Below are 72,089 nucleotides of genomic sequence, written 5' to 3' on the forward strand. Positions count from 1 at the left end.
CTGTCACCGCACACGCAGATTAGTTAAAGAATCAATCGACTTGCGCAATACTTCGCTTCATCCACCAGCTAACGAGCGCCTTTAGCAGCACCTGGCTTAATTTTACCGATTCTCATAGTCTTTAGTTGGCCTGTACTTTGCTTTGGTTGCTTACCAAATGCAAAATTTCGACTGCTGACTCGCAGGTCGCGGGATCGAATCCCGGCCGCGGCGGCCGCATTTTCGATGGATACGAAAATGCTTGAGGCCCGTGTACTTAGATTTAGGTGCACGTTAAAGAACCCCAGGTGGTCGAAATTTCCAGAGCCCTCCACTGCCGCGTCCCTCATAATCATTATTGTGGTTTTGGAACTTGAAACCCCAACAACTAACCGAATGCAAGATTATATCGCCAATATGCACATAATTGAAGTTGCTATATTAGTTATCTTCAAGTTCCTGCTAATACTTTACGAGTAAAAAAAAAGTATACTTTGGTTTTTGGCGCCCTAACTACAACTTGCATGCGCGGCACGACGTAGTGGACGATGATGACTTAATTTTTTTGGAACTCACTACGGTGTCACTTTAACACGAGTCACGTTACTACGAGTCACTTTCACAACTGCACTATAGTGATGGTGCAACAGTTATTGCTCAGGTGCGGTGGTCGTACCGAATGGTGACGCAGCATTTTTTATCCTTTAGTGGTTTCTAGGCTTGACTGTAACTTTTCTGACCAGAGCGCTCACATGGCAGAAGACAGTCCAGAATCTTTGGTCACCTGAGTGCCTCTCGTAGCAATGTTATCGGTGTGTGCAAGCAGTCATGGAACGATTCATAATTAATTTCTGAGGTTTTGCGAGCCAAAACCACGATATGATCACGGGACATGTCGTAGCGGAGAGCTCCGGAAGTGGAGGGCTCCGAAGTTTCCACCACCTGGGGTCGGGGAAACAATTCTTGTGGCTTGCAACAGGATAGTAAACTCGTTGGCAGCCTCATCAATGACTTACGCGTATCTACATCGCTCGTCGATCTGTCTTAGCCTCTTCTACGGGCGAAAATTAGGTTTTGTTTCAATGTATGATTTCAGGAGATTTAGTTTACCTTCGACAGGAAAGGCATCGCAGAAATTTTGAGCTGCACATTTGAAGACCACGTGCGGCATAGTCTAATAACATACCACAACGGTACGCCCCAGCTGCCCGCTCGCTAACGACACGAGCTTTCTCAAAACATCTCGCTTTGACGTGTCTCTGTTTGCTACGCGGCCTTGGGTGAATGGGCATGGAGACTGCAGCGAGCCCTCATTCGCAATTACTGCGCCGAAATGTCTTTGCGAGCGTGCAATGCCATGCTAGAAAAAATGCTAGGTTGGTATCCGGCGCAGCTTGCCATTTAAATGGGAGGCGTACGAGGTCACGGGAAAAAATTCATGCGGAAGGCGGATGCTAAAGCCCGGAAAGCGTCCCTCTCTACGGTTACAACCCTGCTCCTGCCTATCCTAACTTCTCACGCGGAAACAATGTAAATGACGCTCGGTATGATATTACGATTCCAACGCTACCACAATCACGTTATGGTTTATGTTTGCCAGCTTTCGAATAAGTTTGAATACTGCCGGTAAAATGTGGAACAGTTAGCTCCTTCTGCCGTTACTTCATCATTAATGCGAGACAAAATGTGTGCAAGGAAACGTGAAGTAGAACTCACGAGAGGGAAGCCGGACCATAGTTGCATTTCTTCGTGCGAGGGAGTGTCCTGTGCGCGTTGTCAGCGGAAACTTCTTTAAAATTGGCTGATATACCGAGATATTACTTTTTGAAAATTTGGCCCAATCGGTTGAGCTGGTGTATTCCCTTGAAGTCCAAGTGACCGCCAAAAGTGCATTGACCAAATTTTATATACATGCGGCCAAATGACTTTGACTCAAAAAAGTTATCTATGCGAGCGGATATTTTGTACTTAACTGTTCGAAACAGACTGTGAGTGAGACGTTGGTCAGCCGTTAGGAGGCAACAACTTCTCTTAGGACATTTGGAGCGGAATCATGTTATTCCGTATGCAGTGTATACCAAGATTTTCCTGAAATAGGTTCCGTAAAGTGATAGAACCTATAACAGAAGTATTTTATAGACTTTCCATCTCTTTCAATTTTTCAGTGATTGGATCAGACGAGTAACAATAGGAAGATCCGATGCACAAGAATCATGATTACATAATATGCTGAAGCGTAACGGGGTGTTTGAAATCACCAAATAAATTAAATACAGTGGGATTCATAGCGTTTCCACAAGGCGTCCGATGGAATGGGATTGACAGACGAGTCGCGATGCAAAGTAAAGTTATGAGATGGTGGTTATCTAACGCGGCTGATTCCCCACTTTTAATACTTACTAGGGTAGGATTCTTTAAACTGCCGCTCAAACAGAACATAGGGCTCAATAGCCTTGTGAAATAACCAGTTCACAATCAGCAACTATCCCCTTAATATGCGCGATAATACTGCCACGCACCCTTAATTCTTTATTTTGATGTATTAAATTGTTAGCAGTGCTCGGCGCAGGCCGGGCCGCATAGTTTTGGAAGCTTCGCAATTGTTTGATTATTATGTTAAGATTACGCGAAGGACGCGTATAGCCAAGTTTATTCGGGAGCTTACAAGAGCCCCAGCGACCACGCTGGAAGGCTCGATCCTTAATGTATAAAGGACGACGCGTTCCGCCGATGATCAGATTATACCGACGGCCGACGATTGTGACTGCCGCTATGAGTATACAGAGTGCATTGCTTGTACTTTGAGTTGCTTAGTTTTCTAAGAACAAGTTAGCCCACTAAACAGTTTCGTCTCTACCAGCGTGACTGACGCCTTCTTTACTGTCACTACCACGTGACAATACTTAATTAACAGCGGAGCGTGTTCATAAATGTGAAATTCACTGAAGAATATTAATGGGCTCAAGCGGATACGGTCGATATTTCTAGACCATGACAGACAGCTTATCATTGCTCGTAAAGCGGAAAGCGTAAAACCATTGCAGTCTACAATTTCTAACTTACGGACCAGAAACTTTGAGGATAACAAACAAATTCGAGGAGAAATTGCGATCCTACGCAGAGTGCGACGGAATTAAAGATGATAGGTGTAACGTGAAGAGATAGGAAGAGAGCATAGGGGATCAGATAAAAAAACAGGGATACCCGATATCCTTGTTTTAAGAGAAAAAATCGGAGAATGGGAGGATCTCCTAATGCGTAGGGTTGGTAGCTGATGGCATGTGAGAACGAAGAAATGAACAATAAAGGTTGAGAAGCGCTGTCGAGGCCGGCACAGTGTTATGTGGGGTGATGAAATTAAGAAGTTCGCACGAATAAAATGGAATCAGCTAGGGCATAAAAGCGCAAAAGGGGGATCATTGCGAGAGGTCTTCGTCCTGCAGGGGACATATGATGATTATGAAGAGGACGATGGTGGTGGTAACGATTATGATTAATTCATTCTCGCTTTAAAAACCGTATGAGAGGTCGTAAATGAAGAAATGGTTCTTCCCGTCTATTAAAATAAGCAAATGCGCATGAAAGACAGCTTCACAAGCTAACGAAGGTCAATTACACGGCGAGACAGCGGTAAGATATGGTACCTTCTTTCCTTTGTCCCTTGTTTTTGCGCCGCCCGTTTCGAACATGCATAAGCAATTCCAACTTGCCCAGGCATCAATTCTTCTACCTTCTTTCCGTCTTATATTTCTACAAGCCATTGTTGCTAAAACTTCCAATTGAATTTGTTTAAAAAAAAGCCTTCATTCAGCAACGTAGACACTGCGGTTCTGGCGGTACACCATTGAAATACCTAGCTACTAAATACGTACCGTTTACTAAAGTACGCGTAATATGTAAGTTACGCGATTAGTACACGAGAAATGTGCGCGGAAGCGCCACTAACCATTACCGCCAGTCATGTTGACCAGGCGCCCTAACAGTTACGGAAGGGCGTTGTAAACGATAACCGCGTTCTATAAACGCCGCGGTGTTCCTGCAGCGCACGTGCGTACAGCTGTGGGTAATACACGCTAAGTGGTCACATGATATAGCGACGCGTTTCTTGTATTTACAGATTGCGGTGTCGAATGCTCGTGCAACGCGACAGTCAACAAGCCTTTAAGCTGGCAGCTTCGTGTTTGCACGCTTAACGGCAATATTCCGTTGCCATCGGCGCGACACCATCAAAGCGCAGCTTTTTTTATTCTACCGAAGACGTGACGAGGAAAAACACGTACTAGAAGAAGGAAGCACACCGGGCGTCGCCAAGGTGGTATTACCCGGTCACGCAATGTTCCCCCGACACGTGCGCGCGTGTCTGCCGATAAAGCCCGTGTGCGACGCGCTTGCACGAGGCTATTCCTGCCACGCTCGGATTCACGGTCACCGAACCGGACCAGTCTGTGGAGTCACACGTGGGCGACAAACATTGCCGCGGAATTGCGACGCTTGCTTCAGCCAAGCGGTGCTTCATGCATATCGCCGGGCTCAACAGAAACGAGTTGGCACCGGAACCTGCCGCGTCGCCTTGTGTATTACCATCGATGTCTCGGTAGTCGAATACGCGAGCTGGCTCTCTCTTGCCATTACGAACGCTCTCATCATTCCCCAACAGCCGAAGCCGAGTTATTGACTGTCTGTACACGGTGTCTAGCCTGACGTTTTGCTCGGTTATTGTGAGCCATCCTCGAGATCGTTGGTTGGGAAACGCCTCTTGAGTGTTTGAAGAGAGGGCTGACCAGCCTATAGCAGCGTGTCATTTCCCCTTTCTTGCTCAGTGTTGGATAAAAAGAGCGGGTTCTCAAAAGAGCGGTGCTATTACCGAGTTGTGACCGGGAACCAGTGCTTTTAAGCTTCCAATTCAATAACGAGGACATCGAGAGACATCGTCATGCAGTACGGATCAGTGTTTTTTGCAGCGCTCCTCACCGTATTTCTTCTTTCGACCGGTGTCACGTCGCGCCGCCCAGGTATGACCTTAAGTTCCGATCACCGTTATTGCGGAAATAACAACATTGAGAAGCCTCGCCGTCAATGTCACGCTCGTTTTTGTGGGTACAGTAGAATGAGACCTACTCACTTAATTCAGGAATTTAGAGAGAGAGAGTAAGATTGTTTATTCGTATCTGGAGATTTAGCCTAGCGACAGGCTGACATGTGTGCCCAAATTTGACGTTAAGGGACGAACGTAGAAGCGTGCGGTAAAAAGCAAACAAAAAAAATTCGGCACTGCACGTCCATCGTGGGAATAGATTTCATGGGCAAGTATTCAGCTGTATATGCCGCAATTTTTGGCTTTACAAGCCTTGCGAGGTGGATCGACGCCTTTCTGTAAATTGAGTAGTTGTCTGCATATCGGGGGCATCCCAGGCATATCGACTACACTGGCGTGTAAAGGGCCGAACATACGTCGGCGCTCACGTTACAGCACGGACCTCACTTGCATCGAAACGAAGTGTAAGCACCGTTCGTTGACGTATTCCTGCGGGGACGAGCAACGTTATACTACAGCTTTCTGAGTCATAAGACTATATATGTAACATTCAATAGATCGTTCTATGCGCGGATGGCCAACACTGCAACCACAATTGATATTAAACAATCACCACCACCACATGATGTTAGGCTACCCTTGACCTAATACATTTATTTTCTATGTGCAGCGCGCGGCTGGTCGCTAAAGGTCATTGCGGCACGTTTATTAGCATTTGTCTGCTATATCAAAACCGTGAACTATAACAAACGCTACGTAGTTCTCTTGTTTAACATAAGCAAAGGTCCTTATAAAGTTTTCGCTGTCTATTTTAGCTGCCCCAGGATTGACACAGACTGCGAATCGCACGTTCGCATACCCGCATACCAGGGGCCGTGGTATGCGGGTACGCCTCACACGTGACAAGTGCTTCATGATGTACGCGGCAGGCATACCATGTTATGTTATTCATGTCATGACCTGCCACTCATGTTCGTCGTACACTCATGGCGGATGGATGGATAGATAGATAGATAGATAGATAGATAGATAGATAGATAGATAGATAGATAGATAGATAGATAGATAGATAGATAGATAGATAGATAGATAGATAGATAGATAGATAGACAGACAGACAGACAGACAGACAGACAGACAGACAGACAGACAGATAGATAGATAGATAGATAGATAGATAGATAGATAGATAGATAGATAGATAGATAGATAGATAGATAGATAGATAGATAGATAGATAGATAGATAGATAGATAGATAGATGCGGTCAAAGTTCCTTTGGTTAGCCAAGAAATTCTTTCAGTTTAAAAATCTCGAAGCACGAACTTCACATATCTCTAACTCTGCACAGAGAACAGATATATTTGTTGTGTTAACTGGATCAATTCAACCCGGGTTCGAACCCGGCCGAAATGGTAGCGGCGAAATGTCAGGGGCTCATGTACTTAGATTTAGGGGCACGTTGAAGACCGCCTGTTGGACGAAATTAATCCTTAGCGCCCCACAACGGCATGCCTCATAATCATATGGTGGTATTGCTACGCAAAAACCTAACAATTATTGTTATAATATGTATCAATGAAACCTTCGAAAGTCGGTGAATTTCATGCATGTATGTGCAGCTTTCACCAAATCGCTGCAATGCTTACGCATTTCTATTCATTATTCTTAAGAAAAACGCCAGGCCTGCGCTGAAACCGCAGCAAAGTCACAGCGAAAGCTGGAAGAGCGGCATTTCTAGAGCCCGTTAAGCTCTCTTGGGGCTACAATACAAGTACACTAGAAAGGTACCCACTACGCCATAAATCACAATTTTTGTGAAGTTGGGAAGCACCTACTAAGCCATTATTCGTCATTCTGCGGAGAAGCGAGGCACCAGCTACACGTCTGTAAGGCATTATGTGCACTTTGTTGACGCGACGACTGATGACGATGAAGAATTATTGCTCAGCCCTTTGTAATGGGTTGGAATCTTTAAACGGCCCACCAGTTATGTAATTTGCATTGGGTGACGCCCGGTCGCTATTTCCCTCTCCCGTCATGCTGTATAACATACGTTGACGTGGGAGAGAGACGGGGTGGGGTGAAGAACTTTACTGAGACCCCAAGTAAATGGATCATGCGCTTATGAGATTCTTTGGCAACCAATACAAATGCACTTGCGAGGAACCCACTACGCTCTAAATCATTGTAAGTTTACTGAGACCCCGAGGAAATGGATCATGCCCTGATGGGCTTCATTGGCAACCAATACAAGTGCACTTGCGAGGAACCCACTACGCTCTAAATCATTGTAAGTTTACTGAGACCCCGAGGAAATGGAACATCCGCTTATGGGCTTCCTTGGCAACCAATACAAGTGCACTTGCGAGGAACCCACTACGCTCTAAATCATTGTAAGTTTACTGAGACCCCGAGGAAATGGATCATGCGCTTATGGGCTTCCTTGGCAGCCAGTACAAGTACACTTGCGAGGAACCCGCTACGCTATAAATCATTGTAATTTTTGAGAAGTAGGGCAGCAGGCACTGTGCCATTTTTCGTCATTCTGCGGAGAGCGTTGGTACCTGCTAAATGCATGTAAGGCATTATGCGCACTTTGTTGATGCTGTGCCTGATGACGAAGAAGAATTATAGCAGAGTCATTTGTAATGGGTTGGATGCATTCAACAACCTACTCGTTGCGCAATTCGCATTGTGTGACGCCTGGTTACAGAATTCGCGTTGTGCGACGCTTGGTGCTTATTTTACTCTTCTACCACGCTCTATTGCATATGCTAATGTGGTTCCTTCCCGACATGAAGCCTGTACAGGACCTTTTTGCAAAGCAGTTTCAAGCACCATTCTTGCAGATTACGTTTGTTAATGCTTTACCTGATTTGATTGTTTCCTCAGATTTCTCTGTACGCCCGTGTTTGTGGGGATTTATGCAGGAAGTTTTCATCGCTGTACGGTTTCTCAAGGTCCGGTTTTCCATAGAATATCTATACACAGTATCACGCAAGCGACTCTACAAGGATTTGTTATCCATGCTTTTTCCACCTCCACTTTACCGCTCATTATATTCTCACCTTCCAGGACATGATGTACTAAAACGAGTTCGGAAAATGCATCTTTCTCCTGATACAAAAACCTTCTTTTACAAACTCCATACTGATACACTGCCGGTGAAATCATGGTTGCAGAGGAAAGGTATTTTTGTTTCTTCAGTTAACTGTCGTCTCTGCGATGTACCAGAGACAGTAGAACACTGTTTTATTAGCTGCAAAGATGCCATTCTGTTTTGGGACATCCTTCAACGAACTGTTCAAAAATATTTTAACATTAACTCGCATACTATACGTTACCTTCTCCCAACGTCTCTTGATGAAGTGCCCTTTGACATGTTTTTCCTTATGGGACTGCACAGTCTGTGGAAAACGCGCATGCAAGACCGTAATGCAGAACCAACCGCTGCTTCAAGTATGCATTTCATGCGTATGGCTCTCCTTCTAAAGGACATTTACGAAGAACTTGACATAAGACCGGACTGGCACCCCATCTTGATGAGGTGTTCATCCTTACCAGCCTCCACGTGTAACAAGCTTTGAAGAGTGACTTTTCCTGCTTCTCTGGACTTGCACAGTATATATGCATGTAAGCTTTTGAATGCTTGTGCAGTGCTTGTGCGATTATTGTCGCTAAGTGAATGCATCACTACGTCATAGCGTTTGTGATAATTTCAAATACGCATTATAATAAATACCATGAAAAAAAAAAACCGGCATGGCTCAGAGGTTGAATACTGGGCTCCCACGCAGAGGGCGCAGGTTCGAACCTCGTTCCATCCTGGAATTTTTTTTCTTATTTAGTTTTTTTTTCTTATTTCGAGCGATACTGGTTACGGACACCGGCGGCGGCGGCGGCGGACAACTACGGCGCCAAAAACGGCCGGTGAAATGATCTCATAACAGCTTTCGCTGTAAAAAGCGAATGGAGTACGTGGTAGCGATGTAACAATATGTCAATTTTGCCTACTTTAGATAAATTAGTAACATCATCAGATGAATCATAATACAGTTAAAACTCGATCTAATGAGGCCTGGTTTTATGAAGTTCCTGATCCAGCGAAGAAATTGCCATTCCCCGACCACTACTTATTGGGTTCATTGTTGTCATGAACCCGAATTAACGAACTCATTTGGCTACCGAAGCGAAGTTATTTCCTGAAATAACTGAGTGAAGAAGCGGTGATTTCATTCTAATTTTGAACGGGACAGATTTTCCTTCGAGCGTGTGCTCTAACTCTATCGCGTTAAAACATCTAAGGGTCCTACATGCAGCCCTAACTACATTGTCCAGGCTGCATGCCGCGCCCATGCACAGAACAACGAACTCGGCAGTTGGTAACGCTCTTACCTACCAGAAGGTGCTAGAGGCGGCGGTGGTTGTTTTGGTTATTTCATGTTTTACGCGAAAGATAGCATTGATCATCCCCTCGCATCTTGCTCACTCGGCCTGCTCGCACTATCACTCCATTCGTTCTCCGCGTCATCGCATATCGGTAGCCTGTCATACCATCACGTGACCGTCTGCCTAGCCTGCATCGCCGGGTATGCTGTCCCCTAAGTCTGGGCCGTCTTCGGGCCTCCCTCGCGGACATTTCAGACACGCAGGCGTAGGTTGCCAGGAAAACCAATACCGTGGTACCTTTTTGGGTGTCACTACTTTACAATATTAGATTTCGAAGGACCGAGAAATCCCTTTCTCGATTTTACGAAATTCTCGATTTAACGAAATGACTTGAGCATGGTCATCGCTTCGTTAAATCGAGTTTCAATTCTATAGCTGTTTACTGAGAAGTCACAAAATTGAACAATCCGTGCATGAGGCCTTAGTTTGATTTTGGAATTATTATCGATGACTGTCGTTTAAAAACGGGCTGCCTAAACAAAAATCTGCTAGCTAGAAATACTAGTCTTTAGGATTTTCTTTTAAATGTAAGAAAAGATGACTGAATAGTTGAAGTGTTCACGACGAATTTTTTTTTTCATTTCTAGTCTAAGATAGGATCCCTTGAATTGAAGCTTGGTCTTCATAAAAACCCCTCGTGATCCAAATTTCCTGAGCCCTCCACTACGGCGTCCCTCATAATCATATTGGGGTTTTCGGACATTAAATCTCAACAATTATTATTATTATTATGAAAACTCATTTAAAGGAATCCGTTTCAACCTTACAATATACGACCGCTTTGGACACGCACGAAAAACAAGCTGTCAATTTCTACAGCTCAGAAGTCTGAGCAAATTCAGCAGAAAAATCGAAACTGTACTGCCACTGCAAGTGCCCGTCGACTACTAGCTCTTTCGATGCGATGTAATTCTAGGACTGGGGGTGCCGGGTGAAAACCAAATGTAAAACGGAGTGCATGGCGTAAAGTGGTAGCATGGCACACGTTTAAAGCAGATATATTATTGGATTGTTCTTATCGAGTAGTCATGGTATACTGCACTGCTGCTCACGTCGAGGCAGAAAACACGATTAGGAACATGTAAACTTCGTGCCTGTCTGCATGAATATCTGCGCGAGCGAATCTCCCGAAACACCATCTTTATTATTTGGCTATGCAAGTGTTTATTATCGTTGGTATAGTAGCAATTGACCCTCGGGTCTGGGTCTCGTTGTCATAAATTGTCTTAGCCTTAAACTCCAAGCTGCATGTCTTCGTCATCATCGCGACTTCGCAATTGCCGGTGCCATCGCATTTTTTCCTTGAACCTACGCGAATGGCACAAATTCCATTGCCTCAAATACTGGCCTGATACTTTCCTTCACTATCACAAAACATACACTATGTTCGGGATCAATCGCTTTGGGCGGAATGGCTTTCAGTGGACACTTATTTGTCTAACGCTGCAGAGGGCGCATGCACGCTACATTTAGTATGCCTTTCTTTAACAGGCAAATAATCCCAAAAAAATACCCGAGGTCAGCGAGGTGTTGACTTCACAGTGAGAACATGTGAACTTGATTGACTTACGTACACATTTTTTTTCAATTGTACACTTTATGCTGACATACGCAACTTAGAATGCACATCTAATGTTGCTCACAGCGCATTCCGTAGTGAAACCTTCAAAACAGGCCGTTACCGTGCGGCACAACCAAACAGGTACTTAGGCTGAGAGCCGTTAAAAGGCTTATATTCTCTCACGCGTATTCCGAAACTCGCTTACTGACGAAAAGGATCAGTGTGTATGGCGTTGTTCTTATCACGAGACCGCAGGTTCGATTATCAGCCACGGCAGCTACATGGGGCCGGGATAAAAAGAAACGCCTATACACTTTAATAATTGGAGGTGTTTTACGTCCCTAAACTAGGATATCATTATAAGGGACGCCGTAGTGGAGGGTTGGTATTTCGCTCCCATCGCATTTCGCCCCCATCGAAATGCGGCCGCCGCAGCCGGGATTCGATCCCGCAATCTTTGGGTCAGCAGTCGAGCATCGTGACCGCTAGACCACCGTGGCGAGTCGCCTATAAACTTAGATTTAAACGCACGAACTTCAAGTGGTTTGTATTAAATATTTTCTAAATACATTTAAACATTTATTGTACCCTCACGGCCAGGAGACATTTCAAAGAACAGTGGTACGCAAGACGACAAAACAAGACTTGAAATGCGAAGAAAGTGCACAATATTTCGAATATGAAATCGTAGTTAGGAAGAGCCAGAACACGACATGATGTTGCAAAGAAATGGGAGCACGAACCAGAATGTCAGTCTTCCGCAATGTGCTACAATGGCTATTAACAGGCTGAATGCAATAAGATTATGTTGCAAAAGTTTGGTTCATACTTTCAGAAACAGTTCATTCATTCGTTGTGTTTTTGAGGTCACTGAGACGACGCTAGCATACGCTTTAATAAGGCACTCAAGATGCCCTACTGCCTCACTTGGCTTCCTCACGCCTCCCCGTTCTCCGCGTCATCTTTGGTATTGTCACGTTAGTGTCACCGTAAATATGTTAACTGGAGCTTTAAATAAATGGCGCAGCTTTCACTAAGTCGCGCAGGGCTTGAAACAGCGAACCTGGACGATGCTGAAGTCTAATTTGGTTGCTTCTAGGTTTTTGCTAGGCTTTAGCTAAGTGATGCTAGCTTGTTTCTAGGTTGCTTCTAGGTTTTCGCTAGGCTTTATCTAGATGATGCTAGGTTGCTTCTAGGTTCCTTCTCAGCGCAGAGAGGTTCGAGTTAAACCACGGACAGTCACAGACATGACACGGATGTCAAAACTCCAGAGACAGAAGCTCGCGCTGAAACCGAGCGTTCGCACCTCCCGTAGATCTACGGGCACGAAGACATTCGCTTCGGGGTCTTCTCGTCGCTGCCGTTGCCTTTCCCGTTCCCAAGTATTCTGTCGTTGTACGTACCGCTGAAGCACTCCGTACAGATGCTTCATCGAAGCTGAAATGTGCGGCCGCGGTGTTTATCACTGGGTTAATCCCGACGGTTTATTCAAGCTTTTCTCAATTACGGGTTACGTCTGTCTAGAAATCTCAGTTAGTGTTTGCCGCCCATCTGTTGCCTCATATTTAGTGAACAAGCGATGAGTAGTGGAATTTGCCCAATTTCTGTGGCACATGCCCGTTCATGGTGATAGTTGTTGTACACACCGAAGTTTTTATGGCTGGCCTAAACACCTTCGGTGTTAATATTAAAATTCACTGCCGTAGTAGATTCACGGAGTGACAACAGCACGACCGTGCGTCGTTTACCGAGCGCACACATGTGCGCAGTAGACGAGTGTGAAAACTGTCTTGGCTTGTACAGATTAAGCGTGGCATCTCAGTTCATCTATATACACATGGCGCGAACAACCTGTTGAGGCATTTACATGTGCGTGTACGACCCTGACAATCGACTTTGCGGTAGTCAGACGCAAGCGATGCCCTTTGTCTTTTTCTGCAGGTCGATGTGACGTGGTGCGCTGCGCTGGTTGTCCCCCTGGGTCCACGTTCAGCCCCACGCCGACTAACTGCTGCCGATGCGTTCGTAAGTGAACTATGTTTCCTGCGTTCTCAGAGGATTGCGATAACGTAGAGAAAAGATGTGCCGCTTGTTTCGTGGTACCGAGTTCAGTCGTGCGCGATCGAGCCAGCGCCGTCTCCGATAATTCCCAGTTTAACGATAGAAAATGGCGGCAAAGCATAATCTAGCGCTGTGACGTTATAATGCTGGCGCCGAATCCACAAAGCTTCTCTTTCGTTAGTGGTTTTCGCAATTGTCTGGCCGGCTTCCCCAATGAGGTGTGCTGGATTGGTTGAAATATTTTATTACGAAAAGTTTTAGCCTATAGACGGTGTTTTTGTGAATAAGGGCACTGATTCATTGAATATAATTGGTGTATTAGACAAAAAGCCATTAAAAATACCGTCCTTACCACAGCGGAATAAAATCTACTGGTACATTATGTCTATAAGCAGCGAAAAAGCAAATAATAGACGAAAGTGGCCTCAAGAATGCGACGTGCAAATTGATCAAAAAATATATATACATCGACGAAATCCTTTTATGTGGTGATCGTCTGCATAGACGACTCGCACGCAATATGGGACGTGGATGTTTAGAGTTAATATCCAGGTCAGCTAATAAAAATGGATATTTAGAGTTACCTTATAGAATTTTCTTAGGGAGCTTGTTAGGGAGTTCGTGCAGTAACTCTAAAAATCTACACGGCCGACTTTATACGCCTTTAGGGATCCTTTTCAGCCCCCTCGGGTTCTCGAATTTTCTGAACACCTCTATGTTAGGTTCGCCACTGTTCGTTCTCAAATACACCCTCTATATTCAAGTATGGTGCTAATATTTCATCGCCGAACGTCTTCTGCGTTCTCAGACAACCCGCCAAAATGGCAACATATATGGCTTCATGAAATGCGGTTAACTACAAATAGGGGCAACTACAAATAGGGGCAACTACAAATAGGGGCAATCAGATACAATGCTTAGATAGCCACCGCCTTGCGCAAACTGGTAAATTTTGTGTTAGCATTGAACACATTGCGCGGGAACACTAATTTCCCAAGTTATTCATGTTTCGCATAACTGCCTAGGCTGACGTGTCGAATAGTGGCACACATTCGAAAGAATTCCGTCCAATTTTGTACACCTCGTTCTGTGTCATCCAGTTATTTTTTCCGCATTTGTTTCTGTTTTTCTTTTTTCAGCCCTAAAAGCGAATAATGAGCGGACTCATCGCCACGATTGAACAAATGATATATAAGATTTTACAGCGAATGTGAAGCTTTTGCGACGTTTACAAGGGCATTGCCTTGGTCGTGCATTAATGGTGTATTTCGAAGCAGAACGTTATGTATCAGTTTGATCCGTTTGAATGTATTAGCAGCAGTGGTTTACGGCATGGCTACGTCAATTTTCATTACTTAGTTGCACTGTTGTAAAAAATTATAGTTGTCTTTCATGAAATTTTGAAGACACCGCCGTAACTCTTATCAACCCCCCCCCCCCCCAACACACACACGTACACACTTAGCACTCTGAGGATGCAGCTTCCTCCCTACATCGCAGAACGCCGTGTATTCCTGCGCATATTCCGCCGCTTTAAAGCGTTTGAGAGAAAACACTTCGTGCACTGCAATAAGAATCGGGCTGGGCCGGTCCCTTTCTGGGCCTTTGATTACACCGCCGCCTGGATCAGATACCGTCATAAACCTGACTACAACACTGAAGGCTCAGTTCTCAATTTGTATCGCGATTGAGAAACCTCCTAGTTGCTGCAACTCCTACATATCAATGGACCACTAAATGTCCAGAAGAACAAAAGAGTGACGTATCTAGCCTTGTTTTACTTCAAATAAGTCTATACGCTGGCTGTGCTTTCCTTTCAGCTAAAGTCGACTGCAGGACTGTGTTCTGCCGCCAATGTCCTAGGGAAACCACTCTTCGCCAGACCCCCGAAAACTGCTGCGAATGCGTGAGGGGACCCATATGATGACAAGGCGACTGCTCCATTGCCTACAAGGTGCAGATGAAGGAATGTTTGCACAGGCCATGTGCATAGCGCACAGTTTGCGAGCATGAGTCTATGAGCATGAGCAAATTGCGCACAGTTTGTGAGCATGAGCAAATAAAGACATGCAATCCGTACCAAAAGCTGGTCTTGTTCTGATAATAAAAGCAACATAGAAGATATTGCGTAAGTGGGATCCGTGGGCCTTATGTAGTTACAGATATAATGCAGCTTACCTGTTATAAACCCAAATCACCGAAAGGAATGCACATCGCAAAAGATAGTTATTTTGTTGAGTTTTCTGTTAGCATTGAACACATTGCGCGGAAAGACTAATTTCCCAAGTTATTCATGTTTCGCATAACTGCCTAGGCTAACATGTCAAATAGTACCTCACATTCGAAAGAATTTCGTCCACTTTCGTACACCTCGTTCTGTCTCATCCAGTTATTTTTTCAGCATTTATTGATACATTTTGATACATTATTGACACATTTATTGAGCATTTATTGATACGATAAGATAATACTTCCGCCACAACTCGGCTGTCAGTTCGCTGTTCGGTGAAGTATTAAGGCGCACCCATGAGAACGAAAGTACTACAGCTTTCTTGGCCGTCGTGAATACAAGATGCGGCGGATACAAGATGACTTTCTTTCCAGAAATTATTTATGGGAGAAAAAAGTGAATTGGAGCGGAATAATGGACCACGGTAAAAGAACAACAGAAAACAAAGCTGCTATTTGTACTATATTCTCGTTGTAGCTTCATGTGAACTGGACGAATCCTTTTATCTTTTGCTACGACGAGAAGTTCACACATTCCTGTTTGCACATGGCTATGGACCCCTATTCAAAGAAAAAAAATTGAAGACTGCTACTTATGACAATAGAAGCAAGGAGATTTAGTCATACGGTTACGACTACCTTGATACACCACGAGGCAGGGTGATACAAATAGCGAGTTTACTCTAATTACTGTCTTGCTTACCTAATTTAGGGGCATAAGTATCAACTGCAGACTTGAGGCGTGCCTCTCTCATATGTCATTCAGCATCGCGAAACTTGCTGTCTTCATCATGGATTTCAGCCATAACAACGTCACGAGCCCTTTTAAACATAATAATCGTAAAAAAAGAAACAAAGAAAGCAGAGTAGCACTTTAAAATTTCAAAGAGTCTCTAAAGAAATTCGCAGTTCCAGAATATCTGAGCCTCAGCGTACTATTCTCAGCGAAAATCACAAAACTGACTGCCCGTTACAGGCCATTCTAAGCGGAGATGGGATGCGGCAGAAGTCGGTATAGGCTCCTTTCATGCAAAAAATGTTTATCCTTTCTCTCATCCGGAACATTTTTGGTAAACAACTCTTAAGCTGCTTTCAGTAACGTTCTTAGAAAAAAAATAACAAAAAGACTAATTTTACGTGCCAAAACCACGCTATGATTATGAGGCATGCCATAGTGGACGACTCCAGATTTGTTTCCATCTCCTGAGGATCCTTAGCGTGCACCTCAATTTGAGCAGAAGGGTGTCCTTGCATCATGCCATTATCAAAATGGGGCCGTCGTGACCGGCAGTCGAACCCGCGTCGTCGAGCTGAGTAACGCGAAACCTTAACAGCTCACCTGTCATGGCGGATTTTGGAGCTGAATAAAGAAAGTGAATCTTAGCCTTCGTAAGCCCGTGCAATTTGTTTGCAATATCGCGCCACTATTCACAGACTATTTCGCAACTGCGTTAAAGTACTAATAGCGTGTTTTGCGAACGGCGCAGGATTGACCACGTTGCCATGGCGTAGACATACGCATCGCACAAGATCTTTTTTTTATTAATATAGAAAATAAATGAAGGAGTTGTTGTCACCATTGCTTGGTGACGGCAACCCCTTTCCACATAGTTGTTAGGATAAAAATAAGGTCACAGTTGCACCGCAAGGGCGAAGCAATGAATGCGATAGCAACAAATTGTAGTGTTATACGAAGTGAGGCTGGCAGCTAACTGTTTTGTATCCGATCTCGCGTAACTACAAAACGCTGGTGTAAGAGAATACGGCCGCTCCAGGAAGTGACTATGCGCTCCGGCCTCATAATCACTTCGCATTCAGAGCGCAGCACGTAGAAGGGTGTACGAGCCGCCCGCTGTGATGGCTGTCGAGGTGATGGCGCCAGCGATCGCGACCGCGCCTTTAAATTCAAAGTTCAGAGTTGCTGCTCGCGCGACAATCCCCCCCCCCCCTCGCGTCATCTCATGCTCGTTAAAGACGGGCGGGGCGTTTCCTGTCTGCTTCGACGGCAGGCATCCCAGCGGGGTGATGTTATCGCATGCACCTCCGAGCGACTGAAATGGGCCAGCTCGTTTGATCTCTGCTTCGGCCGCGTTCGTCACTCACGCCCGCGCGCTTTTACTCGCGGTAGAACATACGATGCGCGGGGGGATCTTATAAATTTGGACTTCCTATGGGACATGACGGCGACGGCAACGGCGACGGCAAAAACCCGTCGAGACTGTCCATATAATTGCTATCGCAATAATATAATTTGCGACAACTCCAATATGTTTGGAATTTCGCGCAACTATTCCGGTACTGTTTTGCAACTCCGCCGGAATATTACAGGCGTGTTCCGCGAACATCGCGGAATTTAACACGGTGCCATGGTGTAGAACTGAGCGTTGCACAAAGATCATATCTAGCGACAACTGCAACGTCTCTGCACTATTGCTATTGCAATAAATTGCAATAAAAACACCATCGAAATAAAACAGCGCACACTGATCCCCAGAATGTCCCTGTGGAAGCAAAATACTTGCGTGAAAAAGAAAAAAAGTGACCCATACATGCGAAGCAACGAATTCGAGAACGAAACCTTCCCTCCATCTCTTCTTTGTTTGTTTGTGTTTTTTGTGAGTGTCGCCACCATGTTGCACGTCTTTAAAAAAAATAATAATCTCGCTGAATGCTTTACATGAGCGGAGATGCCTTTTCAAATTTATAATATTTGTATCGTAGCAACGTTTTTTTTTTTGAACTTTTGTTTAGCGAATGTTTGCACTCGATGATTTTTTTCCACATTTACTTGAAAAACGCTCGATTTTAAAAAGTGGTAAGCAAAGATGGCGTAGGACAGTTGCGGTTTTTCGTCCGGTTTCTGTGCTCCATTTTGTGCTCCACGGATTCATGCGGCAGTGCAGAATTCATCATCAACCGCACGATTTTGGTGGGTTTTCATCGCTACAAAAAGATATGTACGGCCATCTCGATGCGACAAAGCTGCAATGAGATATTTGTGTTGTGCGTGGAAAAGGTACAAGTTCAATAGTGCGTGCGAGCGCGAAGTTACGAGTTCACTGCTGCTGTCTTTGTTCCCTCTTCGCTACGATGAGTCGGAAGGAACGACGGGAGCGACAAAAAACTAACATAACAATCCTTTGAGATTATTCGTGACATAATTCGCTTGTTTGTGAGCGTACTAACAGAAAGAGACACTGTCTTAGCTTGTGCGTTGTTCCGGAACTATACAGCTTTTCCACACGTGTTAAGAAGATTCTTCTCGCATCTCGTTTGGTTTTTACTTGCGAGAATGCTTTTAAAATTTTATTGTACACTAAAGTGCATAATAAAATTTCATGTCAAAATTTAAACGGCAAAAAGATATATCGGTAGCCTTCATAGTTACTGCTTACCCGTATGTGTGAGTATGACTGACAGTGCCGAATTCGTGTTCGGACTAAAGATTCGGGAATGCTCTCCCCGCATATTACTAAAATCGCATCGCGCAAGGAAGTTGTTACGCTTGATTCCTTTTTCTCGTTTCAAGCTCACTATTACGCTCAGCGCTTAACCTCGATTTGGCATGATGCACTCGCAGCAATCTGAGAATTCGTAGCCTACGTGTTCTGCCACGAAGTGCAATGCATGTACGGTGGTGCTCTCGTGCTTTGTCAGTCGAGTAGCGCGTACATCTACCACATTTTAGCTCAGTGAGGGCTACCATGGGTAATAGGAACAGCCGCAGTCAAGGATAGTGGCGCTTACGTACAGTAAGCGGTGTACTCCGCTTCAGTTGTAGTATGCAAGCGCAAGCAAACGGAAGTGACAGTGACTGATGGTGCTTGTGCTTACCGTTAACTTCCTTGTAAATGTGTAAGGTGCATCACGTGCTTCTAATTACCAACCGATAGATCATAAAAACTTTCACTATTCAAAGTAGCGCAGCAGTTCACTGCTTGCATTTCCCATACACGTTTGTTGCAGCATGTATGCATTCAATGCATTCTTTTGATTATGCAACTCTGCTGCAGCAGCAAAAGCTCAAGAGAGCAGGCAGGAATGGTCATGTTGCCTTAAGTGGCTAGAGGTAAATTATGATGGAACGGAAAGCTGCCTGTTGTAAGCTGTTTGTATTGAAGGGCAGATTGCGTGTCTAAGTGAAGGTTAATATATTTACAGGGCCCCTGAACAACCTCTGAAGATGCAAAGTACGAGCGCATTATTCTCTCCTGGTGTTTCCCGTCTTTTCGGCACCATTAATGATGGCAGCAATCTGTTCCCGTGACATCATGAAGAAATAACCTCTGGAGTGCTCCGTATGCGCAGGATATGAGTAGTGAATTCTCCCACCCTGCATTCCCATGCAGTCGCACGCCCGTTCTGCCTTGTCTCGCATGACTATCGTGCGCGATCAACTGATTTCACTTCGTTTTGTGCGTGCTCGGCTGCGAAAGCGGAGATAACAGCGTGTAGTCGAAAAGCGCGAAATCATGATAGGCTCAACGCTTGGTGCTGATGTTGTCCGCGTGTTTTATCAAGAGATAACTCGCGAGGAGAAAGTCGCGCCTGTAGGAAGGGTAGTGAAGGCGAGAAAGAAACCACTCCCTCGTCTTGGAACTCGGAGTGGTTTATGGGCCCTTTACGGTAATTCTTCAGCCAACAAAGCTGTCGCATAGTGTCTTAGGTTTCGCCCAGTGTATTTGCTCAGAATGTTCACCTATTCGTTTAATTAATTTATTATATACTTAATTATGCTGAACACAGAAATCAAGCCATTTGCGAAAGTCGGCGCTGTGTGTATGCTTCTATGCCAATGGCATTTTATATAATATACCAACAAACCCACCGTGCAACAACAGTAATGACCGGTATTTATTGCGGTGAAATATGAGAAAACTAAATGGGAACCACATAGGAGACAATGTTCATAATTGTCCTGTCCTTGTCTCGCATCGTTGTGCACCTTAATATGTAGTAGGGAATGTCATCCTACCATATGAGTCAAGCAGCGAATCAAAAGAAGGAAATGGAAACAGGCAAGAAAAACCAGATACTCGCTGCACTTGGAAACACTATCGTGTTTTTCTGGTGTCTCTCCATTGGAATTAGGGTATGGTACACAATAAAGCGAGGTGTTTGGTGCCAAGTTTTACAACACTCTTTTTAAAACGCTGTGCTCACGCTGAAATAACTTTACGTAAACTGTACCCATGTACTTGCATGTTCGTTTTTTATGTGGCAGGCGGCCCATGAGTTCTGAGGGCAGAGTGCACGCAGAAGGGTACGCAGACTGTTAATAATTCTGCAGGTGTCTCAAGTTTGTTTTCTCTGGTTCTGATTTCTGTCCGCCGCGGTGGTGTAGCGGTTACAGGGCTCAGCTGCTGACCCGAAGGCCGCGGTTTCAATCCCGGTCGTGGCGGTCGCATTTCGATGGAGGCGAAATGCTAGAGGCCCATGTACTTAAATTTAGGTGCACGTTAAAGAACTCCAGATGGTCAAAATTTCCGGAGCCTTCCACTACGGCGTCTCTCATAATCAAATCGTGGTTTTGGGGCGTAAAACCCCCACAGTTATTATTATTGACGTCCCGGCGCCGGTGGTAATTTACCCCGTGCCTAACATGAGACTGGAGAGCCGGATCCGCTGTCGGCCAGCAAAATTGAGCCGACGTGTACCGACGACATTTCCGGCTAGCAAACAAGCGTGAGCTCAGCGCTACGCTGGCCTCCGATTATGCGGCGCCGCAGACGGCCGCTTAAGGCTCTGTTATACTCCGACGTCCGACGCGAGCGCCCGCGAGGACGTTGCGTTCCGTCACGCCGAGCTGGCGACGCTACGCCAGGCGCAAATCGGTTTCCGCTACAGTCGAGCCGGCTCCAACGCGCCGGCGCGATCGCATCTAGAGGAGCGCATGCGCAGTAAAGAGATGAACGCCCGCGCCACCTGTCAAGAACCGACGAAACAGCCCGCGAAGCAGGTTCCTGTACATGCGAGTCTGGCGCGTCTGGCGCGAAATGCAGCAGCATCTATTCGGCGCCGAGCGACGCCCGAGCGCGCCAGAAGCCGTCGGCCGCGTCGGCGGTCAGCGGACGCCGGACTATAGAGGGCTGTTTTTTGCTGACGTAACGTCGCCGTGACGCGCGCGCTCGCTCGTCGACGTTACGCTGGAGTATATCAGAGCCTTTATGTCGGCCCGCCTACTGCCCAAGTTATGAAGGCGGATAAGTCATCACCAAACCCGTAACCGCGCAAGGGCCAACAATGGCCAATGGAAGCTGGTAGGCCAAGTTTACTTGTTATCTGGCTTGCTTTCCTTTCGTTTATCGAAAAAATGTAGGCTCGCCACATTCATATCAAGAATGCTATGCCGCGCTGATAACGGGCACGCCATTCGAGAACAGGAAGTACCGAGCGCGTGGCGATAACGCAAGGAAGCACGAAAGATAGATAACGACTATCGTTGTGTGGCAGGAAAACGCCTCAAATGCGCCCTTGTCATATAAGTTATTATCGCGCAGGGTGTTTCCTTCTGACAACGCAGATTTTTTGTAAAAATGATACAGTAAAACCTCGGTGATAAGAATCTCGCGGGATCACCAAAAATATTCGTATCATCCGAAAGCCGTGTCACCAGAAAGTATGAAAATTTAGCATGCGACAAAAGAAAGCTGTCGTACATTTTCATTTATTCTTCTTCAGGGCCGCAGCAAAGTCACGAACAGCTCTGAATGATTGCCAGTGAAGTTTTTAGACGTCAACAATCATAGTCGCACTCTTATATATACGGCCCGTGCGCGCGTGTGTAATTATTGAACCAGGTGTGCTGTGACCCGCGACAGCTAATAGCCCCTTCCAAATCTTAGCCTGCTTTTTCGCATGACACTGAAGTACTGCGGCGAAAGTGACTTCAGGAGCACTTTGAAGCGGTATATGAAGGCCAGAAAATTTCACAACGGCGGCCCTACGTTATTATTTTCTGACCGTGGTGGTGCTAGGGGTGTATTTCGAGAGATTTACGGCTGTGCCCGCACAAGTGCATCCCCAATAGTCGTGCATGTTGACGTTGTGAGGCCTATAGCTCCTTCGCCAAGACCGTCCTTGTCTTCTTTGGGTCCTCGTCCGCCTTTCATAGGATTTCTGTTGCACGAAGACATCGCTTGCATGCAAGAAATGGCTTGCAATCTAAACGCGAAGGCACACGGGGGCGCATTAGGGCCTCCAAGATTCGCGCACACAATCTCGAAGGCTACGACACGTCAGTGTAGGTTTACTCTGATTACTGTGTAAGGAAAGTATTTTTCCTACACCGTGATTCTGACCAATTGGCGGCGCGGCGCGCATGCCCGCGCTTGCGCTTCTGTGCCCGCACAAGCTTAGCGCGTCTTCCACGACAGCGCGGACAGCACCTCTTCGTACCTGCGCGGTAGCGTACGTTCGTATCAAACGTCGCGGGGTGAAAATCTGTTCGAAACAACCGTACTCCATTACATTGCAGGCCAATGGGCCTTTGCCGGGACCAAAGAAAAAATCGTATGACCCCGAAATTCGCATGAGCCGTGATCGTATCACCGAGGTTTCACTGTATTAGAGCGAGGCACCTGTCGGTCTTGACACATGAACTCTACGCCGCCGCGGAAGTAAGTTGCCGCATCTAAAGGTACATATTATGACTCATTAACAAGAATACGTTAATTAACTTTTTGATTGTCAACTTAGCGGCCGTTGTCTATACGAGACAGTTGTAGCCGATCAGAATTTTTGACCTACCCATATTTTATATAAATCACAAAATTTGCACATAATTTAAGATACTCATCATCAAACTTAAATTACGATATCGAAATCAAGCGGGCACGGCGCGCAGGAAACGTTGCCGCTTTGTTACGTCAGATGGGAACTGCTTGTGGCATGGAAGTCACGAAACTATGATCAAAGCACATCGGAGCAGTATCTTGCAAAACAAAATGCCGACTCACCTGACATGCAAGTGCGCCGCTTTTTTTCTTTTCTTTGTGCGTGATTTGTGGTGCTGATGACCATCTCAAACTATCAAGAGGCACAAGTCACTTTTTCGCCTGTCAGCAAGATCAGCAAGAAGAAGCGTCGCAGTGACTTCCCCTGAGTTTTACGCTGTACAGTCTATACAGTGAAAGAAAAGGTAGAAATTGCAGTTTTCTTTAACAGCGAAAGGAACAAATCAGCAGCAAACATCACACACAATGGTAAGACGATCCGCTACATGATGCAAGTCATAGAGTTTAATAATAGTATACTATAGAGGGAAATTTCGCGCTAGTGTCTATGGGAGCCGCAATGCATGACTCTCCAGCCAACATCGGAATGATGGGTAGTACATGAATTTACCTAACCTACATTCTTTCGGCTCCGTGTGGCTGCGTGTGGCCTGTAGCCGCTTTGTCGAAAGACGAAGTTCAGCAAAAGTTCAGCAGTCCCGCTTCAGCAAAAGTTCAGCTTCACCACCTTGAGCCTGTAGCGGCATCGTTGTCTAAAATGAAGACGATAACGGCGGCTCATAGGGAAGGGAGCGCGGCCAGTAGAAAAACAAAGCAGACGCGTGGCTCAAGTCAAGAGCAGCCCGTGCGACTCTCTTTCGGGTTCTTTTTTCCGTCGACGAAGATGGTCTGTCAGCTAGTAAATACTCCTCTTTACTGCGGCGCATCGTTCTCACTTCCTTCGCACGCCACAAGCCTTTTGGGCTCGCCAATTCAAATCACCTGACGAGGTTCACAACGAGTCATTTTCTTTATCCGAAAAAAACGTGAAATCACAACAACAAATAAAGCCGCAAGTGCGTTCGAAGCCCCCAGCACAAAGACTAAGGAAATCCATGTACTAACCATCATTCCCATGCTGGCTGAACGTTCGCAGCGCCAGAGTTTCCCTAGTAAATACCGTAGGAAACTCTATCGTGCAAGTGAGATGACTTGCCGCTATCGACGACAAGATACCGGGATTGCCGTTGGTAGATTTGAAAAGGAGCCAAAACTAAAGCTAAAAATAGCCATAGTAGCCATGTCATTTACTTTTAGCGCCAAATTTGTAGCCAAAATAAAAAAACTATATTATTAATACACTTGTTAATGTTCAACAATAAATAAGATGATTTTGAATAAGCGAAAACGGAGAATAACGATAACAATATTTTCATACTTGCTTGGTCTCCGAGCCACTGGTATGTAGCAAATAAATTAATAAATTATTATAGTTTCAGCGCGCCTGCACGCAGTTTCTCTAGAATAGATTAAATTCTTACCAAAGTAATTTCCGGCCAACAACTCGGTAAGAACATTAAACATTGAATATCTTTTTTCTTGGCAATGCCACGGTTGTCTATAGCGATTACGGCGCTCGACTGCTGACCCGAAGGTCGCAGGATCGAATCCCGGCCGCGGCGGCTGCATTTTCTATGGAGGCGAAAATGTTTGAGGCCCGTGAGCTTTGATTTAGGTCCACGGAGCCCTCCATTACAGCGTCCCTTAATCATATCGTGGTTTTGGGATGTTAAACCACAGATATTATTCATTTTCCCTTGAAGCTGTAGAGCGATAGTAGTGCAGAGTTATAACTTAGAAGAATAGACTGTTGGGCCAGTTGGTAATTCATTAGAGGGAAACTGCGCAAAAAAAAAAAAAAGAAATTGTGGACAAAGGGAGAACAGAAGAGCACAAGCGCATACTAACAACTGAAATTTTATGGAAAACACGAAAAATACATAGGGCAAGAAAAAAAAACCACGTGTGCGTGATTAAAAAAAAAAGACCTACATGGGCACATCAACATACCCAATCCCTGCTTTTTCTTCTTTTTTTCCTCTATATTTTTCATGTTTTCAATAACAATTTCAATTCTTAGTTTGCGCTTGTGCTGTTATGTTCTTCCTTCGTGCATGTTTTTTTTTTGTTTTTTTTTTTTGCACAGTTTCCCTCATAAGAGTTATGATAAGAGTACAGCTTCAAGTAGCGAAATCTGATCGAAGATGAACAGTCGAGCTTCATTTTGCTGCTGATATCTCTTTCACGCGCTGGGCTTAAGCATTAGAACCTGTCGTCGGCAGTGTGCCGTAGCCACGCATTTCTTTACATGCGCTAGTCACTCTGTCTTTGCAGTCACGCAGCGCGTTAGGTAACTCGATGCGCACTAGCCCGCTGGCGTGGGGAAGACATCACGACAGGCCAACACGACAAAAAAAAAGCTTGCAAACAATGGTAATTCTTTAGACTTGCTTCCTATTTTATCTCCAAATAATAAGAAAAATTACTAGTAAATGCGCCAAAATAGAAGCTCAGAGTAGCGAGAAAGTAGCCATGGCGCCAACTTGAAATTTTTGTCACCAGACAGCGTCATAAAGTAGCCAATTTGGCCCAAGGTAGCCAGCAACGGCAACCCTGCAAGATACTGTCGCGATGCTCCTTCATTCAAAGTTGGTCACTTCTTCATCACAGGAAGTTCCGGTGTGATGTAACAGAGAGGCCAAGTTTCCTACGTGCCCAGCGAGCTCGCTTTCGATATCGGCATTGAAATTCGACTATGAATATCTCAAATTAGTTCAAGTTTTGTGGTTCATAAAAAAATGGGTATGCCATAAATTGTGACTGTGACAGCCTAGAACTTTTTCATATAAACAACTCCCTTCAAGTAAAAATGAAAAAGTCAATTAATGAGTTTTGATAATAGGCAAATTCAATGCAACTTTAGCAGCGGCAAGGCATTTCCGCCTCGACAGAGAGATCATGTGTGAAGGTGACAGGTGTCACAGAAATTTTATAAAATATCTATATTGTTTAAAAGTTTATCAGATCGGAATAGTACGGATACATAATACCACATGCATGGTAGCAATACAGCATTGTCACGTAAAATATATTAGAGTAATACGAAAAGGAAAGAAAACACCACTCTGTCTAAGATAGAAACGTATTACTCGATGACGGGCAGCGTACTGAGCAGCTACAAGTGCGATAAAATTCGAGTGCATTAAGACAGTCACCCCCACACGGACTCGCACGACGAAAAACGATTTCTGATTTTTTGTGAAATTACTTCCGAAGAACGTTCCTTTTTCTCGTCAATTCAAGTAATAGAGATAAGTGCGTTCGATAAGATTATAGTATGAGCAAGCACGCGTCATAGAACACATCAGATGTCGCAAAGGGAAATCGAATATTCTTAAAATCACCAGATAATTCGCTTCTAGTCATGTCTTGGTCGGCACGGAGGCTGCGCGCTGTTGACTCTGGGATAACTACAGCTAAAGCCAAGAGAAAAAAAATGCATATAGAAGAAACAACAAGTTCACAGAACGATTGCTGGACAAACTAATGAGCATTATCGTTCACTTAAATCTGCAAGGACTTTCACATAGCGCATGGGCTAGCACAAAGCTACAAACAACGACAACGGGCAACCCACGTCGTCATTCCAACTCGCTCTGCCATCCATGGCTAGCCATTCATTATTGTCTTTCGGTAAAAGGAGACATACGATACGAGCAAGAAAAAGGTGCAATTGCATTTCCACTTCCGCAAGGTACGTAACAGCTATTTGCATAACATCGTTATGCTGTGGCTGAACGAGAAGAAATCATTTTAGCGCATTTGAAGTTATTTTCTTTATTGTCGAGCATATTATCGGATGGCGAACAATTCTTTCAAAAAGAAGGGGTCTTACAGGTGTCTTACAACTGTTGTCTTACCATTCTACAACAGGTGTCTTACAATTCTTAAAAAAAACAATGTTCATTCCGCCCCCTGAGTGCTAAACACAATACCTCTGGTTTGCAAAAAAAGTTTATATTGGACAAAGAGGGCACTGTGGAAACCAGAGACTGACGGAACGCGAAAACAATCTAGTTTCTGCTGATAATGGCTGTTTAGCCCGTCATTGCAGTTACTGTGTTCCTCAGGCTAAGCTCTTTAATAGTTATTGACTGGAACAAAACGCAAACTGCCAGTAAAAATTTTCACAATCACAGATTATGGCGAGGTCGAATGACACCTGCATTAATTTATCGTCACTCGCCCTAACTGAAGAAAAAGAGTGTTTGCATGCAATGCCACAAATGTGATCTTAAATTTGAGTGTCAATGTGGATTTGTGAATTTTGTCTATATCTGCTGACACCTTGACACCTTGCGGTTTTATGTCACCGAAAGAGTTCTGTTTCTTGTCGCTGCTATTAGCCTTATAGTGGACCACTAACCAACTCGCTCAATACTTAGGCTTATTGTGTTGGCAAACGATATTATTCCAGAAAACAACCTATTTCTTTGACTGTAGGATTCAGCGCCCACGTTTAAAACGTGGACACAGTCTTCCTCTTCCAGTGTTATGAGGAAGGTAAACAAAACATCCTCCCTCATTCGCTTTTAGATCGGTCACTGAAGCAGCTACCGCAAGTGGCCGATATTTACCGGAAAACTTCGCCCCATCGGGCTTGCGGCGACGGCGGTCTGCCACGAAAGTCCAGTTTATTGGCACCGATTGGCAGAGTTGCTCATTCTATTTTCACGCATAGAACTATGCCGCACACGTTCACTAGTAAAACAACAGCAGAACTGTTAAAAGAAACTAGCACACAAGGCTGTGTCTTCTCAAACCAAACATGGAAGCCACTATCAATGCTAAATCTGACAGTGAAGTGCCTGACGCGAATGAGCGTAGGGACAAGGCCAGAGCGTTTTCTTATGGCGATTGTGTGCACGTGCGCGCTGTTCTTCGTGAACTTGTGAAGTGACGACCAGTGAATATCGTGAGTATTAATTCTCCTGTAGCATACTTTGTGCACGTATATGAACAAACGCGCTTCGTGCATGCCACGCACCTGCGTTGTTCTTTAAAGCACTAGAAGTATCCGGAAGACTGTGGTGATGCAATTCATTTGCCGTATGCCAGTGATACTTTAAAGATGCATTGCTAATTAGAACCGGCAGTGTGGTCACAGCAACACAACAGCCGCATGCCCTTCAGATACTTAGACGCAGCACTCGGTGACGCGTCCACCAGATCGACTGATATACGACGAACTGTGATTTTCTTTTCCTTTTTTTTCTTTTTTTGGAAGGATAGTGCTGCAATAGAATGAAATGTGTCTCTCATGACTATCTGCCTATTTGCTGCTCAGTGCGAAGAATATGCGCGCATCCTTTTTTTCTTTTCTTTTTTTTACGCTGTTGCCTCCTTAAAAGTGAGGTGTCCAAACTGTGTCGTGTGATATATTGCACTGCCGTAAGATGAAGTAAGCGGATTTTCAATATCGACGTCTTCCTTCCAGCAGGGCTCATATTTCTTTTTCTTCACTCTTCTCTCGATGACTGCAGGTTGACGTCCTTCACGTAAAATCCTGTTTAATAAAATCCATCGCTCTTGTCTGCAGAAATAGATACCTTCCGATCAGGCCACCCGATCACTTCAGCGCTCTAGTGTGGTGTGTCGATTCACAGCAGAGGCTCACCTTGGGCACCAATGCATGTTACGTGAAAGACACAAATTTCGCGAAAGGCACACATTGCTGTCGAGTTCCGCGATGTCGTTCCCCGGTTACAGAAGTGTCGACGCCTCATTCACGGCTACATCGGCCAGCGAAGATAGACAAACGAGAGTACAGGGTGGCGCTCGTGAAGGCCCACTTGTCTCGGCGCGGCGGCCCCATGTCAGCCGCATAGGGCTCGCGCATGCGCAGATAGCTCACTGCGCATGCGTATCGTGGTTGTACTAGGTTGCACTGGGGACACATTGCGAATGCTGGAACGCTAAGCTGTGGTGTGCGCACAAATACGTCAGCGGGAGATACGCGGCAGCACCATTGCAAAAGCATTCGGGCGGCGTGCGCTCCAGCGATTACAGCAGTGAACGCCTCGCTGTCAGTGCGGTGCCTGGGGCATTTTTTGAGAAGAGCGATTTCTTGCACTGCTACCCCCTTCGAGCGGTGAGTAGGCGTCTAGGCGTTACATCCTTATCCCAGCGCGCATCGCTAGCTGTTATGGAGGCACGACAGTTTTCTTGGAGAGTCATGGACCAACTTCTGCGGGTGTCGTGCTGCTTGGCTTGAGGACGCGGGCTGGATTCCCGGCCAAGGCGGCACATTTCGATGGCTAGAAATGCAGTAACATCCCTGTAATTAGCCTTAGGTGCATGTTTAAGTGCCTTCCGCTACGGCGTGCCTAATAATCACATCGTGGTTGTGCACGTAAGCCCTCGTAATTAAGTATTAGTTTGTGAGAACTTATTGCTGTCGCTGATCATTTTATATTCCACAATATTTCTGGAGTACAGCAAAATTATAATACGCGCATTCGCGGAACAACACATGTTATGCTCAATACGAAAGCCTAGATACATGGAAAAAGTGACGCTTTCCACAAACCTTGGAAAAGTGTCACTGACATGGCGAAGAAATAAACTGTCACGGGATGTCGAGTTGATGTTGGCTGTATTTTCTTCGATTTGGTATCATTCCAAATAATGCGTGCAGCATTTGTGTTCAGCTTTAACTTCAGGTTTTTTGCGCATTGTCGGGTTGATAGATATGTACAGATAAAGTTTGCCGCGTAATATTTGCTCGAGGGTTAAAATAGAATATTCAGTGTCCACCGAAAACTCTTATTGCAAGGACTGAGTTTTCTAAACAGTAAATTTTTGTGCGATGATTGAATGACATCTTCGTTACTGCTGAAAGAGTCGTATCTTCGTTATCTTTATTGGTGATCGCCGCGCAAAAGTGTTAGTTGTACAGTCAAGCTTCGCGAAAACTCTTTTTTTTCCCGGAATCGACAACCACGCTCCACAAATATTTGTCCGATTCAATATTCGAGGACGTTTACGAAAAGAGATTTTGTCGCTTGCGCTGGTATGAAAGTGAACTAAGCTTCGGCGTACAACAGGGCTTGTGCACGTTTTTTATCGCTCATCAGCGAAACATTAGTAAAAGCAGCTTGGCACAATCTTGCTATTCAAAACGATACTTCATAAATACACCTCGTAAAGAAAATAGCAGTCTAACTGCACGAATTTTATTTTTATTGTGGTGTTCTATAATTTTAAGAGTACAATGTTTGCGCGGAAACGCACACAATTCGTGTAGTTGGGAGTGATGTTTTTGGCAACCCGGAAAACACTTGCACGAAAGCGCCATTGCATTTTTTTTTTTTTCGTGTGGGTGCTCTCACGTCGGCGGCAACGCAGGCGTTAGGCGCGCGTCGCTTTTGTGGCTCCCCCAAAACACGCCATGCCTTTCCAGCTTTAGACATTCTACATTGGCGTGTTGATAATCCACACGCAAGCAGAAGACAGCGGAACACGACAGGACAGTCATGTTCACTGCAATGCACGCTGTTTACTTGGATTGCTTCCGAAGCTGCAATATATGCAGTGCGCTCAATCGCGTTTAGAAACAACAGTTGTGATTGCCAGGCGTGGCTCAAAAATGATTAAGAGAAAAGATACGTTTGGAACGTGCGGGGAAGCCAAAGGCAGAACAGGTGCGCTCCTATCTTTCTGCTTTCGCGTCTCGCGGCGCCGTCGCACAGCATATGTGGCCGGCAAGGCTAACTCCCAAACGCTTGAGTGGATATACTACTTCTTACAGTTAACATCGTCATTAGTGAAAATCTTGCGAGTTTTTTTAACGCGAAAGCGCTTCTTGGCTAGCTTGGGGAGGCCACGAACTCAGCTGGCGTCCGAAAAAGCGCGTAACCTCCACCACCGGAACTGACGCCGGCGCCAACAACTGCCACAGCTACCAGCCGCGGCCGCGTTTCGTGGCTAGGTTGGCGAAAGCATAGAGTTTCCTAAAATGACCTAGAGGGAACTCTGGCGCTGCGATCGTTCAGCCACCATGGGAATGATGGGTAGTACACGGATTTGCCTAGTCTTCGTTCTTGTGGGCTTCGAACGCACTTGTGGCTTTGTTTATTGCTATGTTTTGGTTTTCTTTCGGATAAAAGAATGGATCGTTATGAACTTCGTGACCAGATTTGAATCGGTGAGCCTAAAGAAGTTAAAGTGGTGAAGTGAAACTGCTGATTTTTGCTGAACTTCGTTTTTCGACAAAGCGGATGCAGGCGACGCGGAGCCAAACGGAGCCGAAAGAACGAAGTTTAGACAAATCCGTGTACTACCCATGGTTCCCATGCTGGCTGAAGCGCGATGCATTGCAGCTCCCATAGACACTAGCGCCAGAGTTCCCTCTAGTAAGTATTGTAGGAAACTCTATGGGCGAAAGCACGGGCCAGCTGGCGTCGCCGCAGCGACCACCAGCGCACACTCCACATTGACGCAACCACCTGCAGCTAAAAAATTACACCATTTTCCGCTAAAGGGGACCATGAGGCGATGCGAAGCCGGAGCACTTGCACGATCGCGTTCCGTTGGCGTTCGTTGGGCATGCTACCGAGCTTGCGTCGTGGAACACGAAGAGGGACGCTACGCGCGTCTTGTCTTCCCTCTAGCCTGGACGTTAATTCTCACAGGGCGAGCGGGGGGCAGCATAGGAGAGGAGAGAGAGGGGGAGGGGGAGGGGACGCGCACGCGCTGGTGCTCAACGCGGCGTTGCGCAGGAGAGAATTTCGGCATGTCTAGCCCGCGTTTCAGAGGAAGAGCGGAAAGAGGGAGGAGAAGTGGAGAGGGTGTAAGGGGAGGGAAGGTGGAGAGGGTGGGGGAGAGGGGAATTGGAGAGAGGGAGGGAGAAGGGGAGATGGAGAGGGACGTTGGAGAGAGGGAGGGGAGATGATGAGTGGATATGGGAAAGGGGAAGAGGACAGGAGGGATAGTGAGGGGGAGTGGAGAGGAAGTCTGTGGAGAGGGTATGCGCATGCGCAGTAAGGGTGGTCACGCCGCACACCACCACCACCACCACCACCGGATTGAACTCCGCCATAAGATACTTCGCATCTAAAAGGGTGCTGTGGCTGCAGGCGGTTGACGTACGCGTCTTCGTAAGGTTCCGTATTACGACGCATTCACACTGAGACATTCGGCGGCGAGTGCGCACGGAATCCACTTCTGGGGCAGCAAGATCTGCCGCAAATGCCCTACCCGCGCCGATCGGTCCCGGAGCGATTTTCGCGGCAGCTGCCACCGAATTCTCTCACCGCGAACTAAATGGACCGTGAGTCGGAACATTCGAAAAATGGCGGCGCGCTTGTGATATTGCAGAGGTCGAAGCCCGTAGCGACAGAGAAGTCTTTCGCAATCATCCTGTAGTTCTCGCAATAGTAAAGCACAATGACTGTTGTCAGGAGAAGCATTATTACTATTTGCCATACACCATGTCGCGATCTCGCAGAACGGGTAGCATTATCTCGGTGCGACCAAGCTTCTCGGATTTCGCAAATCAGGACGGAACGAACGACCACTGCTTGAGTCGTTTCTTCTTCGGCGAATGCATGTTTCTACTCGCCAGACATCGCAAGAAAGTTGCTTTCCAGCAGGCCCAACAGTTCGACTACTCTGTTCCTGTTTATGCGCTTCGCCATAACGAAACGCGAACGAAACGCAGGGCGCCTCGATATCAGCGTTTCTTCGTGTGAAGGAATGCTGACATGTAGGCACCCTTTTTCGTCGGTGTGGTTGTTAAGTAGTGTGAACAATGCGGAATTTCGGCGGCAGGAGAATTCCGCACGAGTAGATGGCTTGTTCCTCTGTGTGAACGCGCCTTTAGTCCAAATGTAATAACATCACCCCTCGCGTCGCGTGTTCTCCATGCGAGTGAAAGCGCGCGAGGGCAGCTCACGATCGCGGCTGTAGTTTAGAGGAAAGGCGCCGGCCGTCTACTGTCCCGCGAGAGGAACACGAGAGGCCCTGAAGGTGTGACTCCGGCAAGAACTACGTACTTTGAGCTGCCGGGCGCGGTCACGCGCCCTATCTTGGCAGGGATAAGCCGACTGCTCCTACCTTTGTACGTGCTGCGTTGTCGCCGCTCAGTTTGCGTTGAAGCGACAGACAACACTAAGGCCGCTTCGCTTGCTGCAGCGGCCGCGGTTTCCTACGCCAATGTTTTGTTGACTTACGCCAGGTGGCGGGGTAAACTAGTTGGCGGTTAGCCTACTTCGTAGGACATCACAGTTCGTTGCTATCGCTTTCATTACTTTGCTCTTGCGGCGAAACTGACTTCTTGGCCTCTCCTTGTTCCGCGACACCGGTCTTGATACTGTCCCTCACGTTGCCCTTTATTACGTTCGGTTTTAAGCAAAAGCAATTCACCCCTGGGGGCGACCGCTGCTGCTGCTGATTTTAATTCGCTTCCTCGTTACAACGGGGTGACAAGTATGTAGCTACCTCGCCTGCTAATGCGCCGCATTTTTTCGTGAGTCAGGCCGAACATTTCCGCCGACCGTCCGCGACTAAAGCCTGTCGGCCGATCCCGAAGATAGTACTGTGAAATGCCGATCAGAGATCGAGGTAAAGCAAGCCTCCCAGCTAAGGTGGAATTGGGTCAACCTATTCAGCGATAGCTCAGTACACGCGTTGAAAGCAAGGCAGGATTCCCCCAGATAAATAACCTGCCTACCAAGTACAGACCCCGTTCCTCATAGAGCGATAGAATGTGCAGTCTATTATCATTGCTTGCGTCCTTGGCAGCAGGTGGCACAAGTGATGTGATAACGACGCATAATTAGATTCCATAAACTCTAGCACCCATACGCAGCACACTGGGACCATACACGTACAGTATGAAACACGGCGAAGTACAAGACGTGCACAAGGTGGAAAGAGAAGACTACGTGTATCGAAGGGAATGTGCAATGTGAAACACATGACTACATGAGATGGACTAAACTAAGGGAATGGATCAAGGGATCCGGTTCTTGTTAGACACGACCATAGCAGGCGAAATGATTACGACGACAAGGAAAGCACATGGGAGTGTTGTTTGCAGTTTTAATTGGAAGTGCAATTATCAGTTATTGGGAGAATGAATTATTGTAAACAAAAACAGCGTTTCGCTGCTGGTACGAAGCGAGCCCACAAGAGGAGGAGGAGGAAAAGAAAAAAAACGTAAGGACAGGGAGGATAGTCAGTACTCAGGCCGGCTGGCTACCCTGTGCTGGGGAAAAGGGAAAGCCTTCGCATTACGCGCGCGATGCTCAGAACCACGCCAACTCTGTGAGACAAACTACTGTCCACAGTTGTTGTCACGTCCCCTTTTCCCTATTATGTTCCTTCTTCACTTTACAATTCCAATCCTGCTTTTATCATGCCCGCTTTTCTATCTCTAATACCTCTTGCCCCACAACCTTCTTTTCCCTTTCTTGCACGCAAGCTTAATCTTTTCCTTCTCCACCTCTGAGATAGAGGGAGAGCGCGCATGGCATACGTAGAAACGCTGCTAAAGAAGGCACTCGCTGCCTTGACAAAGACAAGTCCTCATGTCGAAACGTTGGCTCCAGTGACATTCCGTGGTCATCGATGCCTTCTTATTTCAAAACTTAAGTTTGCCCGAAGCATAATTCTCCTGTGCACATTCACGTGCATGTAGGATACCTGCCGTTCGTTGTACTCGCTGGTCGCACAAAGGCAGACGCAATTTCCTATGTCCCTATTGACCACAGCGAAGCAGCATGTCAAGTACTTTTGTCATCTACAGTGAACGTCCCCTTCTTTCGTTGCTTCGCTCGTTCGACGAGCGCCAAGCTTCTCTTCGAGCAGGATGCTCCACCTGGTCACATTAAGACGGGCTACGGGTGATACCCGGTGCGTCCTGTCTGTTCTGCTAGGTCAGCGCTGTGTTTTTTTTTTTTTTTGCGACATAGACTTGCCCTTAAGGCATATTTGTTATGTATATTTGTGTTAAATGTGCGCCGTTAGGCCGGTGTTGTGTATGAAGTGAAGAAGTGTCTTGTGGAATGTGTAGTCATGTATCCATCGGTCATACCTGTTTGTGTCACTGTAGCAAAGACCAGCTTGCAGGAGATGACGGGAGCGTTCCGACTGTAATCCTTGGCATGTCCATATAAGGTGGTATGCATCTGCTTGCATCACTGGAACAAAACAGTACGGGCACGTAGCACCAACTGTTAAATGCGACCAGTTCCATGTTGAGAGAACAGCTGGTGTAAGGGCCACCCCTGCCCGAAGCCTCCTAAGCACGACTTCCTCCGCCCTAGTAAGGTGAAGGGGGAGAGAGCAGACACACGGTGGGATAAGAGCGCGTGTATCCTGCCGGAGAACATTTTTACGGGCACGGAGTGTATTTTGGGGTTGAGGTGGAAGGGGAATAGATGGGAGGTCTGTATTAGGAGGGCAGTGTGCCTGTTGGTCAGCAGCAATATTGTGAGGGTTCGCAGCATGGCCTTGAATCCAGTATACCCTGATGCAAGTGGCTGTATTACGGTTCATCTGATGTATCGCCTCGCAAATTTCCATCACCTTGTGAACTTTCTCGAGTTCCTGGACAGCCGCTAAAGAATCGGTGAATACGTCAAGTTGCTTAATTGTAGACAGCTGAGAGTTGACATCCCGCACTGCGTCATGGATGGCTTGAAGTTCCATTGCACGCGTCAGACGGCATGCCTGAGCTGTGCAGGCAGTCATGACACATCTACGTTCAAAGTAATTAAGCGTCAAAATTGCGATCTACCGTACGAGGCAAATTCGGAGGTTTGTCCTAAACGGAAAAAGGGGCATGAATATTCAGAAGCCCTTCCCCAATCGGGGAAAGGGCGGCAAGCGAAACTGCGTGGGCGCGCCTGACGTACTGCTTTTCTTTCTTTCTTTCTTTCTTTCTTTCTTCTTTCTTTCTTTCTTTCTTTCTTTCTTTCTTTCTTTCTTTCTTTCTTTCTTTCTTTCTTTCTTTCTTTCTTTCTTTCTTGATAGTAATGGCCGTCCCGGAACCCTGTTTTCGGGCGGAATCGGCGTAGCGTCTTTCATGTTATTTCCAGCGTTCGTCAGCCTGTAGAACGGCCCAACGAAAGGACGATCACGCGATCATGGAAACGCAGTTTAGGAATTCCACTTTCTCGAAGTCTGAATTTTTCTGAATTGTACAATTCCTGATATCGACCTTACGCGGTGTCCAGCTCATCGCTTTTAGTCCGGCAACATGAAATATTGCAATGAAGCACCACAGCAAGTGTACTGCTTCCCGTTTGTTTTTTGCATCTTCGGTAGAACGCATTCACATGCTTCAGTTCAGTTCCCATTGGGCAAGCATGGGCGCGGGGCCTAGTGTTCTAGGCACTCGCTTCGAGGCCGCGGAGACCCGGGTGCAAACGCCAGACCCGGAAAGAATTTTGTTTTATTTATCATTTATTTGGCGCGCGTGCGCCAGCTGTTGTGAGGAGGGTTTTTTGGAACACCACCAGCTACACAGGTGAGGCACAATACAAGCTTCACTTGAAAACTATATAAATAATAAGCAAAGCCAGTATGTCGCACAATGGCAGCAATGTCGGCGCACCACCGGAGAAGGCAATCACGCCGTCGACGAAGACACGCTGTAGGAGAACACGAAGGCAACCCAATGGCTTTTATAACGAGGGTTCTGCAGGAACTGCTTGCATCGGCTTTGGTTTATCTTCCAGAAGCATTGCATAAAGTGAACGATGGAAACTGGACTAAAATGTGCAGCGACGCTTGTCGCTTTGCACATTGGTCTCAGAATGCCAGAACCAAGATCAACTGTGCTCAAAGACATCCTTAGAGGACTCTGCCAATAAGGAATCACCGACGCCCTTCACTCGTTACCTGCTGGTTTAAACACACGATAAGCGTGGACTACTGCGATTAATTGTGGACTCTGTATTATGGACTGTCTCCTGAAAACACTACAATAGCCTGCAGAGATGCATATATTCTGTACGTGGGTGTCATACACAAGCAGTACAACTCTCACCTACTTCACCACGCTATCACCCTCTTTCCAATTCACTTTTCCATATGTGTTGCTCCACCAAATCTCTTCATCAGCGTGGAGTAACAGGTCATACACACTACACTCAGGCTGAATCATTCCCCTTAGTGTAAACATACTGTTTCTTCTGTCATTATTAACCTCATCTACAAAAACGGCCATCCTCCGAAAAAGTGTTCAATGGGCTAAAACTAATGCCGATTTTTAAGAAAGATGAAAGGCACAATCTCAAACTACCATAGTATTTTTCTATTGTTTCTAGGTCAAGTTATCAAGGCAGTAGTCGCAATCTTGTACAATTTTTCTATTTGTGGTTTTTCTCTTCGTATTTAGGGAGGGAGATTTAACTTGGCTATCACTGATATTTCTTGTAAATAAAATTTGGTAAGCACTTGACACTACAACATTATGCGGCGCAATATTTATAGATCTTTCGGGGCCATTTAAATCACTTGTACATAACCTACTTTTTGCTGAGCTGAGCTTTACAGTGGCATAACTGGCTCAGCACTGGCGTTAGTTGGTAACTTCTTATGAAAATAATATCGCATAGTATCGACTTGGCAAATCCTATGTGCGGAATTCCGCGAGCTTGAGGTACGGTCATAAAAGTGAAAATTCCTATCTCACATTTTTTCAGGACAGAGCCACAAGAAAATTCATATAGATTTCGTACCCGTCGCGGTAGTCTAGTGGTTATGGTGTTCCACTGCTGCCCCGCAGGTAGCGGGACTAAATCCCGGCCTCGGCGGCCGCATTTCCCTTGAGGTGAATTTCTGCTCTGTTATGCGAATTTCTAATTCGCATAAGAGAAAGAAAAAAATTTGGCCGATCCCACGTACCGTGGGAGTCGATCTTACGCGAAGCATGTGGCGGGTAGGTGACTGTGGCGTAACTTGTTTTACTGAGCGACACGTTACAAAATGACGCTAAAGATTTGTATATATTTTACACGCACACATATATATGTTGAAGAGCCGCATATGTGTTATATAACCAGTTGTTTACGGTTGGGTAACGCTGCCAATGGCAACTTGGGTATTACCAAAACCAGAAGCGGTAAGCTGATATATAGTGCTTATACGTGTCCCGAAAACGCACGCACGTTTCACGAACCCGTGTGCATGTGTGCAAGAAGTTCTTGACAGTTCTTGAACAAGGGCATCATCACCATGATCAGTGAGCACCAGCAGCTGGTGATGACTTGTTATAGGATGCGGTCGTTAATCGTGGTGACGAGGGGTCCATGTGTAGTGAAGTATGTGGTATAGTAGAGCTGTTGGAATTCGTGGATGCCTCGGTGATTTCGTCCACAAATTATCTGTCGACAGAGCCGGCGAAATGTCCGAACCTGAAGCCACCCTTCGTGTTGGTGAGGTATAGGCCGTCGAGGCTGGTAGGCCTGAATAGTGCTACGTAGACCAACTTCAGTGGATGGTGTTGGTCGTATTCGTAGACTACCAGGGCGTATGTGGCCTACGTAGCCTAGTCTACAAAGCGGCTGTCAATCTGGCATCATCCTCGGTCAGCATGAGGCCATCGCCCAGCCTCGTAAGAAATGGAGAGGACACTGCGTCGTTCTGGTGGACGAACTGCACTTTACGGTGCTGTGATGTGGATATCATATATAACATTCGTTAATGTATTCCTCCGGGGTCGAGCAATGCTTCAATATAGCTTCTTGAATCATAGGAATACAAATATAATGTTTATTAGACTGCTATAAAAGAGGAGCCAACACTGGAACTAAAGACGTTCATCTGATATGACGCCTGTATCGTAGGAGTACATAATCGTAGGAGTATCATGTAGTGTTTATTGCTGTCTTGTAAAATGAGATAGCCAGCACCACAACCACAATTGACGTTGCACCGAGAGTACGGCTGCGTAGGCTGTTTTTCCAAGCCAGTTTATAGACCTGACGTGGCTCAGTGGTAGAAAACCTGATTGCCACGCAGAATGCTTGGGTTTGATTCCTGCTTGGAAACTAATTTTTAATATTTCCATTCGTTGAGTCAACGCTGCCGATGTTGCTTTTCCTTAACGCTCTAGCATTTAAGTTACCAACGTTTGTTCTCGCCGTTCCTGGGTAGATATAAACTGTCAATCACCTGTGGCGCATACCCGTACACCGCGGCCCGTGGTAAACGGGTATGTGCCACACGTGTCTAGTGGAAAGGGTTTGACGACGTACGCGACAGGATTTTAACGCTATTCATATCATGACCCGGCAATCATATTCGTCAAAGCCTCTTACCCTCCCGTGCAAATTTTGGTCTACACCAAGTTAAGGAGGCGATCATGAGAGCACCCAGACGTAGACGGCTAGATAGATAGATAGATAGATAGATAGATAGATAGATAGATAGATAGATAGATAGATAGATAGATAGATAGATAGATAGATAGATAGATAGATAGATAGATAGATAGATAGATAGATAGATAGATAGATAGATAGATAGATAGATAGATAGATAGATAGATAGATAGATAGATAGATAGATAGATAGATAGATAGATAGATAGATAGATAGATAGATAGATAGATAGATAGATAGATAGATAGATAGATAGATAGATAGATAGATAGATAGATAGATAGATAGATAGATAGAAACGCTCAAAGTGCCAGAGGTTCGCTAAGAAATGCTTCGCATTTAAAAAAATTCGCTGTTATGCGAATTTCTTTCTGCTCTGTTATGCGAAAACTTCGTGCCTCTTTAAATATTTTGAATAATAGATAACTTACCTTGCATTTTCCACATAAAAAAATTAAAGGTTGGAGGATATCAAAATTTCAGCTTCGACCCGAATTCGAATAAAGAAAATTAAGTCAGTTCGAAAACCAAGACTATGGAAAGAACTACTACTGGATTTTCCAAAACAATATTTATTTCCCCAACCAGAGATGAAAGTGAGTTTGTTGTAAAGCAAGGATTGCACAGGAAAGTTACAAATTGCACACCACTTGCTTGACTGTCCCACATCTGCAGTTACCTAATGTTGTCACGAAGAGCGAATCCCTTCTCGGCATGTTTGGTGTGCAGCGGCACCGTTGTGCATGTCACAATTCCTCGAGGCAACGTGACAAATGGAGCCAGTTTGTCTTTATGCATAGAGTTTCCTACATTTACCTCCAGGGAACTCTGGCTCTGCGATCGTTCAGCCACCATGGTAATGATGGGTAGTACACGGATTTGACTAGTCTTCGTGCTTGCGGGCTTCGAACGCACTTGTGGCTTTGTTTATGGGCGTGTTTTGGTTTTATTTCTGATAAAAGCATGAATCGTGTGAACTTCGTGACCCGATTTGAATTGGTGAGCCTCAAAGGTCAACGCGGTGAAGTGGAACTGCTAAAGGTTTGCTGATCTTCGTCTTGCGACAAAGCGGCTGCAGGCGACACGGAGCCAAACGGAGCCGAAATGACGAAGCTTAGACAAATCCGCGTACTACCCATCATTCCCATGCTGGCTGAAGCGCCATGCGTTGCAGCTCCCATAGACACTAGCGCCAGAGTTCTCTCTAGTAAATATTGTACGAAACTCTGTCTTTATGCATAAAATATTTATAATTTAGTACAGGAATGCACTTCTTCGGTCCAATTTCAAATGTCTTGCTACCGTTTCCGAGCGACACCATTTATAACCACCAGTCATTCATACAAAATTAATTTGTTATGCAGATATCTCTGCATTTTGATGCCACTATATTTAAAAGGCCTCTCTTGTGCCTTTCAGCACCGGAGAGGCCTTTGGGGAAGCGTGTGATGACTCCTTATTTTTTTCGCCCCCACTGTGCACATGAAAAAAACTGTGGAAAGCTTCGCATGCACTGCATCATCATGCTAGCCACTTTCAAACATCACTGATTACAAAAGTATTTATAGCAAGAAGACAAATTTTAATAAATAGCTTTATTGCACTTCTGATTAACCCACAGCTGACGTGCTGGAAACAGAATATTTCCATAATTTTTTCTGGATGTATATGAGGTAAGAATGAAGGCAGCCACTCAAAAATAAAAGCTGAGAAAAATGGCTGTTCATTCCATCAAATTTGCTTGAAAAATTGCTGGTAATGCTTAAAGGGGCCTTGCAACACCTTTCTTAGTTATATTGGAATAGTCTCATTATTGACGTATGACTCTGCACGAGTCATATGCCGCAAAAATTTTTCGAATCCGTCAAATCTAAGTGGTGTTACCAAATTATAGAGATCACGTTCCGCAGCTTTCTCCCTCAACTCAACGCCACGAGCGCGCGGAGAGCTAGGCAGCGAGTCGAGGGAGGGAGCGCAGACGAGCGAGGCTCCGCCCAAGAGCGCCGGCGGAAATTTTTTCTTCATTTTTTCCTCTGACGTCTGGGCGCAACCACGTGGTCTGTGCCGCCACTTGCGGTCGGCTTGCGTCGTTCTCGTCGAGCGGAGTCGATCGCACTGTGTATCGCGCGTGCTTGAAAACTGCGCGTCGGTTTGGTAATGTTGGGTGTGCACCTCGAACGCCGTAGTGTTTTCATCGCTTTGCCAACCATGGAAGCAAACCTGCGCGCTCGTTTGGAACGAATGACAGCTGAGATCGGTTTCGGCCCATACTCCGATACACCGCCTCGTAAGACGGCACTGGCAGACGACCCCGAAGCGCCGCCATTACCGGACGCCAGCATTGTTATCGGAGACATGCTGCACGGCTGCCTCGGTCGGTCGTGAGAACGTGCCGACGATGCAGTTCCCAGCAAACGAGGCAACACTCGAACGGCTGCCACTCTCAACGGCAACCGGCGATGGTCAAAAGCACAGAAATATTCACGTTTTCGGCACTGCGCATGGCGAAGAAAACGGAACCACGCAACTACGAGCAGACGAGCTGTCGGTGAGACCGGAAGTGCTAATATTAATGTTTGTTCGGTGTTTTTAGCGCGATAACAGAATATAAACATACATATTATCTACTTATTGAACTCAAAATTAACAACGAAAGTAATAATGAGGGTGTTATCGTGATTATAACATCAGCCAATGGTGGAACTGCCGACAATCGCGTCATATTTTGCGGACTAATACATCATTTGTCGAGAGAAGAGGGAGCGATTTTCAGCTGACTTTGAGAATTTATTCTAAATTCCGGGCCGTGCGCATCGCTATAATATTTGGCTCGCGTGTTCTCGGGAGCCTCGACTACCGATCGGCAGAGCTTTTTGAGCATGCTCGAAAAGTGTTGCAGGGCCCCTTTAAAATCCACATGGCCAGTCATCATTAACGGGACTCTTTTATTTTGATGTTGTTGTCATTTTAACCGCCTTGGTTGCACAGTCAACACTCAGCGTTACCAAGCACGACTCCATGTGCGCCTATATTGTACCACCATTGCTTGTTCACGGCACTTCATGTGTCCGCGAATAGCGAAGGTCTAGCCGCAGTATTAGGAAGTAGGAGCGGTGTTACTGTTCGTACAGTTCAAGGCGCCGACAATGCGCGAAGTTCGTAGCTTGAAGTTCCGAACAGTCGGTCCACGATGTGCTCGTCGTATAGTACGAGGTGCCGATCTTCAAGTAGCTTAGCCGCAGTTTCGAGCAGTCCGCGTGCGATGTTCTTGATCGCGCAGGTCGAAGCGCCGATGAGCGTCATTTCTGGACTCAATTCCAAGCAGTGCCCACGTGATGTGCTTCGCTGTGATATCTGAGAAGTCGGCGTTCATTGTACCCCCTTGTGCAGACCAAAGTGCCCATACGTTAAATGTAGAACTGCTGGTCCGAGGAGCCAGTGCGAGGTGTGAAACTCGTGAGACCATGAGTAATGGAGAGATCGGCCGCGCTTCTGCGATGTTCGCAAAGAGAGCGTCGCAACTGCGTGTTCTTTCTTACCATAGAAGACTTACGTTTAATGCTGCCAAAGTTATGCGCGGTTAATGTTGTCAATCTGCGATGACGGAATGAGTGCAAACACGGACCTCTGCAGCGCCCACTTCGACAGCCGCAAACCAGCGTCCGCGTTAACACGCGATGAACAAGGAGTGCACGTAGAAGTCGCTTTTGCAGAAAAAAAAATTGGGAAGCGGGCTAGGGCCGTGGCGGACGCGGCCAATCGGAGAGCTTCGAAGGACTTCGAAGTTTAGGCCTTTTGTGAGCTTGTTTCGGTGGGGCGGGAGTAGCCGAAGTTGCACATTTGAAGACGCAGAAATGCGCGTTCCGACCCGAGCAAGATGGCGGTGGCGGTGCTCTGCTGGGCCGTCCGTTTGAAAACGGTTTTATTTCGTGATTTCCGCTAAATTATTAGTCACTTTGGCTGTTAAAACATTTTCCATTGTGCCACCTTGGGTGCAAAAAATTGGCGGAGCTTGCACTAAGCACTAGACCGCGCAAGGCTTGAGACAGCGAAACTGGGCGATTCTGAAGATTAATCTGGTTGCTTCAAGGTTGTTTCTAGGCCTTAGCAAGGTGACGAGGGTTGTTTCTAGATTGCTTCTAGGTCGTTGCTAGGCTTTAGCTAGGTGATGCTAGGTTGTTCCTACGTTGATCCTCAGCACAGAGAGGTTCGAATTAAAGCACACACAGTCACAGACGCGACACGAATGTCAAAACTCCAAAGACAGAAACTCGCGCTGAAACTAAGCGTTCGCACCTGTCATACAGTCACAGACACGACATGGATGTCCAACCAGAGCCAAACTCGCGCTGAAACCAAGCGTTCGCACCTCTCGTAGATCTACGGGCACCTCGTCGTTGTCGTAGGCCTTCTATCGTTTCGGGGTCTTCTCGCAGCCGCCGTTGCCTTTCCCGTTCCCTAGTCTTGGGCTAACTATCGCCTTCTTCTTTCTTAGTAGACCAGTGGTGAGTAGTGGGATTTACCCGCTTTCCGTGGCACATACCCGTTTATTTATTTATTTATTTATTTATTTATTTATTTATTTATTTATTTATTTATTTACTTATTTATTTAAAATGCCTCACAGGCCCATTGAAGAGCATTGAGTAAAGGGGGTACCAGTATTTACAAAACAACAATAAAGAGAAATACAGACAAAATTCATAATGATGAGTTTTCTGGTAGGCTGCCCAAATTTCTGTGGGACCTACCCGTTTGTTCGGCTGTGTTGTCTTCTTCATCTTTAGTGAACCGGTGGTGTGTAGTAAGATTTTCCCAATTTCTGTGGCACATACCCGTTTATTTTTCGAGATAGGGTCGGACACATTACGGCTAGCTTAAACAGCTTCGCTCTTTAAAATTCTGTCGCTTCTACGTTCTAGCATGTTCTGAATAGGAACCCGTACGCGGTTCCGAAGCGTCGGATTATTTCCTCAGACTTGGTCAGTCATCGTATTTCGTCTCATCTAATGCCTGACCAGACGAACTTTCGTCTAACTCTTTACTGCGTTCTGAATACGTTTTGAAATTGTGGGGTATTCGTATATTTTGAAGAGTGTCTTTCGAAGCGAGTCTTCTTAATTTCGAATATTCACCCACCAATACATTTATTGAACTTTATCATTTGTAGTGAATTGTAGGTGGCAATGTGTGACATCAGTTGGCAGTCTGGCTGCTGACGTGAGATCAACCACGACCCTGATATGCCAACGCTACTTCCCTAAGAAACGTTTTTATAAGCCGGTGTAATCTGCTACTTGCACCAAACCGCACACGCCTGTAGAACACCGTGTTTCGAGGTTCATGTTTGCTAGATATTCCTGAGCTAGCTTGCAGTAAACACTGTTTAAGGGGCTATTTTTATACCCTGTGCGTCAGAAATAATGACGGGTCATGATACCAAAACGCTCGTTTTTAAATATAAAAATAAGCTTTTAGCGGCAAACCTAATCTATAGGAATGTTCATATTGCTACTTTAGCCGATAACCTTCATCGCCATTTTGTTTTCACTTTTCTTGTGCAGCTGTGAGCTGGCCGTTTCTACGGGCTCACTTCTCTTGCATTGTCTCCATGGATCTAGCTGAGAACCTCGCACCTTGCACGTACAACCAAGGCGGAACGTGCTTCATCTTTGACCAACTGAACGACATCAATGGCCTACTGCGACAGGTCAAGCTAGAGCTTCGTGAGACATCCCCAGGAACTCTGTCACTGACTCAGGCACCCCATCTGCGCCTGGGCCACGGCATGATGAGCGGTCAGAATGCCGGGGCATGGCACCTGCTCGATGCGGTTTTGCAGCAGCACCTCTGCGTCATCTCTATCTGCATTGACGAACGCAAGGAACCCACCGGTATCCCCATCGACATAATTATCCGAAAGGTACCTTCACTCGTCATGCTCCGTTTACGTGCTATGGTTGCGGGCTACCAAGGGCTCATTAGTCTAGCGGGGGCTTTGACTTCGGGTCACCGCCTTCAGAATTTGCGGTTGGAGGCTATGTTCTTGAACGCTGACTGTGTGTCACTTCTGTGCAGCTATTTCTCTACAACAGCGATGTTAGAAACTCTCTCGCTAGCTCATACCCACATAGATCCCAGTGTCGCAGACAATCTGTTCAATGCACTGGAGAAGAATTCGACAATCCGCACGCTGCTGCTGAGCACATGCCTCTGCTACCTGGGTGATTACATGGGCCACGGTACTCAGTTGGCTGCCTGCCTGGTCGGTAATAAGAGCTTACGGACGCTGATCCTAGACCGCTGCTGCTTCGACTGCGTGCCGGGATTGCAGGTCATTATGGACACGCTCAGGTGTGCCCGGCAGCTTGTGACTCTTTACCTAATCGGATTCAACACCACCAAGGTTTTCGCCGAGGTAATGCCACTAATCATAATTAATAATCAAGCTCTGCGCAATTTGAAGGTCGTGCACTCCGATGCTGGGGGGGAATTGTGTCAATGTTACCTGAACTACAAATGTGTTTCCTGTGAGGTGGACTACATAGAAAACGATGCTGGAAACGTCAATGCCCTTACACGTGCGATTCCTCACAATCAACAGCTCCAGCTACTGACCGTCGACCTTTCCAAATCATCCACAGTGGAGTGCCGGAACTTCTTCGAGGCAGTTCGTCGAAACAACACCCTGCGCAAGGTAACCGTCGTTGGCCTGCGTAATGAAGATGCACCGGGTATATGCCAAATGATACGAGAATGCGGCATAGCGGACAGAGTACTTTTCCAATGCCAGCTGAACGTCCAGGAGCCTGTCGAGGCGGTGATAAAATGTCGAAAACTGTCATCCATCAGCATAAACGCCGTTCTTCCGGAATACTCGGAGCTCCTCAGCAAGTCACTGACGCTGTTGCCATTTTGGAGCCACACGACGGAGCTTTCTCTGAGTCTCTCATCTGATGGCTTAGTCAAAGGACACAGGCTCTTCCTGCGTTACTTAGAGCAAGCGACGAAGCTCAGGAGTCTAAAACTACGGATCAATGAACCAGTCACAATTGTGAGCGTTCGGCAACACGTGCGAACAGCATTACTTGGCAGCTTAAGTATCCGTAAACTGCACATAGACAGGGGACTCGTCGCCAACCTGCAAGACGCACGGCTATTGGCTGGCGAACTCTCTGCTAATAAGAGACTGCATGAATTCGCACTATTTTGTGACAGCGAGTTGTCACTCATCGATGAGTTTTTGCGCATCCTGGCTTACTCTCTGGAAGCGAACAACACTCTCTGTTGGATACACCACACGGAAGTATTCTATACGCCACACTATAACGCCGTGCAGAACCTGCTACGTCGGAACCGTGCCATGTCAATGTGTGCTGCGCATTTTGTAGTAGGGACCAAACAGAACCAGCGCTGCGCCGAAGCCTTCCAGCGTGTCTGCAATACACCAGGCCTCCTTGCTTATGTAATGGAGACTGCGTCGATAGGAGAGTTTCAGGCAGCCTTCGCCATACGGGCAGCGCTGTCCAAGAACGGCGAAGAAGACAAATCTTTTTAACTGAACGTTGTATAGAACTAGCAAATAGCTGAAATATGTTAGGCGTTGTTCAAGCTGTGACAGATATTTTTCTTATTATTCTTACACTGTTTGATGATGACGATGACATATGGGTTTTGATGGCTAAAGGGCCAGGCTTGGCCAAATAGCGCCAAGAAGTCTTCTTTATTTTAATGGAACATTAAAATATTTGGGGTAGATGAAATATGACTGTATAGTTGCCTAAAACCAATCGCAAAGCAGTGCGTAAAAATACTTATATCTAATAAAATTATGGCAACGATTGATGGAGTATGCTATGATGAGAAGTATTGTTTCTGAAGGAGTGATGGACTAAAAACAGGTATGTAAGAGTGGAACTCGGAACATATTAGCCTCAAGAACGAGACATTACTACGAGGTTCTGGGACCGATAAATCGCAAGGAACAGGTATCATTGAGAAAACTTAGCAGAGACTGTTTAAAAGAGGTTCGATGCCAAGAAACATTGCAGGGTGTAGTGGTATGTGCTGTTGATATGCCATAGGAATAGACATGTGCGCCGGACCCAAAATCACCGGCGGCGGCGCGCCGGTGTTTTCACCTCCGGCGGCGGCGCGTGAACGGCGCGGGGATCATCGGACCAGCGGCGGCGCGGCGAGAGAGGCGGGGGGGGGGGGGGGCGAAGCAGTGAATGCGATAAGTACACGCCGTAATGTTACATGAACGAGGGCTAGCAGCTTACTCTTTTTGCTCCGATCTCACTTAACTCTACAAAACGCTGGTGTATGGCAATACGGCCGCTCCCGGAAGAGAAGCGGTTTTCTCGTATCAGTGGATTGTCGTATCAGTGGTCCGAGCGCGAAGCAGTGAGATCACAGCGCTGACAGCGCTTAGAAGGTATACGAGCCGTTCGCTGGGGGACGTCTGCCGAAATAACGCGCGTGCCAGGGCTCTCGACCGCGCCCTTATAGTCAAAGTTCACAATTGCTGCTCGAGTTACACAGTCCTTCTCCCCAGACATCCCTTTCTGCTCCTTCGCCCAGCAAATGACAGGCGGGGCGTTTCCTTCTGCTTGATGAGCAATCAATGGCTGGCCTCGCACGCGGGTTGATGTTCATGTGACGGAGATGGCCAGCTTGTTTCATCTCCGCTTTAGCCATGTTCTTTGCCAACGCTCGCGAGCTTTTACTCGCGGGTAGAACATACAATGCGCGGAGCGATGTTATCGATTTAGAGTGTATACGGAACATAACGGCGACGGTGAAAACCTGTCCTGAGTGTCTATACAATTGCTAACGCAATAAAGAAGGTACAAAAAACCGTCGAAGCGGTCTCGCCTTTTTCGTGGAAAGCTGCATCGTCTCCGCTGTAAAGAGTGCGTCCGTTGGAAAAATCATATAACCCGACGCCTTTTCCATTGGTTTCGTTCTCGCCTTCAATACCCTTCTTACAGGGGACATCTCCTCGCCACTTATTTCTTCATAAAGCACGCGTACAATGTCAGCACTAAGCGTTGAACCTATCATAATTTCGCGCTTGTCGGCTACAGTCTGTTATCTCTGCATGCGCGGTCGCAAACGCACAAAATGGAGCGAAATCAGTTAATCGCGCACGATAGTCGTGCGAGAGAAGCCAGAGCTAGTGGGCGACTGCATAGCAAAGCAGTATGGGAGACAATTCACAACTGTTATTTCTCGTATATGGACCAGTCGAGAGTATGTACCCTGATGATGTCACGTGAATCACTGTTCTGGCATCACGAAGTGCACCAAAAGACAAGAAACGCCAAGAGAGAATAACGCGCTCCTTCTTTTTGGTTTTGATGTATTTTCAGAGGCTGTTAGGTGCCGTTTATAAAAACAGGGCGTGCAAACACGGACACGGCAGGGTAGTCAAGACACCAGAAACGCCGCTAACAACTGAAAAATCACACAGCGGCGGAACCGAAGGTAGACACAAATATTTTATCTGCGCATTCCCACGGAAGAGGCCACACCTATCACTCAAGTGCGAGTAGTGATCTACGTGAGAGATAGATGTTAACTCTCTCGACTTTTCTCTTATGTCTGTGTTTCCACGTCATGTCTTCTTAAAGGGGCCCTGCGACACTTTTGGGACTGCCTTATTTAGCACCGCAAATGCGTGTAGTTATGAATGCCGAGACGAACGCAAAAAGAATTATGCAAATTGGTGCACGAAAAGTGAAGTTATTAGTCCTCAAAGTTCAAAACTCAAGCAGACGACGACGAGAAACGCTTTTTTTTTTTTTCGGATTTCACTCTCCCGCTGACGTCAAAGACCGGCTCCAATCACCGCGCGCGTCTTATAAAGACATACCGGAAATGGCACCTCATGGTGGCCTTCACACAGTACATTGCTACACCTCTTTTTGACGGCGTTGTTACCATGCTTACGACAAACCACGTCCGTCAGCTAGCAGACGCTCCCATGATTTGTCGTGTAGTGCACAAAATGAGTCTGGAAGACCTAACCAGGGGCGTAGCCAAGGGGGGGGGGGTTGGGGGGTTCAACCCCCCCCCCCCCCGAAATTTTTCAATTTTGCATGTGTATATATACACGCACACATACAAACGCACGCACGAACATACATAAAGTATGGTTGAACCCCCCCCCCCCCGAAAAAAATTTCTGGCTACGCCCCTGGACCTAACAGACCTCGAGCGCGAGCTCTTGCGACGCAGTGATTGATTGCATGTCGTGCACCCTATTGCAAATTGAAAGTGCGTCGCTGAGCCCCGCGCAACGCGAGGATGGCTCCATGGGCCCAGACGAAACGCTAACGCCCGATGACGCGGAAGGCGTCGGCCGCTAAGCGTTTAGAATTTTTTTTTTTCGTTGACAGCATCGCGCCGAATTGAGCGTTGCGTGTTTCGCAGGTGCCGGTGTGACCGGTGTCGCTCGATGCCGCAAAAGACAAAACGCGAAAGAGTATCGTTTGATTACCATTTTACAACGCACCTAGCGTCTTGTTCGTTGTTTTGAAAATATATCAGTTAGAAACAGGAATCGTTTGTTTCTGAGAAAGCATAAAAAGGGGTTTTGCTCCTCTTAGACCTCCGTAGTATGGCCTAGCTATAGGCACTATAGCCTAGCTACCACCATATGAATATTGCACGTCACGTGTCGCGTCAAGCCAATCAAAAACGAACGGTCTTTGTCGTCACTGTCACATGACATCACGCCACTTCCTGTAACAGAAGTAGCCGATGTGTGTCGCCGTAGTGCGAAATCAAGGTACTTTATCCCGTGAATTAAAATTACAACCGCTTCGATTTTGGCGTTGCCACTTGCGCAACAATATCGGTGCATTCCACAGTGCCAGAAGAACCGATGAAAAAGACATGCTCAAATTGTGTCGCAGGGCCCCTTTAAGATGAATACCTATCATCTAGCTCAGCTTTATTCTAAGTTTGCCATTCTCTTTACTTCTGTATTTATTTATCGATATACTCGAGTAAGAATGAAAGGAAAAAGTGTACTGACGCACTGAGATATATATATATATATATATATCTTTTTTATTTATTTATGCACAGTGTACTAGGTCCAAGACGCCAACAATATGCTATCTAGCGAGTTGGGTCGACGCCCTTTAAGGCTGGTGGACGCGGCAGCGTTAAGGTCAGGCAATAGTCGTGGTATTTCTGGATAAGAAAAAGATACAAGTTATGGGGAGCTATTCTCGATGCGTTCATCCAAGGAGATGTCCACAGTTCATTGCGGCAAAGCGCATTCAGTAATTCGAAAAAGCGGTGAGCCGTGATGTCACCTCGCTCTTGACCACGTCGCCGCACCGAACCCCCCAGCACATTCCTAGCGTAAGGAGAGAGTGGACGAAATTCACAGAAACAGGAACTTTTCAAGTCTGAATTTGCATATGAATGTGTCCCAGATGATTGAGAACGATGCAGGGAATGCGTACCGACCTTAAAGCTGCGTTAGACGAGCGGCCTCATTAAACCTAAATCGATGGCTAACACGATCAAAAGACATGTACACCGAAAATCGGATCTCCGAAGGCTGCATTCGCTGCATTTTGAAACGCATTCCGTACCTATCATTTGTGTCGAGAGTGTTTGAAAGCTTCGTGATGTCATGATGGCGCTGCAAAGCAAGAATCGGAAACATGGGGTGCGCTTCTCGCCGAGCTCCCGCTGAAATGAACAGTCCATTACATGGACACATCGAGAAGAGCTCCTCCGGCGAATTGCTGTATTTTATTTCCAGATTCCCCATTCAAATTAAAAAAAAAAGGCTAACGGTGGCGCCCCATTATTGCGCGGAGGCGGCGGCGGCGCACACCTCTACATAGGAAAAGGCTTTTTTCTCGGAGCCTCCATCTGCCGAAACTCCAGAAGAACGTGGACGGTCAGCCTTTCGCCGGCGCTGTCACATACAGAAGGTTCACCACCAGTTAGCAAAAAAAATGATTCCTACCAAATGTGGGCTCTAGCCTGCATAAAAGCACGTCAGTTCGTCGTGATTTTGTTGCTGGTGAAAGTGTACGTAGCCGAGGTTTAATAAGATGCAGTTTACTGTATGCTTCGGTGTCCCACAGCCTTTGCCAGTAGTCTCTTAGTTTTTTTTAATGCAAGGTTTGAAGTGAATGGCAGGGACAACTGTGGCGGAACTGCAGGGTTTAACCCTATATTGCTGTCAATTTAGCGATTTCGTCTGCCGGCACATTACCCTGGATACCTCTCTGGCCTTGCACCCAACATATCGTGAGATTCTGGTTGTACTTGTGCACTGTACAGATGAGTGAATAAACTTTCTGTAGTAGAGGGTATGTGTTTCCTGAACGACATTGACGATCTTACAACATTTACAGAGTCAGTGAATGACACTGCCTTCTGGAGCTTTTGTTTTCATAATATGCTGCACAGCCGACATTATTGCGCAAGCCTCTGCCGTGAAAATGCTTATTTCAGAATAAAATACCTCCGATTATGAAACTGATGGGCCAACAGCTGCATAAGAGGCACAAGCATGTCACCTTGGCGCATCCATGTAAAATTCCGGGCAGGAGTATTTACCCTGAAACTCTAAAAGCTGTGTTCGAATGTGGATGTCTGTGGCGTGCGTAGTGACTTCAGCAAATGATGTCACATTTCACGAGCTGCCACTGTCAGGGTGGTGGCGGCGCTGCTGGAGCCATTAGCTGATATTAAAAAAGTTGTGCACCCATTTTCTGGCAGAGTTTCCTCACACAAAGTAAGAAGTATTCTCTTGCTGAAGGTTGAATTTGAAAGTGGCACATGAGGTATCGTGAGTAGCAAGGGTGCTACTCACGACGGGCCGATATGGATGCAAGGATTTGAATTTACTTTAAGAAAATATATATAGGATCTCTGCAAGTGCCGAGCAATGTTGCCAACCAACTTTTGGAAAGTACCCTACGTCACAGTCAAAATTACCCTACTTTACCCTACATGATTTTTTGTTACCCACCATTTTACCCTACGCCTAAAACAACTCAGTTTAATAATAATTACGTACAGACCATACTTCACGGTTCTACATGCACACGCGTGTTGGCGCTGAAGTCGGTAACGACTTCAGCGGTTTAAAAACTATGCTTCCCGGAGGGACTAAGGAACATGAAAGACGGGAAAAGAAAACGTTCCGGCATTTGTATAGGAAGAGCGTTGAGTCACATTTGTGCAAAAGAACTAGGAGACTCATCAGCAGGTATACCGCTGGCAGCGTAAGCAATATGACAACAAAGAGCGTTAAGCGAAAAGTCAGAGAAGCGGAAAAGATTTATTGTATAGCAGCGACCGAAAGAAAACCGTCTCTGAGTAACGACCGAAAGGGTAAAAGTTCGGCAGATTACATGCCTTATAGGAATCGCTTTCATGCGAAGCAGTCAGCAAGTAGTCGTCTATGCTATATTTTTGGCTTTGAGTCGAGCGTTACGAGGAGGATCGACGTGTTTTGTAAGTGTAGTAGTTTCGTGCATATCGGGGGCTTACCAGGCACGTCGACTACACTGGCATTTAAAAGGCAGCTTATGGTCTGACGTAGCGTCAGTACACTCATGTTAGACACATACGTCAGTATTATCACAACGAAGTGCAGTTTACGGTGCGATGATACAAACAACCTACACACCAAGAAAAAAAAAAGAGTATGCGTGACTGTTTTCGGAGAGTTCTGACTTGCCACGTATAGGACTCTCTTTAAATAGTCACGATGACTCTCTTCGTGGGTCAGGGTCGGCTCGCTCTAGGAGAGTCCCCTGACCCTCTAGGAAGAGTGGCAGGACTCTTACCCGAAGGATCACGTTACCACTTATAGGGAGTCAGACGACTCTTGCCGGTAACACTCCTACGGGGGTCAAGGGACCCCCACCGAAGCATCAAGCGACTCCACAAGTATTTTAAGCTACTCATTTGATCCTTGCTCTACGTTTGCGTGACTACTGTTGAAAATAGTGGGGTATTCATTTTAAGCATGTCCAATAATACTTGCCGTTCTGCCCAGCGACTGTGAAAAAAGAATAGTTCAGTTTTAGCATTATTTTAATAAAACTCGTCAAAACAACACATATTTTCCAGCAAAGTTGTATAGAAAGCGCGAAAAGATGGTCTGTGATTTCCAATTAAGAAGTTTGGGTATTCCTCATATACATGCTTCTATGAGTATAGCCAACTAAAATGTGTGACTGTGATGGGAACAGTGTCATATGGTGCTAAATGAACAGCAGAAATCGTCATCATGTTTCCATATTTATTTCTTATGATTAAGAATAAATCAAAAAGTGGTGATGGCTAGAGGCATCAGACTTGAATTGCTAGGCTGTCGCTCCTGTTAGGCGTGAGCACCATAAAAAGTATCTGAAAAGCAGAAGGTGATATTATGATGAGAAAATGAAATTGCAGTAAAAGTTTGCAAAACCTATACAATAAGTAGTTCACACGGACATCATGAAGGCTCACAACAAAACAACAAATGAAAACAGGCAACAAAGGAAAACAGTTATTTGCCGTTATCTTGTAAAACACAACTTGCAAATAGTAGCTTTTGTAACACGTCACTTGGCCACACACTTGCAGCACAAGATCATGTGAGCCTCTTTTAAACAACAAACGAAATTGGTTTAAGCTCTTTTGCGTCGGTGCCACTTACCTCTTTTCCTACGTCGTCTTGTCCAACCAAAAGAAATGGAGGACCGACTGCCTCGTTCGGTTGACAGGGCGAACGCCGCTGTTCATTTTTCCATCACGAGCGGTGAGGCGCCAGACCAAGAGGCACCTTCGTTTTCCCGAGTGTGGCTGTCAACTGGAGTGAAGAGGCGGGAGAAGTGATCCGGGAGTTTGAGAATAACCAAAACACACACATTATTTGTATTTAAAACCATCCTTTGGTCAACACACCGTTATTGTGCACACATCTGCCACGAGTGTTTAGTTCAAATTTCGCAACGAAAACAAATTTTCACGTAAAAGGCAGCGGGAACCTCGTCTCGCAATAGGCACTGGCTATACACGAATGAAAGCACTTCTTTTCTGAGAAATCACTTCAAAATTTGGTTTCACAATAAACACGGTTTTGCGCCGGCATATCCCGACACCCAAGCACATCCTCCGGCAGCCAGCGGCACGCCGTCAGTGGTTACTGATCGCATGTTTTACAAACATAACCCATACTCAGATAAACACATGCGAGTACGAGGGCCCGAACGACACCCAGTGCGTGCGGACGCCGTCTACGTCGAGATCAGACGTGTCATATGCTAGACTTAGCACACATAACTCCCACAATCACGTACACTCACTTGATTCTGTTATAGCGTCATCGCAGATGTTGGCAAACCGTGAAAACAGCAAACAGACACGAAGGAAAAAAGTGCACGGCGGCGGCCGCAACAACGGGCGCCGTCGAAAGTCGAGGCGTGTCTAACTTGAATGACTACCGCGTACGTTCTGGAAGCCACCGTACTATATCTGCACCTCAAACTACCGTCTTTAAGCCACCAAAAACCATTATATATAGTGCGTCTGAGCGTTCTGTACACGGGCTTTTTTTTTCACGTTCCCACGCGCGGAAGCACGCTGCACACTCAAGGTTGATGGAAATGTTATTATGAAGTAGACTAAAGTGTATCTCAAAACGACATCTTGCACCTTCAGTAGTGCAGACACAACGTGCGATCAGCAAGAAATGACCCTTGATAATTGTTTGCATCGCTCACTTTATGGGAGCTTGTACAGCAACGCGCATAACGGTGGCAACTCGTTAACCGACAGCTTTAGTTGGGCACCCGCAACAGCCCCGTGGACACAGGCTGCTGTTGGAAATGGCTGGCAGGTAACTTCCGCAGAGCTGCTGCAGACGCCCAGCTAAAGCTGTGTAATTAGAGCCTACGAAAGCAGTACACTCACCGTTAACTGGCGCCCGTTGTCCGTGTCCGCAGCTTCACGAATATTCCGCCCTCCAAGCGTCACTTCGTGCACGGAGCCGGCGTCAACATCACCAAAGACGCGCATGAACATGAAACTGATGAAACTTCAAGACACGCCACCCGCGCAACCATCGCAACCACGCAACGCATTCCAATAGACGAGGAGACTGAGACGACTGAGAGAGGAGCCAGAAGCGGCGCGCCACTCCGGCGCCGACCCCGTATCCGTCGGCGAGCAAGGCGCCACAACGGCGCCAAAGGGCAAGCGCGCGATATGTATGGCGTATACGGCGGCTCTCATCAAGGAAGCCAGTCGAAACGCGCTTCAGGAGCGTCCCGTGACTCCTTCCGAAACGCTAACTCTTTTTCTCTGCCTGTACCTTCCACAAGGGGTCAAAGGGACACCCGAAGAGAGTCACGGTTCCGTGACCCTCTTTTGACTCTTTTTTTTTCTTAGAGTGTACGTAACCTTCGTTAGCGTATTCCTCTGGGGTCGATCAACGCTTGAATATAGCTTCCTGAATCATATAAATACAAATGTAATGTTTATTAGACTGCTATAAAAGCTGAGCCAACACTAGAACCACAATTCACGTTCACCCGACATGACGCCTGTATCATAGGAGTATATATGTAATGTATCTTGCTTTCTTATATAATTAGATAACCAGTACTACAACCACAATTGAGTTTGCACAGACATTACGCCTGCATAGGGTATTTTTCCAAAGCAGTTTAAAGATCTGGCGTGCCTCTGTGCTAGAATACCTGACTGCCACGCAGAATGCTTTGGTTTGATTCCCGCCATGATCCAGACATTTATTCTGTGCAATCGTCGGGTCAGCGCTGCCAAAGTCGGTTTTTCTTAACGCTCTCGCATTTAAATTACCAGTGTCTCGCCTATCCTGAGTAGATATAAACTATCTATCACCTGTGGCGCATACCCGTACAACCAGGCGGTATGGGTGTGGGTCACGCGTGTCTGGAGGAAAGAGTTTGATGGCATACGGGACAGGATTTTCACGTTATTCATAACATGACCAGATTGTTATACTTGTGAAGCCCTCTTACCCTCCTGTGCCAATTTTGGCCTACACCATGTCAAGGAGACGATCACAAGAGCACCAAGACGTAGGCGGCTGGATGGGTGGATGGATGGATGGAAGGATGGAAGAAAGGAAACGCTCAAAGTGCATTTGGTTCCCTGAGAATTGCTTCGCATTCAAAAACAAAATGAGCAAGGATACATTTTATGATAATTCAGGGGTAAGCGATTTGCTGTTTGAAGTGAGGTCGGGTTGTCTTAGAGATTTAGAAAAGAATAAAAAAACCTACATGCTGTGTGGAAGCTAAGGAAATGACGTAGCATGTTCTAATTGAATGGGAGTCCACCCAGCTATATGGTGGGGGATTACTCTACATGAATCCTTGAACATTCGAAAGGTAAACAGGTCAGCGATAGAAATAAGAACAAGGCGGCTGAAGGATATGGTGGCAGAAAAGTATGCAGAAAGCAAAAAAATAGCAGGAAAACCAAGATTAATCTGCGGGAATGCGCGAAAAGTTTGGCTGTGAATTTGTAAGGGTTTAGCATCTATCCATACTCTGTCATCGAAAAAACCCGCATGCATTCGCCTAACCTGGCTGCAAGGCGAAAGCGATCTTCTTTTTCTTCCCAGTTGATTATATATTAATCCCGCCGGCCTCGAAATATTTCGGCTCCTAGTGTGGTTTTTTAACGCGATAGCGTTAAAGAGCTCGTATCGCAGAAATTCCGCCGTCGGCGTCGGCTCCGGCACCGTTGGTTGTGAGCGAAAAATCATCATCTTGTCCGTGACCGAAAAATCGAAAAAGCTGCAAATAAAATAAATAATAAAAATGTTGGGTTCGAGTGAGAATCGAACCCAGGCCGTCTGCGTGGCAAGCAGGTGTTCTACCACACAGCCACGCCACTGCTTGGAGCTGCACTGAAAGTAACTTTCATGCTTCCCAAAAATACGCGTCCTGTATACAGGTGTCAAAGTACGAGATGTAATATCGGAGTAATATTGCCTGGTACAAGCGTACATTGCCATTGGGCGTCACGCCATGTGAATATCATAACGACTTGGTGGTTTAAAGACAGCCACCCATTACAAAAGGCACACACATTACTGCGCGTATTCCCTTAAGACCACGTAGTGGGTGCATCGCAACTTCGAAAAAGTTTCTCGCGCATAATACCTGCTGGTTTAAAGCATGCTACCCACTACCTAAGGCACACACCTTAGTGCGCGCATTCTGTTAAACACTTGTAGTGTTGGAACTGCGCACTAGGAACAGAATATCGCTATCGCGTTCAACTCTTAAAGGCGAAGCTTAAGCGTCCCCCAATTTTTACCTCACGCGCCTCCGGAATCGACACACCTATGACCACACCGCGCCTATGACCAAGCGACGATGTCATGTGATGACGTCATCATTTCCCGCCACATCATTTCCCGTCACAGTGATGTCACTATGACTTTAGGATTACGTCACAAATTCTGGCACTCTGTGACTTTACGAGGAGGTCATGAGGTGATTATTTTTTCGCATCACTCACGTTGACTCCAAAGGTCACTTTTTCGTGTTTGATGAGGTATCTAAGGTGTTCGCCTTAACTGGAACCGACCGTCGTCGCAAAATTTGAAAGCCCCTCTATACAACGAACGAAGGGCGGGGACGCGACGGGGAGGGAAAAAAACATCCATGGCAACAAACAATGCTAGCGCTGCAGGGATGTGTGACGTATTATCTTTTGTCTCTACCCTATGCTGGTGGCATGTAAATGTAAACAGTTACAATTTTATTCAAGGAAGGATTTAGTTTTCAGATCTATTTAGGAATGTCACCCTCGGAGATGTCGCATCGATCGTCTACATTTTATTGCGATAGCAATTTTATGGAGAGTCTCGACGGGTATTTGCCGTCTCCGTCGCCGCCATGTCCTTCCGGTATAAAGTCCAAATGGATAAGATCCCCCACGCCGTTGTGTGCTCTACTGCGGGTAAAATCGCGCGAGCGGGGGCGACGAACGCGGCCGATGTAGAGATCAAACGAGCCGGCCCATTTCCGTCGCTCGGAGGGTGCATGCAATAACATCACCCAGCTCGGGGGGCCTGCCGTCGAAGCAAACAGGAGAATCCCCGCCCGTCTTTAACGACCATGAAAAGACACGAGTTGGGGGGCGGTTGGGGGGGGGGTGTCGCGCGAGTAGCCACTTTGAACTTTGAATCTAAGGGAGCGGTCGTGATCGCTGGCGTGCGCGCTATCTCGAAAGCCATCACAGCGGGCGGCTGGTATACCCTTCTACGTGCTGCGCTCTCAACGCGAAGTGACTATGCGGAGAGCGTCTCTCCCTGGAGCGGCCGTATTCTCTTGCACCAGCGTTTTGTAGTTACGCAAGATCGGATTCAAAACAATTAGGTGCCCGCCTCACTTCGTGTAACACTATAATTTGTTGCTATCGCATTCATTGCTTCGCCCTTGTGGTGAAACTGTGACTTTTTTTTTACTGACCGATGACAAGTGAAAAGTAGAAATTACCCTACGTTTGGTAACAAAATCGTATTACCGGCCTTCTACCCCATGCTGCCCAAAAAATTCCGAAAATATCCTACAATAGGGTAAGTACCCTACGGTTGGCATCAATGGTGCAGAGACCATTCATCCGACTCTGCATAGAGGCTCGGTACAGGGCTTGTCCTGAATGCACCCGTGCAGATGCGGATACCCAGGTGATGCACAAGATCCAAACTCTGCAGGGCACTTGTTGTAGCGAAAGTCTTCTGTTTACCACTTTCTCGACCAGCTTACAGAAGCAGCTTGTAATGGCTATTGAACGGTAGCTTGTAACTGAAGAGTCCTTGCCTTCCATTAAAATAGGGACAACGATAGCCTCTCTCCACGTGAATGGGAGGTACCCGGCATCCCAGATAGTGTTATACAAAGCAAGTAAAGTGGTTTATGTGTCATCGTGAAGATGTTTGAGCATATCGTACATAATTCTGTGGGGTCCTGATGCTGTGCTGTGGCATGAGCTCAAGGCCGCCTTAAGCTCAGCAATGTTAAAAGGAGAGGTGTATCGTTCGTTTGTTCTAGACGTATGCTCAAGTGCATTGCGTTCTGCCAGCTCGGAGAATCCCTGTTAGTCGCGAACAAAAATTATCGTCATCATGAACCGGCACCCGCACTCTTCTTCCTCTTCGTCCTCTTCTTTCATTTTCTGCTTCGCTCCCACAACACGGGCGTCGATTTGTCTGGCGTGGGATGCAATAACTCTGATGGTCAAGAGAACGAGTACAGAAAGAAAGAAAGAAAGAAAGAAAGAAAGAAAGAAAGAAAGAAAGAAAGAAAGAAAGAAAGAAAGAAAGAAAGAAAGAAAGAAAGAAAGAAAGAAAGAAAGAAAGAAAGAAAGAAAGAAAGAAAGAAAGAAAGATTAAGAATGAGGAAACGACAATAAAGCGAGCTAGAAAGAGAGAGAGGGGAGAAAGAGAAAGGAAGTTAGAACCAGCGAGAAAGAGGAAAAAATAGACAAAAAGAAATAAAGACGAAAATAAAGACAAAAAAGGGACGCCGCCCAGCTCCGCACTTCCTTCAGGCTGGGCATCACTAGTGCGAATCTGCCTTAGTTTGCTTTATTAGATGATCATGCGCGGTCCACAGTGTTCCAGGTCGCTGGCGCAGCTAAAGATGCGAATATTTTCTTTTCAGAACTAGCGAATTCACGTTCGTAAGAAGACGCAGCGCCCTTGGCGTTGCAGCAAACGATACAACAGTCACCCGCCGTAGTGGCCTATCGGGTATCGTGTTGCGCTTTGAAACACGAGGTCGCGGGATCAAATCTCGTATCGATGAGGCCGAAATTAATGCACGCCTCCGTTAGTCGAAATAGCTCACAATAACTCACTACGGCGCATCTCATGAACATGATGATCGTTGTTAGCAAAACCGCACAATTTGATTCGATACGACGAAGCCAAGCCTTGCCACGTGCTTCAATAATCTCCGTAAGTTTGGTTGTGGCTGCATAGTAGCAATTCTACAGGAGCAAGAGTACACGTGCGGGCGCCCAGCAGCTTTTAAATGATTGGTATTTAATTTACTCTTGTGAGCAGTGTAAAAAGGTAACAAGTAAATGAAAAAACTCGGAATGCTGCAATATTCTTAGACAGCTAATGAGAAACGAGCTATGCTTAACAGGTTGGGTGAATGTACAACAGCATTAAAATTTGAAGCATTGAATAACGTCTTTTGGAGGAATATTTTTAGTTGAAGGCATGCAAAGAAATACAATCAGAGCTAACGAGTCTGAGTTTGTCACTGATCCCGTTAATGGGGATGGCAATCGCCCGGCGGATTCCAAGGGCGGACGTATTGGCCCCACGAAACGCACCACGAAAGCGAGGACACTTTAAGAGTTGGTCCTTTTAGTGCGCCAGCGAACGCCGGTTGTGGTCCAAAGACCGAGTCAGAGACGAGAGTTGATAACACTAACGAAATGTATCCTCAGTTAAGGCAGTACAAACATAACTAACACATGCACACTCGGCTGGTATCAGTTACAATCACAATATAACTCAAATGGTGTTAATACAACGGGGACTAAGCGAACAGATCACGCGCTACAAATGCGATCTCATGCATCACAACTTATTCAAGAACAGTTAGTCTTGAATATTCAACAGCGTATCCAGTCCACAATTCTTGGACGGTAATTGAATGCTTCTCTTTCAGGAAACACTCACGCTAAATCTAGCGCTGATCGTCGTTGTGCTCCTCCCGTCGATCCCGAATGTTTCTCTTCCAGGAAACACTCACGTAACATGTCACTGCTCACATGGCGTCGTCATCCGAATCTTCCAGATCGACTATCGACTGAGCACACAAAATCACAAACACATCTTGTTTGGCTGACGGAGCCCCACTCAGCATAACTTCACCATCTCCGGACCGACTGACTCCTTCCGTCGTCGGTGCACGCTTTTATCTCCTCTCTCCCGGTTTCCAGAAGCGTCGGGAGTGTTCTCCGGCGTGCAGTACAGCCAAAGCTAGGGAAAGTGCGATATCATTTCGCCCGCGGCGGCGTCACTCGTCGTCGCGTCATGCTTTCCCTCGAGATGGTTCTAGGCTTTTCTGGGCGTTTGATCTGGTTGTCTGCGTCTGGATCGAGTGCGTGAGAGTGGAGGGCCACGCCGGCGTCTTTTAATACTTCTTTTTTTCATTGTTCGCACTTCTTGGGCGGGGGGCTGGCGCCGTGCTATCCCACTGCCGTTTGAAAGTGGCTGCGCACGCGCTTTATTGACGCGCTCGTTTGTGACAGAGTTGGATGCGCCATTTTACGGAAAACGTGCTGGGATTCGTTTAAGCGATAGTGCAATATGCGAGCTTAAACGTTACTCATTTTTGCCACATTTCCAGAAGGCGACGCCACCATAGGCAGGTCCGTGAGAGACATTAAATCCGAACATCCTCATCAATCTCGCTTCGGTCGACCAGATAGATCTTAGGATGCCCGGCAACCACTACGATCGCGCATGTTCCTTGAAACCGAAATTGGCGCTCAGTTTCCGGGGCCTGGTTATACCACCTGACCTAGCTGTTGTTCCACGATGCATTTGAACACACAACTTCTTGGTCCCCGACATAGGTGCCGGTCGCTCTAACCACTTCCCCATCAACACATGCGAGAGAGAGCGACAAACGCGCCTTACACTTTTTCCCTCTCTATCATTCAGCGTTTAACGTTTCCCCTCTCTGTCATTTAGCGTATGTAGACCGGCAACACCATACCGATGATTATGATGATTATGTCGTCCGCGTAGTCGATCTCCCACATCCATCAACTTGTTTATACGCCACCTCCTATTTCACATGCGTAGGATCCAAATAAGAAAACGGCTGCATTAAGCGCCGCAGAAACGCAGTGATGTCGACGGACAAGAATGCCTTACAAGTTAATGTTTTGGTGCAGCGATAGAGAGGACAGCGGCAAAAGGAGCGCCTTCTCATGTCCGCTGGAGCGACCGCCAGCAGGACGCCACTTGCCAACAGGACGACGCGCACCAAGCACTCCGATAGGACAACCGCCGACACGGAAATTATGCGCATTCCGCTGCTGCGGACCTTGAGTTCGCAAAACGATGCACTGCGTCAAACTTTTTCAACAAACTATTCAACCCGTTTGCTTTCACTGGTAGGGTTTGCGAAAGCCACGAACTCCAGGTGTTCCCAATCATTCTATAACCTTCGATTCACTGTCATCAGTACCTTTCAACAATTTTCTCTTTTCTCTAGAAGAGCAAGCTTTGTGAAGTATGAGCAAGGTACTCACATGCAACTTACGCGTAAAAGAAGAAACTGAGGAAGGCAGCCATCTCGTGCATCAGGCGCCCATCGCCATTTTCTTGCAGCGACCACAGTGTGGCCAATCCCCCTTGTGGGTATGAGCCAAGATCTAGGCGACAAGACAAGACAAGACCAGCCTAATTCGTCGCGCAGCTCGTCGCGTCGAAAGCTCAGCAAAGTTTCAAGCACGCGCCCGCAGGAAGTCATTTGACGAAGAGCTAATGCTGATGACGTCTCGCGCTAATCACAGCGGTCGTCGGCTTTATGCCAAGGTGATGAATCAGCGTACGAGGACGAGTGCCCACGGACTTCAGCCCGCCTCCCGGCCACGAGACACCTTCTGGCGCACTATGAAACCGACAACAGCTTGCGAAGGCGACTACTCTCGGTTCCTGCGTTTTCCTGGAATCACGAGACACGGCAGGCCTCTCGGGATCTTTTCTCCAGGCGGCTGCTGCGCGCCGAGGTTTCTTCAGCCCATCAATGACTGGCCGCATGCCTCTTGCAACGGAGCTGCTAGCAGGTGAATATTCCATGTTTTCCAACAGAAACCAATGCGTTTCAGTGACAAATTGTTTCACAATGAACTTTCACGTGGTATTTTGGAAAACATTTCGAAAGTTGATCTCAATGAAAAGCTTAGCCCAGGACGACGGTAATTGTCGCTAGATCTTTCTTATGGTTTCAGAATATCTCCCTTTCGAGACAATGTTTATCGAGCAATATTTCAGACACTTCAAGAAGGCAAGCACGAAACACACTCATCACTACTCTACCCGAATCACCTGGACGTGTCCTTTTTTTGGTTGTCTTATCGCAGTGCATAATGCATATAAATAAGCAGATGCCCAGTAGTCAGTGCACTTAAGTGTGAAATTGGCTCTTTGAGATTGGCGGGTCACCTACTTTATGAAGATACTCAGAATGATAATTGCCTTATTTTCTACCTGCTGACAGTTATAACGTAAGCTTATGCACCCAAGAGGAGAGCGCAAGTTCTACGGTGGAGGAGTCTGAGGAGAGCATCGAGTAATCTGTAATAAAAAAAAAAGCTAAACCTAATTGCGTTATATTCCTCCATGCTGGCGCTTATTAAATGCGAAGCACTTCTTAGCGAACCTCTGGCACTTTGAGCATTTCTATCTGCGTATCTATCTATCTATCTATCTAGCCGCCTACGTCCGGGTGCTCGCGTGATCGGCTCTTTAACTTGGTGTAGACCAAAATTAGAACAGGAGGGCAAGAGGACTTGACGAATACGACTGTATGGTCATGACATGAATAACGTGAACATCCTGTCGCGTGCGTCGTTAAACCCTTTCCACCAGACACGTGTGGCACATACCCGTTTGCCACCGGCCGCGGTGTACGGTTATGCGCCACAGGTGATTGACAGTTTATATCTACCCAGGAACGGCGAGGACAGACATTCGTAATTTAAATGTGAGAGCGTTAATAAAAGCCGACATCGGCAGCGTTGACCCGACGAATGGAAATAATAAAAGTCAGGATCCAAGCAGGAATCGAACCCAAGCATTCTGCGTGGCAATCAGGTAATCTACCACAAAGCCACGCCACGTCTTCAAACTGGCTTGGAAAAACAGCCTATGCAGGCGTAATGTCGGTGCAACGTCAGTCGTGGTTGTGGTGCTGGGTATCTAAATTTACAAGAAAGCAATAAACAATGCATATGTAGTCCTACAATACAGGCGTCATATCAGATTACTATCCGCGATTCCAGTGTTGGCTCCGCTTTTATAGCAGTCTAATAAGCATTACATTTGTACTCCTATGATTCAGCAAGCTATATTGAAGTATTGCACGACCCCGGCGGAATACATTAACGAAAGTTACGTATGATATTCACATCATCGCAGCGTAAAGTGCACTTATCCGCCAGAACGACGCAGTGTCCTCTTCATTTCTTACGAGGCTGGGCGATGACCTCATACTGACCGAGGATTATGACAGATTGATTGACAGCCGCTTTGTAGACTAGGCTACGTAGGTCAGATACGCTCAGGTAGCCTACCAATACAACAAGCGCCATCCACTGATGTTGGTCTACGTGGCCCTATCCAGGCCTACCAGCCTGAACGGCCTAAACCTCACCAACGCGATGGGTGACTTCAGATTTCGACTTGTCGCCGGCTCTATAGACAGAATTGTGTCGACGGAATGACCGCGGCATCTACGATTTCTAACAGCTGTACTATAACTCATACTTCACTACACATGGACCCCTCGCCGCCGCGATCGCGACCGGATCTGATAACAAGTCATGACCAGCGTCTAGTGCTCACTCATCACGGTGATGATGGCCTTGTTCAAGAACTGTTAGGAACCCCTTCCACACATGCACACGGGTTCGTGAAACGTACGCGCTTTCTCCACGATAACGGACAAGTATAAGCAGTACATATAAGCTTACCGCTTCTGGTGTTGGTAATACCCACGTTCCCGTCGGCAGCATTACCCAACTGTAAGCAACTGGTTTATAACACATATGCGGCTCTTCAGCATATATGTGTGCGTATACAAATTATACAAATCTTTAGCATCATTTCGTAACGTTTCGCTCAGTAAAAAAAAAATTACGCCACTTCCCGCCGCATGCTTCGCATAACATCGACTCCCACGGTAGGTGGGATCTGCCGAATTTTTGTTGTAAAGAGATATTCAATACTGCAAATAAAATATGCACAAGAGCACAACCGTCATCCATATATCATGCCCGCTGGGATAGTCAGTGCAAGAGCAGCCGCTTTGCAGCGAACAGCGGCGTGAAATGCACGTCGAAAGCGTCAGTGCTTGGAGCTAAAGGTCTGAGATAGCGTTACTGTTACGTCTGTACAGCCACTTGTGGCTGTACGACGATTTATTTTATGCAAGGAAACATGAACACATTAAAAAGCGCAGCTTAGGCGTTGGAGTCACAAAATGGCTAACGTTCGACACCAGAATGACGCTCGTGCCACAGCGCCAGTGTGTCGCGCGCGCACTTCATCGTCGTTGTCTTCAAGCGAGACATGTCAATTCTTCCCCCCTTAGACGAAGTCTCCATAGCGGTCTGGAGGCCGCCTAACCTCTGGTGGTCGCAGTTGCCGGGTGGTTCCTGCTTGTGACGTCGAGGTCGACGGTTGCGAGGGAGTCTTGTCTTGCATGTTGAGCGAGTCAGGCCGTTGATCAGCAGAACTCGACGGCGTCTCTTCTGACGTTGTGTCCGAGAAATCATCTGCTACGCTCCAATCTGTCGGTGATTGGATTGTGTGTCCGGTCTGGCTCGTTTTCCTCATATGGTTGAGGTGACGCCGAACCTTTCCGTGGTTGCTTTTTACAAGCCAGGATCGTGGTCCGACGCGGCGCAGTATTTCGCCTTCAATCCAATCTGGCTTTTTCAAAAACTGTCGGATGAGCACTCTCTCTCCTACTGCGAAACGACGGGATTTCGTCAATGTCTCCTGGCTCTCAGAGATGTGTCTTTCCGTCTCCCGTTTGAGAAGATCGAGAGGACATAGAAGCTCTCGTCCAAACATTGCTCTCGCAGGTGACATTCCTGTAGCAGTGTGAATGGTCGTGTGCTGCCTATACAGGAATCTTGCAAGTCGACACTGTATGGACCTGTCTCTATCCCTGAGGAGTGCTCTTTTCAGCTCTACCACATAGCGTTCTGCCTGGCCGTTTGTGGCAGGATGGTAAGCTGGTGATGTTGTAGCCTGTATGCCATTTGCCGTATAGAACTGCCTTATCTCGTTCGAAATAAAGGCTTTTCCGTTGTCGGAGACGACCTTTCGGGGAATGCCAAACGTAGCAAAGATGATTCGTAGCACATCGATGACAACCGCGGATGTTGCTTGCGTCACGTGCCGGACTTCCACCCACTTTGTGTGTGAATCCACAACAACCAAGTAGGTGCGCCCGAGTAGTGGCCCCGCGAAGTCAACGTGCACCGTGTGCCATGGTGTCTTGGGACGGTCCCAGGAGGGAATAGGAGCTTTGCATGGGCTCTTCTGCGTTGAAAGGCATTCACGGCACTGTCGCACCGTTTCTTCGATCACCTTGTCGATTCCGGGCCACCATATGTAGCTCCTTGCGCACTTCTTCATGGCTACCATGCCTCGGTGACAAGCGTGCAGAAGTGCCAGAACGTGGGATCGTGCTGAGCTCGGTAGGAGCACCCGTGATCCAAGCGTGAGGCACTCGCGATGAAATGCTAGTGCGGTCGCTCGTCGTCGGTAAGGAGTGAACTCATCTCCAGTGAGTTTCTCCACTGTGCCATCCTGCACTGCCTTGTACAACCTCTGCAGGATGCTGTCTTCTTGTGTCAGACGTGCTATCTCTGTAGTAGTGAACGGAGGTCTCGACAAAGCTTCGAACAATAGTACGTCGCCTGGTGGCCAGGGTTCATCGAGACGTTCTGGTAGTGGCAATCGGCTCAACGCGTCCGCGTTTTGATGGTTCTTGCCATGCCTGTAGACGATGTTGTAGTCATACGCCGACAACTTGATGCACCATCTGGTCATCCGTGGTGACCGGACTTGAGCCGTTGGCTTCCCTGGACCCAGTATGCCGAGAAGCGGTTGATGGTCCGTGACGAAAGTCACCTTTCTTCCCGCAATATACTTGTGGAACTTGTGTGCTGCAAACACTATGGCAAGGCCTTCTCTGTCCAACTGAGCATAATTGCGTTCCGCTGTCCCTAGCGTCCGAGATGCGAAAGCGATTGGCGCCTCTCTATCTGGTCATCACGTTGAGACAGAACAGCTCCTATGCCATACGGTGAAGCGTCACATAAGACTAGAAGCTCCTTCTGTTCGTCGTAGTGTGCCAGTACGGTCTGACTGAGAAGCAACCTCTTCAGTTTATCAAATGCTTCTTGATGCTTGGTCTCCCATCTCCACGTGGCGTCTTTCTGAAGAAGCTGGTAGAGACAGTTGGCAATTGTTGCCCTGTTCTTCAAGAACCTGTCGTAGAAAGCCAGCATTCCAAGGAATGATTGAAGTGCTTGCTTGCAGTTTGGTGCTGGAGCCTCCGTTATTGCTCGTACTTTCGCTTCGTTGGTGTGGACCCCTGTCTCGTCAATTCGGTGTCCCAGAAAAGAAACTTCTCGCACTGCAAAACAGCACTTGTTTTTGCCGAGACGAAGGTTGCAATTGCGCAGCCTCTTTAGAACTTCTTCCAATCTCTCGGCGTGTTCCGTGGCGTCCTTTCCACTGATGATCACGTCATCTAGATATGCGCAAACGCCTGTGATGCCAGAAAGCATAGCCTCCACAAAGCGTTTAAAAATGGCCGGAGCTGCAGAGATTCCGAAAGGCAATCGTTTGACCTTGTAAAGCCCTTTAAGCGTGTTCAGGGTCAGTATCTCTGCTGTCTCTGGCGTTACGTGAAGTTGCTGGTAAGCTTGTGCCAAATCCAGGGTGCTGAATACCTTGCCTCCCCTCAAGTGGCTAAGGACTTCATCTGTTGTTGGAAGTGGGTAGTCTGCCTTCTTCGGTACCTGGTTCACTGTGCAACGGTAGTCGCCGCATATTCGCAACGAGCCGTTTTTCTTTCGAACAAGTACGAGAGGCGTTGCCCAATCCGAGTGCTGCGCAGGCTCGATTATGCCTTGACTTTGCAGTCGAACCAATTCAGCTTCTACAGCTGACCGCAGCGCGAAAGGAACCGGTCCTGATTTTAGGAACTTTGGTTTCGCTCCTTCCACGAGTTCAAGTTGTACAGCAGGACCGACGTGTCCTGAGATGTCCTCGTCGAACACAGACTGGTACTCGTCTAGAAGCTTCGAAACAAGTTTGTCGTCTGATACGTCATTGATGCCCGTGATCTGTATACCCAGACGAGGAAACCAGTTTCGTCCGAGGAGGTTACAACCTGCTCCTTTGATGACAACAAGCGGTAGTGTGAAATTCTTGTTCTTGTGCTCTACATCCACCGTTGCACATCCGAGAACTCGGAGGGACTGGCCTGACCATGTGCGTAGGAGAATGTTGTCTGTTTGAAGCCGTGGTGGGTCATCTGTCCACGTGGCTTTGAACGTGGCCTCACTGAGGAGTGTGCAGGCTGCACCCGAGTCGACTTCGAACTCCAAGGTCTTGCCATGTATGCGTAGTTGAGTCATGACCTTCTGTGTGCTGGACGCGTCGATTAAGGTGTTGAGCTCGTAAAGTGCCACGTCTGGTGAATACTGCTGAGTCGTAACTGGTGCACCACGAATTGAGTGAGGAATGCTCCCTGCTCAATGGGCGGTGCATTAATCTAGACACTCAACATTGAAACGTTGCTACCGAAGTCTTTGTTTTGTTGCGTATTTCTGTGCGGATTTGTACCGTCGACCAGCACATAGCGTTCGTAGATATGGGCCTTAGCTAATGGCGCTATTTAGTGTTTACTCTACTGAAGATACAGTAGCAGCCACGGTCCGCAATGTCTGACAGTGTTCCGAACGAATAATAACTCTTAGAGTAGACTCTGTCTACCAAGGGTAATGCCAACAGTCTAATTTTTCGCACAATCTTAATTTTTCAGCGCGAAACAACACCGAACAGGAAGCACTTGTCCCTCTCACCATGCACCACCTGGTACAATCGGGGCGTCGCTTCTCGATGCACACCTCCTGTCTAAGACGATGGCTCACGATCTCACAGGTGGTGCAGAGTCTTGTTCCGGTCGATGCCAACGTCACCGTGGTCTTACGGCATCTGCCCACCGCATGACCATCGCGGGAGTGCTGTGCAACCGTACCTACTGTGCCAGTTGTGGTGCTCTGTGCAAGGGCGTGTGTGTGTCTCTCCGAGCGTACCCGCAGCTCCTGCGCAGTGGCTCCGCGCGTGGCGTCGACAAGCCTGCAGCCGACGCCGTCGACGCGTCGTCTCTTCCCTCGACCAGGCCGACCGTTTCTCAACCAGCACCTTACCTGGCCTGAGTACTCGTGACACAACGTCTCGTACGTCTCGGAGAGGGCGAGAATGTTCCGGTTGTTCCTGTGGACTTTGTATGCTTCCATAAAATCTGATGTGCAAAAGCTGACACGGAAGCTTCGCTGGCCGCGAACAGTTCATCCTGTGTCGCGCATTTCGAGGAAGCCGCGGTTGAGGAAGCAAAAATGTTGATTGTAACTCTACCGCGTTTCTTTTCCGGAGGGACCACATACTGCAGTCCATGCAGCGCATCGCTCTTATTGCGATGGATTTTTCATTTTTTCTAAAGTTATAAAGTATATTTGGTAGATGCTATATTTGTCGATTGATCTGGGTTCTTTCTCTTATCCCTTACTTTTGCGTTCTCGTTATTTGCGCATGCCTTGCTAATCAAACCGGCACCCAATTACAAAATTTCTGCGTATATATAGGCCAACAAGGAATAGGCGAACGATAACATTACTGTGAGCTATTTGAAGATACTGAGACTGTATAATTCATTCACAGCGTTCAGACTGTCGGTGTTGTCTGGTATCAAGATTTTAAGGAAGAGGAAGTGCCTTACGCGAAAAAAACCTAGTGCACGTCGTTCTCGCTGCACTTGAGCATGCGCTGTGAAGTAATCTCCTAATCACCAAAGGGTCACTGAGGCATTTTTAGTCGCATTTAAGGGACATCCCACAGAGCTCTGTACAGGGATATACTGCGTTCTTTTACAGCGAAAGCTGTTATGAGATCATTTCTCAGGCCGTTTTTGGCGCCGTAGTTGTCCGCCGCCGCCGGTGTCCGTAACCAGTATCGCTCGAAATAAGAAAAAAAACTAAATAAGAAAAAAATTCCAGGATGGAACGAGGTTCGAACTTGGGCCCTCTGCGTGGGAGCCCAGTATTCAACCTCTGAGCCATGCCGGTGCTTGAAACTGCTTTGCAAAAAGCTCCTATACAGGCTTCATGTCGGGAAGGAACCACATCAGCATATGCAATATAGCGTGGTAGAAGATTAAAATAAGCACCAAGCGTCGCACAACGCGAATTCTGTAACCAGGCGTCAAACAATTGCGAATTGCGCAACGAGTAGGTTGTTGAATGCTTCCAACCCATTACAAAAGGGCTCTGCCATAATTCTTCATCGTCATCAGGCGCAGAATCAACAATTTGCGCATAATCCCTTACATGCGTTTAGCAGGTACCAACGCTCTCTGTAGAATGACGAAAAATGGCACAGTGCCTGCTGCCCTACTTCTAAAAAATTACAATTATTTATAGCGTAGTGGGTTCCTCGCAAGTGCACTTGTATTGGTTGCCAAGGAAGCCCATAAGCGCATGATCCACTTCCTCGGGGTCTCAGTAAGATTACAATGATTTATAGCGTAGTGGGTTCCTCGCAAGTGCACTTGTATTGGTTGCCAAGGAAGCCCATAAGCGCATGATCCATTACCTCGGGGTCCCAATAAAGTTCTTCGACCCCCCCCCCCCGTCTCTCTTCCACGTCAACGTATACAGCATGACGGGAGAGGGAAATAGCGACCGGGCGTCACCCAATGCAAATTACATAACTGGTGGGCCATTTAAAGATTCCAACCCATTACAAAGGGCTGAGCCATAATTCTTCATCGTCATCAGTCGTCACGTCAACAAAGTGCACATAATGCCTTACAGACGTGTAGCTGGTGCCTCGCTTCTCCACAGAATGACGAATAATGGCTTAGTGGGTGCTTCCCAACTTCACAAAAAGTTTGATTTGTGGCGTAGTGGGTACCTTTCTAGTGTACTTGTATTGTAGCCCCAAGAGAGCTTAACGGGCTCTAGAAACGCCGCTCTTCCAGCTTTCGCTGTGACTGTGCTGCGGTTTCAGCGCAGGCCTGGCGTTTTTCCAGCTCAAGAAAGCCCGCGAAATATGAAACTAACATGAAGTAGCGAACTCTAATAGGCTCACTGTGCGGCACCCAGAATTAATAAACAACTTCGAGGATGCTTGGGTTTCGCCTTGAAGAGTAGAACGTGATAGCGTAATCGGGCCCCGTGGGCATTGCCTTCCCAAATTCTAGCCTTACTTCTGTTCTCGGTGCATGCCTCAACCGTACCGTAAAGATAGAAACGACTGCGCGTAACATTGGCCGTTTCATTCTATCCTAGAATGCCTACTGCAAGTACAGTTAAGTGCCCACTAAGCGATAATTCTTCCTTTTGAAAATTAGCCATGTACCCACTGTCCGGCCATAAGGTGCCACGCGCATCCTCTCAGCTGCACACTTTGTAATGGGTGGGCAGCTTTAAACTACCCACTCGTTGCACAGTTGAGTTATGACGCCTGGCGCGATTATACGCTTCTGCCACGCAATATTAC

At 46.7% G+C, this 72,089-nt stretch overlaps 2 protein-coding genes and 1 long non-coding RNA gene across 4 annotated transcripts; 2 read left to right on the plus strand and 1 right to left on the minus strand.

Moving 5' to 3' along the window:
- The first annotated feature begins 4,449 nt into the window (after positions 1–4,449).
- Positions 4,450–15,190, plus strand: LOC119385960 (uncharacterized). Its single transcript, XR_005182210.2, has 3 exons — positions 4,450–4,991; positions 12,969–13,052; positions 14,909–15,190. It is a non-coding gene; the product is annotated as an uncharacterized LOC119385960 (long non-coding RNA).
- A 13,961-nt stretch (positions 15,191–29,151) lies between these two features.
- On the plus strand, positions 29,152–47,515 carry LOC119393162 (uncharacterized). Of its 2 annotated transcripts, XM_037660001.2 has the most exons (3): positions 29,152–29,243; positions 45,052–45,410; positions 45,660–47,514. In XM_037660001.2, exons 2-3 carry the CDS (start codon positions 45,099–45,101, stop codon positions 47,043–47,045), a joined length of 1,698 nt encoding a protein of 565 aa, XP_037515929.1. In that variant the 5' UTR covers positions 29,152–29,243; positions 45,052–45,098; the 3' UTR covers positions 47,046–47,514. The 2 variants fall into 2 exon arrangements, with proteins under 2 accessions (XP_037515929.1, XP_037515918.1); XM_037659990.2 differs by having other exon boundaries at positions 45,052–47,515.
- An 18,355-nt stretch (positions 47,516–65,870) lies between these two features.
- Positions 65,871–67,346, minus strand: LOC125759943 (uncharacterized protein K02A2.6-like). The gene has a single exon (XM_049419474.1). It carries the CDS (start codon positions 67,344–67,346, stop codon positions 65,871–65,873), a length of 1,476 nt encoding a protein of 491 aa, XP_049275431.1.
- Between the last annotated feature and the right edge of the window lie 4,743 nt (positions 67,347–72,089).

This window comes from Rhipicephalus sanguineus, chromosome 1 (genome assembly GCF_013339695.2).
Source record: "Rhipicephalus sanguineus isolate Rsan-2018 chromosome 1, BIME_Rsan_1.4, whole genome shotgun sequence".
In the NCBI taxonomy this organism is placed as follows: Eukaryota; Metazoa; Arthropoda; class Arachnida; order Ixodida; family Ixodidae; genus Rhipicephalus; species Rhipicephalus sanguineus.

What these genes read in the sequence shown, in the direction of transcription:
- LOC125759943 (XM_049419474.1), bottom strand. Translation starts at nt 67,346, where the DNA reads ATGACCAGATGGTGCATCAAGTTGTCGGCGTATGACTACAACATCGTC.
- LOC119393162 (XM_037659990.2), top strand. Translation starts at nt 45,099, where the DNA reads ATGGATCTAGCTGAGAACCTCGCACCTTGCACGTACAACCAAGGCGGA.